Source organism: Quercus robur, chromosome 7 (assembly GCF_932294415.1).
Source record: "Quercus robur chromosome 7, dhQueRobu3.1, whole genome shotgun sequence".
NCBI classification, from domain to species: Eukaryota; Viridiplantae; Streptophyta; class Magnoliopsida; order Fagales; family Fagaceae; genus Quercus; species Quercus robur.
In genome coordinates, this window is record NC_065540.1 from 43,415,403 (window position 1) to 43,472,546 (window position 57,144).

At 35.7% G+C, this 57,144-nt stretch overlaps 2 protein-coding genes and 1 pseudogene across 2 annotated transcripts; 1 reads left to right on the forward strand and 2 right to left on the reverse strand.

Annotated features, from left to right (window-relative positions):
* Positions 1-2,249: 2,249 nt before the first annotated feature.
* On the reverse strand, positions 2,250-7,540 carry LOC126693547 (nuclear intron maturase 3, mitochondrial-like). Its single transcript, XM_050389529.1, has 2 exons — positions 4,990-7,540; positions 2,250-2,702 (listed from the first exon to the last, which is right to left on the reverse strand). The coding sequence occupies exon 1, from the start codon at positions 7,421-7,423 to the stop codon at positions 5,105-5,107; it is 2,319 nt and encodes a 772-aa protein (XP_050245486.1). The 5' UTR covers positions 7,424-7,540; the 3' UTR covers positions 2,250-2,702; positions 4,990-5,104.
* Positions 7,541-18,532: 10,992 nt separating this feature from the next.
* LOC126691453 (disease resistance protein RUN1-like) lies at positions 18,533-33,919 on the forward strand. The gene is made up of 13 exons (XM_050386500.1): positions 18,533-19,184; positions 23,169-23,404; positions 23,520-24,051; positions 24,272-25,370; positions 25,499-25,777; positions 25,877-27,607; positions 27,655-27,858; positions 27,935-28,587; positions 28,680-28,875; positions 29,213-29,324; positions 29,449-29,513; positions 30,961-31,456; positions 33,603-33,919. Exons 3-9 carry the CDS (start codon positions 23,534-23,536, stop codon positions 28,729-28,731), a joined length of 4,536 nt encoding a protein of 1,511 aa, XP_050242457.1. The 5' UTR covers positions 18,533-19,184; positions 23,169-23,404; positions 23,520-23,533; the 3' UTR covers positions 28,732-28,875; positions 29,213-29,324; positions 29,449-29,513; positions 30,961-31,456; positions 33,603-33,919.
* Positions 33,920-39,654: 5,735 nt separating this feature from the next.
* Positions 39,655-43,390, reverse strand: LOC126691454 (nuclear intron maturase 3, mitochondrial-like; annotated as a pseudogene).
* Between the last annotated feature and the right edge of the window lie 13,754 nt (positions 43,391-57,144).

A 57,144-nucleotide genomic window follows, 5' to 3' on the forward strand; every position in this document is an offset into this window, starting at 1 on the left:
TTGAGATAACGAGAAGAAAAGTGGAAGTTTGGACTTTGGAACCTCCACTTTTGATTTTGTTTTGGGGGTTTAAGGTTTTTCTGCCTGAGTTCAAACCTAAGAGAGTAGTTCTAGTTGCAATTGCAAACAGCAAACCTTTTCTTTTTTCACTTTTTGTGTGTGTGTGTGTGGTGAATTTCGTTTTTTGAACCTGGACTTTAGTTTGGTTTTAATTAAATGAATTTAAATTATTTTTTGAAAATGGAATGAAATTGAAGTAAAAAGGGTAATAATGAATGAGAAGTATCTGAAGAAGAAACCAGGGTGGAGTTGCATTGAGGCTAAAGGGATGATCCATGGATGTGTGGTGAATTTCGTTTTTTGAACCTGGACTTTAGTTTGGTTTTAATTAAATGAATTTAAATTATTTTTTGAAAATGGAATGAAATTGAAGTAAAAAGGGTAATAATGAATGAGAAGTATCTGAAGAAGAAACCAGGGTGGAGTTGCATTGAGGCTAAAGGGATGATCCATGGATTTGTTTTTGCAGTAGATGACACCATCAAATAGAGGAGATTTATGAGATATTGGCATGTTTAAGTCAGATGATACAGGAGTTTGTATGGTAGTATTTGGCTAAATTTATCAATTGAGTGTTGCATTCTAATACCCAAGCAGAGACATTATCCTGGTTTAGATTTGGTATCCACACGTTCAAATAGGAGGGGGCTGAATGAGAGGTGAGCTTAATTTTAATATGCAGTTGGCAGAAAGGACCACCTGAAACACTTGTTTTGCTTGATTTTTTCAAAGATTATACGAAACCCATAAATGGCCAAGCAGCTGGGATTGTGTGGTGAAGCAATGCGATTCATACGCAACTTGACAAATTTGGGTGCATGAGAAGAATTGGCTCTGGTGGTTCCTAGATGGTGGTATGCATTTTAGATATGGGGTAGTTGAATATGCTCAAACGGACAATTGTTTTTCATACCCCTCTTTTGTTTACACGTGTTTCCTTTTCTCCGGTGGTAAGTCTGGCTATGTAATTAGCATTTAATACTGCTTTTGTTTGTCATTTAAAAAAAAAAAAAAAAGATTCATCCTACAGTTAAATTTGAAGTCAACAATGGCATGGATTTTATGAATTTTCTAATTAGAAAAAATATCAGTAATTTGGTTTTATAGTGCACTTAGTCATGCTCCCACCCCCCCCCCCCCCCCCCCCCACCCCACAAAAAAAAAAACAGCCGAAACTGACATTTTAAGTCACTTTCTATTAATAATTATTTTATTTTTCCTATGACTTGTTAGTGTGTACGGTTTTTTTCTTAATGTTTTTTTAAGTTGCCTAAACAAGGTGTCCACTGTTTCCCTAAGATTCGATTTCAACTGCATGTTCCAATTTGTCTGCTTTGCTAATCATCTTTGTAACATATACTGTCATATTCAATGCTCAAGCTTTCCTGCTTAAAAAATTACAAATGGGAATTTTACTTAATGTTATTTGTTTGAAGGAATATTTAATGTTATTATATATCAGCAACTATTATCCTTGTTTTGGGAGTTTTTTTTTGGTAAGCTTGTTTTGGGAGTTGACTGCTTGAAGAATGAAGCTAACATAATTTTCTCTATTATATCCGGTATCTTAGTCTAATAAATTGTCCATTTTTCTCCTAATAATTTTGATTTATACTATGAAGATTCCGCCTAGCCTGTTACTATAGATTTGTCAACATTATAGTGAATGAATAGGTGAAAAGCTTTGTCATGCAAACTCGTTGACTTTTTATCATTTCCTATGTCACACTATACAATGTACACACACACATATTTAAATAGGGCAAATTACAACTTACTTACCTATGATTTGGCTGAAATTTAAGTTGCCTAATTGTGGTTTGAAATTCGACATTTTACCGCTAAAGAACTCATATATGAAGAAAACTATGAATTTTCTTGTCCTTCGAAATTGCCAAATAATTCAATCTGTACTTTTTAATTACTTGATAATCTAATTCACACCATCATGACAACCATTCTTTTTTCTGTATAGGGTGTGACAAAAACCTATAGGTCCAAAGTTCAATTCACCACGCTATTAGTCCATCAAGTTTTTGAGACGTCTAACAGACAAGAAATAGAATAGTATGGCTAAAAGCTGAAACACCATTTCCTTATTTTAAAAAACAAAAGGTGGAGAGAGAGAGATTAGGCATCTCGAAGGAAAAAAAAAAAAAAAAAAAAAAAAAAAACCACAAAATCCAAAATGAAAAATCTAATCTTACTTAGCTCATTAAATCATCCTCTAATCCATCTCATTGCTTAGAAGAATTTTCCGTACACAGTACAATTTATCATCTAACTTTTCTCTGAAACTACCTACCACCTTCAAAAACCATTCTCCTCACACCCTTTGAACTTGATATTGCAACAGCCAATCAATGAAACAATGTCATTCTTTCTTGCTAACCAACACTCAAGCCTCAAAAGCCCACAAAACATAACACTTCATTATTAACAAAATCTTCTTCAGCCTGTTTATGGTCAGACTGCCAAAAGTTCAGCCTGCTTTGTCACAAAATGATCAACACTTTCCCTCCAAAAATATCCATTTTTTACATAAAGCCTTGAAATCCAGTACCTCTGATTCAAAGATGGCCTCTTATTCCCTGTAAGCAGTCTAAACAGAACACTTTCACACGGTCTCAAGGCAGCCATTCCTACAACAAACAACCACAAAGACCAGTTAAAAGGAAACAGGTGTTAAATAATGACAGAAAAAAATATTTAATAAATAATAAGGGGAAAAAAGTATATTGCATTTTTCAAAAGTTCCAAACATAGATTAAACTCTAAAAGCAAAAGAGGTATATACAATAAACAACAATCATGAAAGAAAAATGAAAATTAATTGTCAAGTCAATGCAAGAATATACACATACACTACCCTTCCTAATTTTTGTACAAAACTGTTGTGAATAAGATTTAAACTCACACACCTTTGGTTAGCCAATCATACAGTTAGGAGTGCAAACAAACCAAACTATGCCCAACTTCCTACCGCTCAGACTCACAACTCTTGCAAATAATTTCTAGAACTCAAGATTGCCTCGAGCTTGATTCTAGTTTCAATATTCTGGTTGGAGCTCAGCTTATGCTATGCTCGACTGTCTTCCAAGCTGATTGCAAGCTCCAAAAAAACTACTTATGTCTGGTTTAACTGTGAGTTTTTAAACTTCAAAAGTTGATGGGCTCTACATCAAGGGTAAGCTTAATGCAGAGCTAGAAAGCAACATCTGAGATGGCCTTTTTTTATTGTCTCAAAAAAGGCTTTCATTATGTGCTCTCCCATGAGGGACCTACAGCTGCTAATAGGGAAGTATGGCTTGTTATGACAGGAATGGCTACTTTTTTCATCTCTTGTTTGCAATTAGGGAACCAAAGAGGGCAAAATCCGTCTTACACTGGAAAAGCCCATAGCATTTTTTATGCGGTTCTTCAATCCCACATATAAAATAATAATAATAAAAACAGATAAATTGAGAAGGATGTGCTATCTGTGCTTGATTCCCAAAATGAAAGACTCAGATCAGTTTGATAAGAAGAATATTCCCTCAGATTAGATCTATGATGGAGACCTTCTATCAAAGCCAGATCATGAGCTGACAAGCTCAGCATAATGATGCTTAATCTCAGAACATATTTCAAGCTCAGGTCATCTTGCTTAACAAGCAGGCCAGGCAAACTTTGATCAAGCTGCTTGTGAGCAGCTTGGCTCATTTTTTATCCCTACAGTACTTGAGAACATCTCTCAATGTGTACCTACCATCAATCATGAGAAGAGTTGGGAGAACAGGTTTTCTAGTATTAATTAAAATAAATCCAGAAAGATCAATAGTAAGAGACACTATACAACAAACAAAGCGTTATTCCTAAAATTTGGGGGTTGGCTATGGATCCTCGACAGATTAGTTAGGGTCCGTTATATGTGCTCTTAGGGGACGGCCCAACGAGCATCCGTAGTGAAATAATAAAAGAGTGATGTTTCAATGAACAAACAACTTAAAAGAGCTAAAGATTGAAACTGCAAAGTTGTAACTTCGGCAGCATTGAGTGATGTTTCAATGAACAAACAAAAAAACCAAAGAAACTTCAGCACTAAACTCCATTTAGTGCTGTTCACTCAAAATGTGAGAAAAAAAATTATAAAAAAAGACAGATGTATCTCCAGAAATGCGTGAGAAAAAAAATTATTAAAAAAAAAGACATAAAGATATATCTCCAGAAATGCATTTCTTACGGGTCAACAAAAAATGGGTAACTCATGGGAAAGAAGCTTCAATGAGACAAAGGTTTTACCAGTCCTATTTCCCATTAAAACAAAAGAAGCTTACGGAAATGAACAAATGGTCCCCTTAGTTAAAGGAGTAACTAGCTTTTTCACCAGAAAAGACAGAGGAAATCTTTTAATTATTGTGTAACTTACAAACAAAAAATAAAAAGAGTGAAATTATTTATGTATTTTATCCATTGTGAATACCCAAGTGTCTGTGTATAAAGCAAACAAATTTAGGATTAAACTGCAGGTGTCGAGAGTATGACAGTCACAATGTTGTAGAATAAATTTGGCATGTCAACATGAGATACTTACATAGAAGAAGGTAAGAAGGCACCAAGAAAACAATTTAAGGAAAGAAAAAAATTATCATATTGAAAGGATACTTAAGCAACGCATGAGGACAGAATTTTCTTGGACAAAATGGTTTTGAGCTATTAGATAAATCAATTGCTCGGGGTTGGTAAAACAAGACACCTTTTGCAAAAACCTGGAGAATGTACGAAATAACCATCCAAAATCCTAGAGAAGTTTTAGATAATGACTGCTGAAATAAGCTTCCCTATAATGTTCTTATAATAAACTTACACTAGGATTCATCACCACAAATGACAATGACATAAGTAGCAAAGCAAATCAATAAAAATGCAAACAATTTATGCATCACCTACCTGGCTTCATTTCAGAAAAGAAATACACAAGAATTTCTTGAACAAGGTTCAGAACATCAGCAGCCTCTAGAACCAATGCCAATTACATAGAAAACTGTAGCAGAACATGAAATATTCAGTCCACATCCACAAACAAAGTGCAGTCAATGTCTTGCAGAGTGATTTTCCCAATATCTAAATCATTTATGTGATTTGAACAGAGAGGGAGGCATTTCCGATTGAGACTTTCATGAATTGCACCCATCCCTGGGACCCACTTGTCCTCAACAGATGGGTTCACATTCAAACAGTTTTGCAGTAACCGTACCCGATAAAAAATAGTATCCATTCTTTCACAGAAATGAGCGATACAGGAACATGAGGGCTCATCAGAAGCCAACCTGATCAAAGCCAAAGATAAAGCACCATCAACAGGCCTTGGATCCGAAAGATTTTGATCTCCCATCATTTTAACCTCTCTTTCTGTGGGGAAGAACACTTCCTCGTTCCCGTTCAAATCAGAGACCTTCAAATCTTTAGTGTAATGCTTAATGGCTTCACATTTGGTTGATTCATGCTTCTCTGCTAGTGTCAAAATGCAAGAGAACCTCAAGTGATAAGTTACTACAGTTTTAACCCTCTTGAAGTTGTGACAGCAGCAGAAGAAATCAAGCCACCTTCTCCCTACACCTGCATACCACTTGATAATATCAGTATCTTCAAGAGCAATGAGTAACTTAATCGGCCTAGGGCGACCCATGTTATTTGTAAAACCAGCCATCTTAACTGCCTTCCTAACAAGTTTTATTGGTGCAACAACTTTCATACACAGCCTCGTCAAATCCTCAACCGTTCTCTTGGCATATTTCCGTTCCTCTTCCTCCTCCACTCTCTTTTCTTCTTTCTCTAATGCCTTTCTAGCTCGGACCATACTCAAATACTTGTCAACTTGCTCTTGGAACTTATCATAAGCATCAACCAGCTCTTGGGGTAATTGATCTCTAATGTGCCTTAAAGAGAGAAAATCACCTGCTGTAAGCATCCGATGCCATTCCCAACGCTCTTCCAAGGAACCCAAGAAATCTTGGACCACTTCATCAGTCCAAGTTCTGAAGATTTCTCGAACCTCATTTTCAATTTGAAAGTCAAATTTAAACCCATCACTTTGCTTCAACTTCTTAAAAACATGCTGCAATATCTTCATCCCCAGTATCTTTCTATTCCTCTCTCTAGCATTTTTAAATTCTAAGGCTCTAACTTCCTTCTGCCTAAGGTACTTCTTCCGTGCCCTAATTGCTTTCTCTGTCATGGGAGGATGCAAAACTGAAGGTGGAACTGCCTGTAGTTCCATACCTCGAAAACTAATATTCTCAGATACTGCACCATGAATTGCCGTCTTCATTTTATCCACCCTCAAATCCAACCTACCTTCTAAATATTTCAAAACCCAATTCTTAAAGTCCATGGTCAACATCTTTGACCCCGACGTTATCACTAATATTTCATCCAAATACCTGACCACATACATCTTCACTGGCTTATAAAACAGGCCAGACATCCAAACAAGCTGCTCCGATTTAAAGTTTGGATTCTCCTGATTTTTCTGAAGACGCATATCTTGAATTTCTTTATCAAACCCATTAAAGTAAATATTAATCAAAATTGAACACAACCCGCTTTCTTGAGGAAACCCCCTTCCTAAGTAACAACCACCCAATTCAATTCCCACCACCTCACACTCAAACAACCTCTTTATTAAACCAATAAAAAAATCATCTTTTATTTTCTCTTCAATAAACAAACACAACTTATTCACATGCCTATCATCAAACCTTTCTCTATCAAATGTGACACTAAACCACCAACTAGGATTCTCTACCGAGTTCTTAAGGTACCTAATGGCTGTGTGGCGTCCCATACCGACACGCCCACCATAAGAAAAAGTTACAAACCGTTCATCATACACAATTTCCAATACCATCCTAATAGCTTCAATCAAAACCTTTAATTTCAAGTTGGGCAAGACCAAGGACTCACCTTTCATTCTTGAAGGCGTCATTGTGACACAACAAGCTTCAATATCAAACCGATTCTCACGGAGCTGGCTTCCCATTTCTTCGACATCAAACCGCCTCGAGACCGAGTTGAGAAGAGCCTGTGAGTCAAGGGAGCTGAGGCCATTGTTGGGCTGTGGAGTGGTGATGTTTTGGCAGGCAGTGAGGAGGACATTGGGCAAAGCGATGACGTTTGAGACAAGGTTGGAGAACTTGCCTTGAGAGTATTGGGTGAGAACTAAGGCTTTGAGTTGGGGTTTTGTGAGGGTTTTTGTGGGGTTTTGAGTTTGGGTTTTGGGGTGTGGAGACGGGTTTTGTAAGAGAGTCGAGAATAGTCCGAGAGGGGAGCGATTTGGAGACCTGAATTCAAGTGGGTTTATTCTTCTGAGGTGTATAATCATTGAGACAACGAGAAGAAAATTGGAAGTTTGGACTTTGGAACCTCCACTTTTGGTTTTGTTTTGGGGGTTAAAGGTTTCTGCCCGAGTTCAAATTTGAGAGAGTTGTTGCAATTGCAAACCTGCAAACTTTTTCTTTCTTCACTTTTTTTTTTTTTTTTTGTGTGGTGAATTTCGTTTTTTGAACCTGTACTTTATGTTGGTTTTAATTAAATGAATTTAAATTTTTTTTAGTCGAAAATAGCTAATTTGTATTTTAATTAGTACGATCCTTCTAATTTCTATCTTCTTTTTTTTTCTTTTCTTTTTGGTTTATAAATCATATTTTTAGGAAGGCTTGTGTTTTTGCCCATAAAATGGAGCCAAATGAGAGATATCACCTTCTCTTCCTCACTAAATTTTCGTTTTAAATCACAAGATGGAGAAGGGATTAATTCCCTCCCCCTGTGATTTGTTTCTAAGTCCTTTCTTTCTATGAATATTACATGCTTATTTAGGAAATTAATGTTTAACATTGATGTCCATAAGAGATTTTATGACCTAAATATTTTTAAAGTGTAATCCTCTTAGTTAGCATCAAGTCATTAACTAGCTTTTAGCAATTAATAATAAATAAATAAAGGTCATCAACTAGTTGAAATTGCTGGGAATGCAACATAGAAACATAAAAATCATCTTCCAAACAACTTTTTATGCTAAAGCAGCATAGATTGAACTAATACATATTGGGAATTTTGCTAATTTAGTACTTTTGCAATTCAATTGGTAATGCCATGACATGAACTGATATTTATTGGAATAATTATTGAAAAAAAAATTATCAAGATTGAAAAACAATTTTTTGGTTGAAACTGTGGTCTTTAATATTTAGCTCACTTTCAATGCAAGCCCATCACATAAATAAATATTAGAGGCAAGGGAGTACATTCAACCGACCAATCAGCCAAATATTTCAGGTTATTTTTTGTGGGTTGAATCAAGTGATGGATTGGGTTGTGTTAATTTTTCTTTTTCTTTTTTTTTTCTTTTTTTTTTCTTTTTTTTAAGTTTAGGTTGGGTTAGGTGCGAGTTGGCAAGATTTTTTATTGGAGTAACCTGATCTCACTGATGACTAATTATGTAAATAATACTAGTTTATTGAATATTATACTTAAATAATTAAATGAAACCGCAATTTCTCTATTTGGTTTGGCAAAATGGCCCTAACATGATTACCCAATCCAAACCTTACATTGCGTTGTTTTTAGAGCTACCAAGGTTTGGAGAATTATCAATCCTAAGAAGTCGGTTGGGTTGAAAAAAATATCCCAAACCCAACCCATCCCATACACAACTCCATGGTTCATTTGTTTTTTTTAATCATATTTTAAAGAAATTCATTTGTTTATAGTATTTACTATTTATTCAGTTATGTGCTAGCAAAATGAAATGTATCTGTCCAAGGAGAGTGATTAGCTATGAAAGTGTGCAAAAACTGCCTTCATACTTGCAAAATGAAATGAAATGTATATTTGTGTTTTTCTAAACACAGAGAGAGAAATTTGTATGTATGTGTATTTCATCCCATGGGCTTGGACCTAGTGTTGAGCATGGACCTTTTTACCTCTTCACAATTTGGCCCTGTGGCCTGTCATGGTCCAATCCCAATTATTGTAAATTGAATTTTCTTTTCATCTAATTGCACCAATTAGAATTTTTTCTTTTCTTTTTTCAATTTCAAATGGGGAATACGTAAAATAGAACATGTGTAGTCTACCTTCCACCCACCAAAAATCCTTTATCTCCTATTGATTGAAATCAAAATCTCCTTTATTGAAGGACAAAAATGTATCATTTTAATAAAAAAAACTAATGATTTGCTTTGGGAGAGAGCCCACTCTAGAAATTGATTTAACAATAAAAACTTCAAAATGTCACTTTTCTTTATTTATTGGGTAAATTGCAAATTATATCCCTAATGTTTGAGGTGTTTAGATTTTACACCCTGAAGTTTCAGAATTTGAACTTTACCCCCTAAAGTTTGTGGGTGTTTGGATTTTACACCTAGATGTTTCAAAATTTGGAAATTTTAAGAGTGTTTAAATTTTACTCCCTAAAGTTTCAGAATTTGGGGATGTAAAATCCAAATACTTTCAAACTTTAGAAGGTAAAATCCAAGTTTTAAAGTGTCAAGGCGAAAATCTAAACACCCCAAACTTTAGAAAGTAAAATCCAATTTCTGAAATTTTAAGGTATAAAATTTGAACACCCTCAAACTTTAGGAGTGTAATTTACAATTTACCCTTATTTCTTTCTTTCTCGTGATGATGCTCACAATTGTGTGGCCCAAACTTACTTGACAAAATATATAGTTAGCAGCTATATGTCCTAATCAATATTCACAAATAGCATTAGTGCATTATAAAGTGCTTGCCCTTGTTCGCACTGTCATGTTAAATGATAGGTGGGACACTAGTGTCTGAAAATGGTTTAGAGCATCCACAGTAGTGGAGCTATTTTTTTAGCTATTTAGCACCACAAAAAACTACTTTATCTATTTTACCTACTCATTTTACAAAATATCAAGTATCAGTGGATCTATTTTAGCTTTCAACACAATAAAATAATATAAACATCACAATAAAATAATATATCTACTATAATAAAATAATACATTCCACTACCCGGAAGAAAAAAAAAAAAAAAAAAAAACCACAAACTGATCAATGGCACAATTCACAACCACTGCCAACCAAGAACAACCACCCAACAACAACTAGCAAGCCAAGAACAACCACCCATAGCCACTGCCAAAAATCCAAATTAGCCAAAAACCACCACAAAAATCACCACCAACACAGCCACACCACCACTAACCCACGAAACCCAACCACCATGAAACCTAGTCAAACCGCCACCACAAAACCCAGAGAAACCCATGAATCTAGCCACACCACCAAAGCCAAATTCCTCTGCCTCATTTCTACCTTGATTGGTCTCGTAGCGCTCTTAAGTTCAATGAAGGCGGTGTCGGTGGAGCTTGGATCGGCAATGAGATGGAGGACTAGGCTTGTCGGCGTTGGGTGAGTGGGTCTCCGGAGACAAACCCAGCACAAACCGGAGACAAACCTAAAACAGATCGACGATGAAGATGAAGATCCAATAGAACAGATTGACAATAGGGCTTGGGGAAATGGGGTCTTGGCGAGATGGGTTTGGCCGGAGATGGGGTCTCTGGCTGGCGAAGCAGAAAGGAGATGAGAGAGAGAGGGAAAAAAAATGAAAAGGAAAAAGGAAGAAAGAAGAGAAGCCGGAGAGAGAGAAAAAGAAAGAAAAGAGAAAATATTTTTTTAATGAGAAAAGAGAGAGAAGTTTAATAATTTTTTTTTAGCTTCTTTCTACAATGCACAGCCATCTAAAAAATTTTAGTTATAGCACCATTATTGCAGCATGCATTTTAAGTGTTAGTGGTGCTAAAAATAGCAATATAGCTATTTAGCACCACTATTATGGATGTTCTTACCTCTTGTTCATTGCTACTTGTCACACTAAAAATTGCCATATAAAATGCAAGGTTGTTTTATTTGCTTCAATCCTTCTTGTGTCAATAATGGACTCGTACAAATTTACTTCAGACCATGAAACCAAATTTTGGGTTGGCTTGATTTTGACTTGTCTTCAAAAAGCATTCTAAATTGAAGTAAAAGATTTTTTTTTTCTTTTAAAATTTTCTAGGATCAATAATACACATCTCAACTTCTATTGGATGTAACTTTTATCAATAATACACATCTCAATAATTTTCTAATGATGCATTTTCTAACAAGCTTATATATTACTTGATTATTTTGTCTTTTTGTCCCCTACATATTTTAAAAAATTATTAAGATGATTAGTTATTGATAACAATCACCTCTAGAAAATGTTTAAGATTCAAGATTTTTAACTCTAATCATACATAAAACATAAGTTAATAGATTGGATAGTAAACATCATTCGATATTAATTTAAAGTTCGGGAGTTACATTAACAATGAAGAGAACATGTAATTTAATGACAGAATTTTAAAATCATTAAACCAATACAATGTTGTTAAGTAGTATAATATTAACAAAAATTTATCGTAAGTATAATAACATGATCCTCATTTATTTTTTAAAGGACCTAGTTAATGAGTGCCTCAAGTCATTAGTTAATGTTGAGTTTTTTTTTTTTTTTTTTGGAGATAATATAGACACAAGACACAAGAAATGCGGAAGGAGAGAGTGAGAAGACAAAACTTACAATGTTGAATTTTTTATTGAAACATCTTTTTGGAAGTCACATATAATATAGTTAAAAGAAGTATTTATTTATTTATTTGTTTTTGTTGTTTCAATTTCGTAAGACTTATTAAATTCTTTGTAGTAATTAACAAAAGGTTTTCATTATTATTATATGAGATAAAAGTTAACGGATATTCTAAAAGCTTTTGTTTTTTTATTTATTTATATTTTTTTTAGGGTGATCCAAATGCATATGTTAGTGAATCATTTTAGAAAAAACAATTTATACAAAAATAAAAAAGACAATCATTGTTTTGATAGCTTTTACAATTTTTCATAAAAGCGGTATAAAAACATTTTAAAAATGATTTATTAACGATCGTCCTAAGTCACCCATTAAAATGACATTTATTATTATTATTATTATTATAAACCAATCAAAAGTCTAAAATCCACTGCCTTGTCGATAAAAGTTAATGGATATTCTAAAGGCATTTTTTTTTTTTTTGGTTTTAGGGTGATCCAAAGGCATACATTAGAGAATCATTTTAGAAAAAACAATTTATACAAAAAATAAAAAATAAATGTTTGATAGCTTTTTTAATTTTCCATAAAAGTGATAAAAAAATTTTCTTAAAATAATTTATTAACGAGTGTCTTAAATCATTCATTAAAATGACATTTATTATTATTATTATTATTATTATTATTATAATAAACCAATCAAAAGTCTAAAATCCACTGCCTTGTCAATTTGTCATGGGTCACATACAGTAACGTACAGCCAAGATGTTTCTGTCCTAGAAAAATGTTAGGAAAAGAGGGTGAGGAAGTTTCCGGGAAAGTTGAAAACATGGAAAAAGTCACAATTCACAAGCAGGACAGCAAACATTGGAAAACACCCTCTAATGTAGTGTTAGTCCATTCATTTTTTTCTCTTGTCCAAACAAGAGACTATTTTATTTCCCAATAAGTAGATTAGTTTACATAATAATAATAAATAATTGGGTTGTGTTGAAGGTAAGATGCTCGTTAACAATAATTTTTTTCAGCTTTTTGCTGCATTTATTCTATTTTTTCAACTTTTTGATAATTGTAGTTTATGGAATAGCTGTCAACAATGTATTTTTTATACAAATCAATATTCCCCCAATAGATGATAGTGACTCTTGTTTTGTAGTGATCTGCAAAATTTCTTTATCATTCATCCCCACAATCAACACAAGAAAATCCATATGCATTTTCCTTCCTGCACAGCCGCACACTCCACGCTAAATCGCCCATTTTCCATGACTTTTTTTTTTTTTTTTTTTTCAAATCCAACAAACCCAATTTGTGAAGTATAATATTTAGTATCGAAAAGCTTATTTAACTTTTTACTTAAAACTTTTTGTTAAAAGTGTGTTAAAATATATTTGTACTTTACAAAATATGAAAAAATGCGAAAAAGACAAGAAAAAGTGAGGTTTTAAAAATTTGTACATAAAAACTAAAAACTAATGCTAAAAATTGATGCCAAAAATATAATGTTTAGTATTATTGAGTTTTTTATGAATAGTTTTGTTGATTAGGCCAATCGATCATTAAATCAATAAGATTTTATTATTATTATTAATAATAAGAAATAGGACATGAATCTCAAAAAAAAAAAAAATAATAATAATAATAATAGGACATGGGTTTGAATAACATGTATACTTTGCTATAAATTTCAGGCTTGATTAATTTTCTCTATCTCTATGCAATTGCATTTTGTCACCTTATTATCATATTATGAAGTGGATTGCAAATGTTCTCCTCAAACTTCAATGCTGAACAATTGATTTCTTCAAACTATTGGATCAATTGTGATCTCCTTCTGTTATTAGAGTTTCTTTGATTTCTGTTATACTTAAACATAAAATTCATACGTGCATCTCATGATCATATAAAAATAAAAGAAAAATAAGAGGAGGAACGTAAATAAAAGAAAATAATTCTTAGCTAGAATATTCACAGACACATTAAAAAAAGGGGAAAAAAGTGAATAGTCAAATAATTGATAATTCTGCTTGTTTTCCTTTAAATTTTTTCCTTTATTTTTTGCCCCAATCATCATATCACAAGAAGTGAAAACTAAATAACATTAGTGTGGGGCCCAATAATTTTTGGGCCAGCTCCATTTATTCGTTGGGGCCCAAAGGCCCAAGCCGAGGAAGGTTATGGCCCAGGCTCGGTAATACAAGTACAAAATAGCCTTGGGATACAGCCGAGGACGATTCAGTCCTCAGCCTGTCCGAGGTCTCCTCGGAAGGAAGGGCAAAAACGGTATAAGACCAGCTTGGAAGAAAATCTAAAATATCTAGGTCAAAAGAGAAGGATACACTGGAAAGTATAAACGACCAGGGAAAGCTGCCCTTACTACTATTCAATACTCTGCACCTGACAGAGCCATACTCTTCAGCTTTTACAACCACCCCCAACCACTCTAGGTATGGGCTGATGGGATAAGTATCAGTTTGGGAAAAGTTGATCCTACACGTGGACGAAGGATAAGGAACGCATGCGAGTATAAAAGGAAAAGTTAGTGTACCAAAAAGGGGGCTGGGAAAAATGGCCAAAAACCAGAGCCTCCCAGCCCGCCTCCAAGAGAAAGACTCCTAGGGCGAAGAAGACTTAACCATGTATGGATATCACGAAAAACCCACTGCTTGGTGACCAAGGCTTAGCTTTTCAAACCCACGCTCTACAAATGATATTGTTTGGGCCCTTTTTACGTGCGAACCCAGCACTGTTACGGGTCGTTATGAATCGTGTCCTTACAATTGGCGTCGTTTGTGGGAAAGGCTTGTGTGTTGGCATAGGCGGTAGGTTGAAAGAGTTCTCTTGTCATTTCTAACAGCTGGTTATAGAGTTCTAGTGTAAAGTTCTGCTAGGGGCTATGATTCTTGACTAGGGGCTATGCTTGGTAGCGTCAATCGCATGGATGGTTCTAGGGGCCTGGCCGAGGGGCTAATTCCCCTAAAGCTAACATCCCACGCCAAAAACTGAGTTTTGGACAGAACTAAGGTATTGTATGGTCCTCGGACTCAAACCTATGGGGAAACCAACTACTTAGATGAGAAAACTGAGTTTTGGACAGAACCAAGGTATTGTATGGTCCTCGGACTCAAACCTATAGGGAAACTAACTACTTAGATGAGAAAACTGAGTTTTGGACAGAACCAAGGTATTGTATGGTCCTTGGACTCAAACTTATGGGGAAACCAACTACTTAGATGAGAAAACTGAGTTTTGGACAGAACCAAGGTGTTGTATGGTCCTCGGACTCAAACCTGTGGGGAAACCAACTACTTAGATGAGAAAACTGAGTTTTGGACAGAACCAAGGTATTGTATGGTCCTCGGACTCAAACCTATGGGGAAACCAACTACTTAAATGAGAAAACTGAGTTTTGGAAGAAAAACTGAGTTTCGTAAGGTCGGCTACTTAATAAAAATTCTGAGTTACTCAATCCTCGGCTCAAATACCATAAAAGGTTAAAGCTATTAAAGTTGTTAAGAAGATGGTAAAACGTCCTACTACTCAGCAACCTGGAGGGGCTGTTAATTTTGTGGGTTGTATGTCTTCGGATGATTACTTCCTACACCGCACCGAGCATTCAGTTGTCATCTCGGCTATTTTGGGGTAAGTGTTGTTTTCGCAGGTCGGCATTGCTGTGTCAAACAATTCTATTAAAGTCGTGATAATATCTTTTCCTTAGCAAGAATTTTGACCCTAAGTGTCATTAGTTCAAGTCTGTATTATTGTGCCGAACAGCGCTCGTAAGTTCATAATAGCGCCTTTTTCTTTGATAAGGGATTTCGGCCCTAAATATTGTGCTCTAAGGTCAGCGATATTGTGCCAGGCCGCCTCAATAGGCTCACCATAACGTTCCTTTCTTTTTCTTCTTAATAGGGGTTTCAACCCTAAGTATCACTAATTCGATTTAGTAGTATTAAGTCGGATAGTGTCTATAAACAAAGAGTAAGATCTTTTTATTAACTAGGATTTCGGTATTAGACATCGGTCAAAGTGTAAAAATAAAAAGAATTCACAAGATAGTATGTCTATTCACGGCATAACCATTTCAGAAATAAAAAGATAGAAGGGGTGAAATAAAGCAATAACAACTTTTATTAATATAAAGAGGTATTACAACGTACAAAGAAGGGCTTAAACAAGCCTATACAGAAAGTGGATTACAAAAATAATAAAAGGAAAACAACAACAATATAACAAATAAACGGTCAAATGTCTTCTTAAACTCGTCTTCGAAGTCCTTCCAAATTCTGCCCCAGTAGCGCCCATATTGAGAGGAGGACCTTCTTCAGAAGAAGATGGAGGAGATGGAGAGAAAGAAGGAGGAGAAGAAGAGGAAGCAGGAAAAGCGCCAGGATGGATCTGGCGGTGGAAAGAAGAAGAAAGAGAGGCAAAAGTAGGCACCAGTGGAGGAAGAGAGGAAGAAGCAGGGACGCTGGTGCCATGTTAGCTATGCTCATGAGAGAGCGGCTGGTACTAATAATGGGTGGCCCCAGCTCAGTCACGCCGAAAGTTTGACGTGACGAGCCCCTGCTTCGGATTTTGGCTGAAAGGAGGGTAAGAAGGATTTTGAGTCTCCGCCATCCTTGCCCTGACCGAGCCATTTTGAGCTTTGTAAGAATGTGGTGTTTCTGGGAAGGGTATGGTTCTCTCATTACTTACTCCTATCTCGAGTGTGTTACAAGTTAAGATACAACTAGTGGATGAAGTAAACTCTGGAGGAAGCTAAAGGTTTCAGATTTCAGAAGGATTAAAGGGGACTCTGTACAAGAGAAATAAACTCTTGCCTTCCTTCTTATATGAAAGGTAGAGCGGAGGGTATTTGATCCGTCCAGATTTCCAAGAAAATCTGTAAACGAGAATGTACCCGTTCCACTTCCCCACATCGTCAACAAACCGTCGAATTTAAATAGTCTCGTAAAGGTAAGTCATTAAAGGCACGTTTTGGATAACCAAACGGCAGGAACGCATTGTGAATGAATTCAGAGGAATGTCTCGTAGACCGGTACATTTCCTGGGCAGATGAAGAAACGCCAACATTAATGAAAAGCTGAGTTAGACGAGCCGTAATAAAGGCTTGGTATTACCAAAACCCTCCTCTCCAACCAAGAGGTCGGACAGCAGGGTTTTGAGGGGCTATTGTGGGGCCCAATAATTTTTGGGCCAGCTCCATTTATTCGTTGGGGTCCAAAGGCCCAAGCCGAGGAAGGTTATGGCCCAAACTCGGTAATAGAAGTACAAAATAGCCTTGGGATACAGCCGAGGACGATTCAGTCCTCGGCCTGTCCGAGGTCTCCTCGGAAGGAATGGCAAAAACGGTATAAGACCAGCTTGGAAAAAAATCTAAAATATCTAGGTCAAAAGAGAAGGATACGTTGGAAAATATAAACGACCAGGGAAAGCTGCCCTTACTACCATTCAATACTCTGCACCTGACAGAGCCATATTCTTCAGCTTTTACAACCACCCCCAACCACTCTGGGTATGGGCTGATGGGACAAGTATCAGTTTGGGAAAAGTCGATCCTACACGTGGACGAAGGATAAGGAACGCATGCGAGTATAAAAGGAAAAGTTAGTGTACCAAAAAGGGGGCTGGGAAAAATGGCCAAAAACCAGAGCCTCCCAGCCCGCCTCCAGGAGAAAGACTCCTAGGGCGAAGACAACTTAACCATGTATGGATATCACGAAAAACCCACTGCTTGGTGACCAAGGCCTAGCCTTTCAAACCCACGCTCTACAAATGATATTGTTTGGGCCCTTTTTACGTGCGAACCCAACACTGTTACGGGTCGTTACGAATCGTGTCCTTACAATTAGCATTTGCTTGCTCTTATGTTTAATTATGATGATTAAAGGAGATAAAAATTATTTATCCCAACATAAGTGTTCCCCTTGATCAATAATGGCTCTATAATTTTTTTTTTTTTTTTTTTTCCTGGGGGGTCAATTAGAATTAAGAAGATGAATCTTGAGTAAGAGATGGATTATGTAGTTTTTTTATTACAAATTTGTTCATAGTGTTAGAAAGAGAACAAAAGATAAACTATAAGTTTATTTGATATATTGTTTCTTAACACAATAAAAAAATTAATTATTTTTTCTAATTAAGATTAAATTTTAAAAATTATCTGTTGTTTCTAAATACAATAAACATATTAATCATTGTTGTTATAATTGAACTTTAATTATTATTACTTAAAATGCTTTTATCTACTAGTTTATGTCTTTACAATTATTTTATCTACCAATTCAACTTAACTTTAAAACCTATTGGTCTTTGTAAGTGTATTGAGAAAATTTTTGATGTGTTAACATTTGCATTTATCTTTGTTCAATCATTCCCCTATCCGCTGTCTGTCCCATGCCCCTTGTCTATTTTATTTTTTAGAATCACCCATGTCTAATTGTTTAATTGCTTTTTAGTGTAATATTTTCTGTTTTAAAAAAGCTAAAATATTGTTAAGAGAACCATATTCTAACTTATTTCAATTGAATTTTTTTTAAAATGGGGTCAAGGGGTTTAAAATTTTATTTTAAAGGATCAAAGCAAAATTATTTTAATATAATTCTACATAATTCTTTATTTTTTTTTTATAAGTTCCAGTAATTAACGACAAATTTTCTAAAAAAAAAGTAATTAACGACAAAAAGATGGGCCTAAACTTAGAATCGGTTTAGCACAAAGTCTTATAAATACAAATTAGCCAGAGATAAAGTTGACAACTTTTCCCCACACCATTTACCATTATGACACGTATGTATTCAATGCCCCCGCCATTTTTGTAACAATGGAGTTGTTATCATCATCTTTTGCTAGTCACCATGAATTTACACTTTGTCCTCATTTTTGAACATGCGGGATGTGTACAGTAGAGTTGACTCATACGATGACTCTACCATTAACTAAACTTCTTCGAAGCTCACGAAGAATGAAGTTTCTTTGGAAATTTCCAACATCACTGCTTATACAGTGTACGCCTGGTGAAAAAGCAATCTGAAAGGAACTTTGTTATTTTTAAGAAGAAAATATGAAAAGCTGTTTATACTTTATGGTAGCTAATAAAAACAAAATAATACAAAAGAGAAATTTCGCACTAAAACTTTCGGCGCCACCTTTGAAAAAGCGTAAAGAAAAGGAGCAACTTTCGCTCCGCCCTAGGAAGTGGAATTACTCAGAAATGAGAAAACATATAGTAATAAAAAAGAGCAGTGGAAGTTTCTTGTAATTTTTCCTAAAAGGAGCACTGAAACTAAAGGAGCACTGAAACTTCAGTCTGTTTCATTACTTCCAAAATTTTAGCTCTCCTCAGTCTTTTCTCTCTTCATTTGCAAATTTTAGATTGGATTTCTACTCACTCCGATTCGACGCATTTTCAGCACAACGCAAGTGATCAGGTTGGGATGAAGTCATTTCTGCTTCCCTAATTTCAGATCCACCTGTTCTAGCCCCAATCTCAGGTGCATCTCCTCCATTCTCTCAGTCTAATCTATTGTTAAAATTTTGTGGAGTTTGATGTGTTGTTACAGTCTTTTTTGGCTCTGATTTTCGGACTATTATGTGTGGGTTTATGATGTTTGTGCTATTTACTGGGTTTATGATATGAAATCAGAACTTCATATATCAACACCAAACCTTTAAAACCGAGATCTTTTCGCTTTATTTTCTGGGTTTATTTTATGAGATCAAAGCTTTTATTTTTTTCTCCTTTGCATTCTTCTTTTATCTTCAGGTTGGGTTTGTGTGTAGAAGAAACGTGGGTAGCCATTCTGACATAGGCCCCACTTGCTTTTTACAAACCAAATACTGAGTTCAAGTTTGGGTTCCAAACAGGAATTTGAAAATTGAGAACTAAATTATGAAAATTGAGATATGGGTGTCTTGAGAATCAAACACCGTAAACTTTCAAATCTTTGAGACTTTGACCACACTTGCTTACGCCCCAGTTGGGCTCTAAATTAAATTTTCTTTTATTGCGATGATCTTAGCCACATAATAACTAGATTTGACTGTGTAGAACTCATTGTTGGAATGTGACCAAAACATAGCATCATTTGTCTGATAACAAGTTAGGGGGAACACGTGGAATTGCCTCAACATCCCCACTATCAAAGTTTTAAGACTTAGATAAGAGTTGTAATAACCATCTTAATTTTACGTTTTCAACAATGCTTGCAAATTGTGTCTACTTCACAATTAAAAATAAAATTCTCATAAAAAAAAAAAAAAACTGTTAAAAATAAAGTGAGGCTAAAAAAGCACAATCTCCATTAAATTTAAGAAGACAGTTTAAACTTTAAAGTTTTAATGGTTTGCAATGCAAAGTTCAAAGAATTTATAATTTATACTTTTAGAGTGGATTTAAGTAATTAATACATAAAACTAACAATATTTATGTTTTTGATTTGTTGAGCTGACATTATTTATTATTTTAGTCATGTAAAGACGCCATCGTATAACTAATACTAGGCATATGCACAATATATATGAGCACCTGAACTATGCAATTGCACTTTTTTAATATAAGAGAGAAAAGTTAAAAGGTTTAAAATTATTCAATTGCTCTAATGTTAAAATTAAAAATGATTGTTGTTTAAGTTTAAAAATCTCAGTTCTTAGAAGACAAATTTTTGATTTTTTTACTTTACTTTAATAATTAATTTTTTAATAAATATATAAACAAACTATTAACTTGGAAGCAACGTAAAAAGCAAAAAAGCAATATAAACCAAAGTTTTGAATTATGTTTATTGGTTATAAGAATGGAATATTCTAGCATCCTGGTGCAGTGGAACACTATTCCAGAATTACTTGTCAAATATATATATATATATACATAAATTATTTAAATTATTTATTTTAGGGGTATAAAAATAAATTTCTTATACAGTGATATAATTATGAGATTGATGATTAAAAAAATTTAGGGGTGTTTGGTTTGTATTTTTAAATAACTATTTTCAGTTTTTAAACAATATTACATGTGTTTTTATACATTTTTTTTATTTATACATATTTTCATAAATATTTTTAAATAATAATTTTCAGTTTTTAAACATTTGTACCATACAGCGCTTAAACTTTGAAATTACTTAGTACAGCTGAGATGAGATTGTTTATTTAAAAATAATCAAATAAAGGTTTCTCAAAAAAAAAAAAAAAAATCAAATAAAGGAGATTGTACTTGTTTTAGATGCGTATTGGGTAAAGTAAACTAAGAACATTCCTTGAAGGCTTACAGCTTACTCCATTTCTTTAATTTATTTTTTGTACTTTCACGTTTCACGTGACCTTTCACAGTTTTTGATATCTTACAAAAAAAAGAAGAAGATAAATTCAAACTTGATATTGCTTAGTACAGCTGAGATGAGATTCTTTATTTAAAATAATCAAATAAAGAAGATTGTAGTTGTTGTGGATGGGTGTTGGGTAAAGTAAACTATGAACTTTCCTAGAAGGCTTACTCCATTGGTTCACAGTTTTTGATATCTTACAAAAAAAAAAAGAAGAAGATAAATTCAAACTTGATATTGCTTAGTACAGCTGAGATGAGATTCTTTATTTAAAATAACCAAATAAAGAAGATTGTACTTGTTGTAGATGGGTGTTGGGTAAAGTAAACTATGAACTTTCCTAGAAGGCTTACTCCATTGGTTTAGTAGGATGAAAAAGTGGGGGATAAAAAATGGTAGTATGACAAAAAAGTAAGAGAATAAATTTTTATTTTTTTAATTTTTCATCTTTTTGTTTGGTTGAGAGTGAAAAAGAGAAAAGATGAAAAAAGTGAGTTTATTTAAATTTACTCATATGCTCATCTTAAAAAATAATACCTAATTAAAACAAAAAAGTTACAAATAACAAAAAAAAAAATCATCTAAATTTATTAAAAAATAAAAATCATATCTAGAAAAAAAAATCACTTTTAGTTCAACAAAAGAGAAAAAAACAATAAAAAACACTGTTACGCCACATCCCAGAAAAAAAAAAAAAATGTCTAGGAGGAAATCAAAAGAAGAAAAAAAAAAGAAAAAAATCACAATTTTAAATCTCAGTTCTTAAAAGGCAATTGCACGTTTTTTCTTACTTTTCTTTAATAATTATTTTTAAAAAAAAATCACTTTTAGTTCAACAAAAGAGAAAAAAACAATAAAAAACACTGTTACACGCCACATCCCCCAAAAAAAAAAAAAATGTCTAGGAGGAAATCAAAAGAAGAAAAAAAAAAAAGAAAAAAAATCACAATTTTAAATCTTAGTTCTTAAAAGGCAATTGCATGATTTTTCTTACTTTTCTTTAATAATTATTATTTTTAAAATAAATCCTTAAGTGTGCATTTGGGTCCAGCTGATGCGTTTGTGTTTAGCTGATGCGTTTGTGTTTGCGTTATTCTATTCTTTTTTTTTACGCGTTTTGGGACAAATTTTATTGTTACAACTACTGTTTATGCACTGTTCATAAACAGTAGCCACAAAGTTTGACTTGTCAAACAATTTTCAGCCAATCAGTGTACACCGTGCACTATTCACGGATCTACAAATTTTACTTTTCAGCAATTTTTTCATTAAAAATAGGTTCCACGATATGATTCACACATTTAAAAATTATTTTGCTACAATATTTTTCAGTTTTCAGCTGTATCCAAACGGACCCTAAAAGAAAATTGCGCATTTTGGGAGGAAATCAAAAGAAGAAAAAAAAAAAAGAAAAAAAAAATCACAATTTTAAATCTCAGTTCTTAAAAGGCAATTGCAAGTTTTTTCTTACTTTTCTTTAATAATTATTTTTTAAAAAATAAATACATAAATAAACCCTTAAAAGAAAATTGCGCAATTTGGAACTAGGTGTGTTACATAGAACTAGAGTTTTTCAATTGCAATTTTCTTGATTTTTTTTTTCTTCTGATTTTGTATTGAAATCGATTTCTATAAACTTCAGTTTAAAAAAAAAAAAAAAATTAGTGGGATGATTTTTATTTATAAATGCCATTATTTTTTTGAAAATAAACGGTAAAATTTTTTAAATATCATACGTTAATATTGGTGGGGCTAAAAAGACATATTGTTAAAAAAATCATTTTGCTATTTTTAAATGCCATGTTAGAGCATTATTATTAGCAAGTGGTTCATAGAGCTCAACTTCTGGAAAGTTGAATTTTACTCAAAACTTTATTTTCAAAAAGATTTTTTTTGATAAAATAATCCTAAAAAATGATTTATTTAGCGCCAAAAAAAAAACCCCCAAAAAGTAGTATAAAAGGAATATTGTAGCTTGTAAAAAAGAAAAAGGAAATAAATATAAACATAAACTTTCGCTTAGTGCTTGAATTCGTTAGTCATTGGAAAGTCGACCTGTCTTCCTTAGTGCTTGAATTTTTTACTTAAAAGAAAAAACTACAAACCTGGTGAAAAAGCAATATGAAAAAGAGAATTTCTTTGTAGTTGCAGAACTTTCGCTGCTCACGCACTCGGAAATTTCATCGCTACTTTTGAAGTGAAAGTACTCAGAAAAACAGAGCAACTTCCGCTCCTCACTAGGAACTAGGAAGTGGAAGTACTCGGAAAAATAAAGAATAATTTCAGTCCTCTTTCATCTCTTCCAAATTCTCAGTCTCCTCTTTCTCTGTCTCATCAGTTCCTAATTTCAGATTCAATTCCATCTCTTTCAAAGCTACGCAATTCAGGTTGGGGATCAAGTGGTTTCTTTTTATTCTTTCTTCGGTTCTAAACTAATTCTAATTGATCTTTTTTTTTTTTTTTTTTTTTTTTTTTTTTTTTTTTTTAAATTTTGCATGTCAGATCTATATTTTCTAATGGCTTTAATGGGAATGGAAACGGACTTCTCATCTTTCCCAAGTTCCTCTTCTTCTTCTGCCGCCCGAGGGAAGTATGATGTGTTCCTCAGTTTCAGAGGTGAGGACACCCGCAACACATTGGCGGACCTTCTATATGATGCTTTCAATCAGAAGGGCATTAACTCCTTTAAGGATGATGAAAAACTTGAGAAAGGAAAAACTATTTCGCCAGAGCTTTCAAGAGCAATAGAAGAATCGCAATTTGCTGTTGTCATTGTCTCAAAAAATTATGCATCTTCGACTTGGTGCTTAGATGAACTTGTAAAGATCTTTCACTGTGAGAAACACATGGGAATGAAAATTCTGCCAGTTTTTTATGACGTGGAGCCCTCTGATGTACGGAAGCAATTGGGAACTTTTGCCCAGGCTTTTATTGAACATGAAAAACGTTTCAAGGAGAATATAGAGAAGGTGAAGATGTGGAGAGCTGCTTTGACTCACGTGGCCAATCTCGCTGGATGGCCTTTAATGAATGGGTAATTTAATTTCAATTGATATATTTATTTGTTTTAAATATTTTGATGACCCATTTCATATATATGACTTCATCTTGAACCTTTAGCAGATCTACATTACATACATGTTTGCATTTCTATGAATTTTATCTTGAGCCTATCAATTTACATCATTACATGGTTTTGTTTCAGTAAGCGGAATTGAACACCAAATATCTTCTATGATCTCTCTTTATTGCAGGCCTTTCTCACAAGTTATTAAAAGCATTGTGAGGCTAATATGGCATAACTTGAATAATGATGCATTCTCCGAAGTTACCAAGGGCCTAGTAGGAATAGACTCTCATGTGGTGGAATTGGAGTCGCGTTTAGCTATAGGGTCAAATGATGTTCGCTTTATAGGGATTTGGGGGATGGGGGGGATGGGTAAGACAACTCTTGCTTGGGTTGTTTATCATATGGTTTCTAAAGATTTTGAAGCTTGTAGTTTTATTGAGGATGTTCGGGAAAATTTTGAAAAAAAAGGTTTTCTTCCAATACAACAAAAAATTATTGATCAAATTTTGATGGAAAAGGATTTGAAAATAAAAGATAAGTATGGTGGAGTTAAAATGATCAAAAATGTGTTACATAATAAAAGAATTCTTCTTGTTCTAGATGATGCAGATAAACTAGACTTGTTAGACATGTTAGCCGGGGAGCATGATTGGTTTGGCCCGGGCAGTAGAATTATCATAACAACAAGAGATATGCAGGTGTTGAGGACACATAGAGTAGATGAAATATATGAAGTTAAAGGATTGAATGATGAAAATGCTCTTCAACTTTTTTTCTTGAAAGCTTTTAAAAAAGAGCATGTCCCTGATGATTATAAAGGGCTGTCTAATGATTTTTTGAAATATGCCCATGGCCTTCCTTTAGCTCTTGAGGTTTTAGGTTCATTATTGTTTGGAAAAAGCATTGATGAATGGAAAAGTGCGTTAGAGAGGCTCAAAGAATATCCTAATTCAGAAGTTTTGCGTGTACTTCAAATAAGTTTTGATAGACTCCATGACACAGAGAAGGAAATATTCCTACATATTGCATGCTTCTTTAATCATAATATGAAAGATCATGTTGTAGAAGTACTGGATATTCTTGGCCTTCATGCTGGTGTTGGATTGACACAACTCGTTGATAAATCTCTCCTGAAAATTATGGATCATGATGTAGTGTGGATGCATGATTTACTTGAAGAAATGGGTAAGAACATAGTTTTTCAAGAATGCCCTAATGATCCTGGAAAGCGTAGTAGACTGTGGGTTTATGAGGACATTGACAAAGTATTAAGAAAAAATAAGGTAAGAGATTATTTAGAGAAATTGAATTCATTCCCTACCTTCATGTTCAACAAATTTGAAATTTGAATTGTTATGCTAATAATATTTTTTTGCAAATTATCAATTCCTTCTTGAATTTTGATTATTAGGGAACAGAAGCAGTTCAAGCTATGGATATTAGGGGTGGTTATTTTCTTAAAGAACAACGGGCAACTTGGAACCCTGATGCCTTTTTGAAGATGTACAATCTTAAATTTCTTGAAGTTGATTCCATTGACCATGTCCCCACACATCTTCCTGATGATTTAAGAATCCTTGATTGGAGTAATTATCCTTCAAAATCTTTGCCATCAAGTTTCCAATTGGATGAGCTTGTTCAGCTTCGTTTGCAACGAAGTGAAATTAACCAAATTTGGATAGGAAGAAAGGTACTTATGTTATTAAGTATCTTCAACTTTTCTTTTTAAATTTCAATAAATGGACACTGAAGCTAATTGTTCCATTCCTTTTTTTTTTTCTTTTAACAGAATTTTGACAAGTTGAAGTTCATTGACATGGCCTACTCCTCCAACTTGATTACAACCCCAGACTTTGCTGGAGTCCCAAATCTTGAGAAATTAGTGTTTGAACATTGTACAAATTTACGCAACCTTCACCCATCCATTGGAATTCTTAAAAAGCTAGTTCTTCTTAATGTTGCATATTGTGAAAAGCTGAGTTCTCTACCAAGCAAGTTTGAAATGGATTCTCTCAAGACTCTTAATCTTTCTTGTTGCATAATACTCGAGAAAATTCCAGAATTCATGGGAAGCATGGTATGCTTACGGAAACTTTTTTTGGATTGCACTGCTATTACGGAACTACCTTCATCAATTGGAGGCTTGATTGGCCTCACTTCATTGATTCTAATGGATTGCAAAAATCTTGTGTGCCTTCCTAGTTCCATTTGTTGTTTGGCATCTCTTGAATCTCTAGATCTTTCTGGATGCTCAAAATTTGAGAACTTGCCTGAGAACCTTTGGAAAGTCAAAGGTTTGAAGAAGCTTAATTTGAGCAGAACAGCTATTAAAGAGTTTCCTTCATCAATTGGAGGCTTGATTGGCCTCACTTCATTGATTCTAATGGATTGCAAAAATCTTGTGTGCCTTCCTAGTTCCATTTGTTGTTTGGCATCTCTTGAATCTCTAGATCTTTCTGGATGCTCAAAATTTAAGAACTTGCCTGAGAACCTTTGGAAAGTCAAAGGTTTGAAGAAGCTTAATTTGAGCAGAACAGCTATTAAAGAGTTTCCTTCATCAATTGGAGGCTTGATTGGCCTCACTTCATTGATTCTAATGGATTGCAAAAATCTTGTGTGCCTTCCTAGTTCCATTTGTTGTTTGGCATCTCTTGAATCTCTAGATCTTTCTGGATGCTCAAAATTTGAGAACTTGCCTGAGAACCTTGGGAAAGTCAAAGGTTTGAAGAAGCTTAATTTAAGCAGAACAGCTATTAAAGAGTTTCCTTCATCAATTGAACATTTGACAAACCTTACTTCGTTGACTCTACTTAAATGCTGTAAACTTGTGCGTCTTCCTAACACCAAATATGGTTTCAAGTTCCGTGGTGATCTTTTTGTACACACAAAATTTAAGCAATACCCATGGATAATCAAAGATCTAAAGATACTTGATTTGAGTAGAACTGCTATAGAAGAGCTACCTTCATCAATTGAACATTTGACAAACCTTACTCTATTGACTTTAAGATATTGCATGAATCTTGTGCGCCTTTCTAGCACCATTTGTAGTTTGAAGTTGCTTAATTCTCTTGATCTTTTTGGATGCTTAAAATTTGACAACTTGCCAGAGAACATAGGAAATATGGATGGTTTGAAGGTGCTTAATTTGTGTTGGACAGCCATAAAAGAGGTTCCTTCTTCGATTGTTTTGCTTAAAAATCTCAAACAGCTACATATCCGTGGATGGAAGTTATCAGATTTTTATTCCCGGCCAGCAAGTCCTAAGTTGATGGAACAATTATGGATTTCATTATTTTACTTGCCAACAAGTCCTACCACGGAAAGAATATTATTGCCTTCATTTATATATTCTTCACTGCAAATAAATCTGGCTCTGGTGGGCTTATCATTGCCTTCCTTATCAAGTCTACAATCTTTAACAGATTTGTATCTTAGTCACTGCGATCTTTCGTCAATTCCCGATGACATTGGCTGCTTGTCCTCTTTAGAATACTTAAATCTAAATGGAAATAATTTTGTTTCCCTTCCTGAGAGCATGTCTCAACTCTCTAACTCTATTTGGAGGGTTGCAAGAGGCTTCAATCATTGGAAAATGTTCCGTCAACTATTGATTCCGTAATTGCAAACGATTGTATCTCACTGGAGAGATTGCTAGAACTGCAATTTTATCTTTCTAGGTCAGATCGCATCTATTTGCATCTAGTGTTTTGTAACTGCTTCAAATTGTTTGGCAATAGCGTGCTTCTGAGCTTTAATAACATGCTTCAGGTCTGTCTGTCTGTCTCTCTCTCTCTCTCTCTCTCTCTCTCTCCAAGTTCTAAACGTTATGCTTTGTATATTTCAGGGACAAAGTGGTACACTACCAAAGAAGTTAAAAATTATTATTCCTGGAAGTGAAATTCCGAAATATTTTAACCATGAATGTACGGGTCATGAATTGAGAATACAATTGCCTTCTGATTTGTGTAATGTGCCGATTGGAATTGCATTTTGTGTTGTTTTTGTACCCAACAATTGGCCTGTACCTCCTCGTAATTGGGAGCTTTCATTTATAATCAATGGAATTCCAATGTATAAGGGAGTAATTTCTGGTTCTAGGAAAGAATATGGTACAATTGAATCACATCACCTTTGGCTGATGTATTATTCCTTTCTGGACGGATTTCATCCATATATGATTAGAGCATCTTCCCCGACCTTGAAGGTAGAGAAAATTGGGGTCCGATTAGTATACCGGCAAGACATCGAAAATCCCAGTAAAACTATGGGACAGTGCATCAACAACAGCAGCATCGTAATCCATCATGATATTGGTGATTCAATTACTGAAGGTAGTGGAAATAAGCGAAGTCATGATGAGGATGATGATGGGGCAGGACCTAGTGGAAAATGCTACTCTATTGTGGAACCACTGCCAAAGAGGATTCAAAGGCTTGGAGGATTTATGGAGGATTCTGAGGATCCTAGTCAAAAGGGAATTTTCCAACTTCTTTGCGAGTAAGTCTATCTTTCTTCTTACTTTCAAGTTTTAACTTTTTAACATTTACAAGTCATTATTTACAACTACTTGTTGGTGCACTTTTATTTAGTGGATTCAGAGGATCAAACGGTCACGAAGCTTGCAGCCATTCACGAATGTAGTAGTTACCAAGACATCAAAGATATCAATCAAACACTGGCACAGAACAGCAACAACAGCAGCATGCTCTATGAGGGACCAGATCCAAAGACTTGGAGTATTTATGTCTGATTCAGAAGAATCTAGTAAAAGGGAATTCTTTGCCTGTAAGTCATCATCTTTCTCTTTGCTGTTACAATTTACAAGTTTTACCATTTTCTTTTATTTTTGGGTAGGGGAATCCAATGAAAGTGTGGCTTTTGATTGATAACAAATTTAATTTGTTATAGGTATAAAATTAGAGAGTTTTTCTTTTTGGATTTCCCATACTAGCATTTATAATTTAAATAAATTATTTAAAAAAAAAAAAAAAAATAGTATTCTGCAAGTTGTACCTTAGCATTACCTTTTGGCACTCATATAGCCACATTTATTTTTTTAATCAGGTTGAAATAATACAAATTTTTCTTATTGTCTTGTTGGGGCACTTTTATATAATGGAAGGAAGGGATCAAACATCCAAGAAGCTTGAAGCCTATTGCGGCGGTAAGAGGGATAGTTAGCTGAGCCACGTTGAAGAATTAGCCAAGTAGGATCTCTCCTTTCACTCAAAATGGTCAGCGATTTAAATTAACTGTCAAATGGCTCTTATTATTGATTAAATCTTTTTTTTGTCCTGCAAATGTTCTGTTGAACTTCTATTCCTATAAAAATATATATTGAAATCTAATTATTTCCAGATTCCTAGTGAAAAAGCACTCAAAGAACAAGTGTGCTGACAAAGTTTACTCTGGATGGATACAAGGTAAGTTGATCGAAACATGCTTTTATCTTTCAAAAACACTTGAAAGTTGAAACCCTTGCATTTTTTTTTGCTGGCAGCATTATATATGACTTGAGTACCATACTTCTGAATTAGGATTCCATCTGTATGTTACCAATCATGCCATAGGAAAATGATACAACCTGATCCCACTTCAAACTTCAGTAATGTCCTGACAATGCAACTAAGAGTTAGAATTTCTACCTATCCCTGAGTGCTACTTGAGGAATGTTAACAAAACTAGAAACTCTTGTATTTCAAAAGGTTTTATTTAACACAAGCTACCTAAATTGAGCCTGCCTTAGCAAAGAGATTCCATATATGCCTCATTATGGTTTCTTAGTTCCATTCTTGCACCTCTTTCAAACCTAATCCACCTTCTCTTTGGCTTGCATACAACATCCCAAGATACTTTAGCGCCCTAAAGCTCCTTTCCTTTCCATAGATAACTACTCAATATCTGTGCAATAGCCTTGATAAAATTCTTTGGCAATATGAAGATGCTGGACCAGTTAAACCTAAAGGCTATAAAGAACTGGAGCCATCCTACAAAGGAAAGGTTCCTTGCTGTCCAGGATTCAATTCTGCTTGTTATCTTATCAAGGAGGAGCAAACATACTTTTGCACCAGGTCTTCGAGAAAGTAGAGGAACCTTGAGCTATCTTACAAGTAGTGAGCCTTTTTGAATCGCAAGAGCTCAAATATTCACTTCTTCATCCCATCAGGAACAGCAGCACAGAAAACCTCAATCTTTTGAGAGTTAGCAGCCACACCAGACATATTTCCTAAACTCCTCCAGATACTATGAAAAACATACTGCAAAATAGGAGCTTATGTTTATAGTTGCTTCTGGATTTACATTTCCCATCCAATCAATGCAACATAAACAAATATCTTTAGGGTGGAAAGGTACCATTCTCATGCCAATTGACACATCCTTGAACAGTGAACCATCTCAAAGGAGCTACTGGGGTATGGCAGCTGTTTTGTGGCTAAAGCAGAGATCATTGCACCAAGTCCTTGCTCTTAATGCAAATTGAATCTGTTTCTCATGCCCATCTTTGGGAGCAAAGGACATTGTTTGTATATCCAAGGGGAGTAGGTAAGTAGAGAAGGTGGCAGCCACACAACCAACTTCCAAAACCTGAACTACCCCTGCAACACACAGGTCACTTTGGTCTCACTTGTAGTCATATTCCCTAACTTGAATGTACAACAAAATTCAGTATATTAAAAGTATGACCAAAAACAAGGATTGATCCTGACACAAAATTTAGATGTCATGCACACACACATCACAAATACATGTATGTATGTATGTATGTATGTATGTATGTACATAGGTAGTAGTAAGAAGTTAATAAGTGAGCATGACAACAAGCTTTCTAGCTAGTCCTTTACTATAATGTTGACAAATCTTTAGCAACAGGTTGGTGGAATCTTTTGGTGGTGGAGGGAAATGTCTCTCTAGGTCTTCTCTTCTAGAAACATCCAAGAACAGCAAATTCTTTACATAAGAAATATCACGGCAAGGAAGTAACTCGTTGAATGTCAATGGGCACACACTCATCCCAATTCCAAGGATCAAAAGTGGCGTTTCAATAAGAACAACCTTGTTTGTAAATGTAGAAATACCTGCAAGTTTAAATTACAACAATAACAACCAGAAGAACACAAAGTTGCAGAGCTCAGAAATATACCAAGGCATCTACTGCAGCATGCTCTCTAAGGATCATGATCCTGATGATTTAGCCTCAGAAGGTAGCAGAAGTAAACGAAGGCATTATGAGGATGATGGGGCTGGAAACCTAGTGGAGAAGGCTACTCTAATGAGGAACCACAGCCAAAGTGAATTTATAAAGTTGGAGAATTTATTGCTGATTCTGAGGATTCTAGTCAAAGGGAAATTTTCGACTTCATTGCCAGTAAGTGATCATCTTTCTTCTTACTACTTTATAAGTCATCATCAAATTTTTTATTTTATTTTATTTTTTTTTTGGGGGGGGGGGTGGGGTGGGGGGGGACATACTATATATATATATTTTAAATTGTTAACTTCAAAGTATTTGGGCTAGTTGTACCTTAGAATTACCTGTTAACACTCACAGCAAAATCAACCCAAACTCAAAAATTAAAATCATACCATATTGCTTTTCTTATTTTATTTTTTAATAATCTGGTTGGAGTCATACAAATTTTTTTGATGTCTTGTTGGTGAACTTTTATTTAGTGCAAGGATAGTATGTGAAAGTTCAAAAACGTGTACAAAAACACTTTTGAACGTTTAGACCCCCAAAAACCAATTTAATCAACACAGCAATATGTTAAACAACTAGTGTGCGGAAACTTAACATATGCTATAACATGGAATTGATTAAACAACTATCTAAGCCACAACAAAATAAACCACAGCAGATAATGTAAAGGCAGAGATAGAGAGGAAGGAAGATGCAAACACAGCGATAACACCAGATATGTTATCGAAGAGGAAACCGAAGACCTCGGCGAAAAACCTCTCCGCCGCCCTCCAAGCGGTAATCAATCCACTAGAAAATATAGTTGGGATACAAGGACAGCAATAGACCCTCCAAGCCTAATCTACCCAATGCACCTAAGCCCTCCAAGCTTCTTGCTCCAACGAGGTTGCGCCGAACCTTTTTCTTTTCTAGCTTTCCGGATTCCGCTACTACACCGTAGCATCAACCAATGAATATTGGCTCCTTCCTAACTGCTTCCCAGAACTCCAAACGACTGTCTCACAGAGATGATAATGGTGAGAACCAGGTTTGGTATAATGGCCTCTCAAGGATTTGACAATGGAGAGGAAGAAAGTGAGGGATTTTGATGAGACTCTAAGGTAGAGATTGTGGGTAAAACAATCTGGTTTTTCTTTAGGGTTTCTCTCTCAAAATTCTCTCTGGAAGCTCTCTTTCAATCGTGGGTTAAAAGGGTATTTATACTGAAGAGGAGTGGAATGCGAAACGTCAGGTTTTTCCAAAACAGGGGTGGCTCGCGGCTTGACTAAGTCGCGAGTTCCAGTCGCGAGTTAACCGTATGGCCAGTTGTCCTGTTTTGTCCTGTAGTGCTCCAGCTAGCATGACTGTTCATCTTCCAGCATGCTTGGCACGTGTGCATCTTCTGGCGGGTTGAAGCCGCGAGTCCAGTCGCGAGTCCCAGCTGCGACACTCTGTTTTCTTGCACACTCTTGAGCAATCTTCACACTATCTCACTCACTACCCTTACAACAATCCCACCTAATTACAGGGTTACTAAATGGTGAATTACAAGCAAATTTGGCACGGAATAAAGCCAATTAGATGGTTGAATAAATTCAACCTTACAGTATGAAATGTCTAAGACACTTGAATCCATTCACGGAGGGAAGAGGGATAGTTACCAAGACATTGAAGATCTCAATTAAACTATGGCACAGTTAAGCATCAACAACAGAACACTCTATGAGGATCTGGGTGATCTCCGCCATGATCTTTATGATTAACAGTAGAAGGTAGCAGAAATAAGCGAAAGCCATGATGAGGATGGCGGGACTGGACCAAGTGGAGAAGGCTACACTAGAGACGAACCCCCATCCAAAGACTTGGAGGATGTATGGCTGATACTAAAGAATTTGGTACAAGGAATGTTTCTACTTCTTTTCCTGTAAGTCATCATCTTTCTTGCTATTACAGTTTACAAGTCTCGATGTTTTCTTTTATTTTTTGAGGAGGGGAATCCAATGAAATGAAAGTGTGGGTTTTGATTGTCAGGTTTACATGGGCATGATAAAAAATTTAAATTTGTCATATGTATAAATTGGAGTTTTTCTTTTTAGATTTTTACCCCTGTTTTTGTACATATACTAGCATTGAGAGAGGGAAAAAAAGAAAGTTCAAAGTATTGTGCTGGTTAACATTACCTTTTGGCACTCCCATCCCAATCACCCCAAACTCAAAAATTAAATTCATTCCATGAATCCATATCACTTTTGTTTTTTTAAACTTTTTTTCATCAGGTTTGAATAATACAAAATTTTCTTCTTGACTTGTTCTGGCACTTTTTATATATTGGTAGGAGGGAATCCAAGAAACTTGAAGCCTATTGCAGTGGTAAGAGGGAAAGTTACAAGAGCAAAGTTGAAGAATTAGCCAAGGAGGGTCCCTCCTCTCAAACCCACCTTGGCACTCACTAAACTGGTCAAGAATTAACCGAGGGTTCCTTTTTGCTGTATGTATGTCAATGTGTGTATATATATGTGTGACTTTGTTTAATTGGTTTTATAGAGTTTAAGCAGTGGAATCAGTGTAGAGAAATTAAAGTTCTCTTGTCCCATGCTTTTGTGCTATTTTGTAATCTCCTATTTTCTTTGTGAAATTTTTTGTTACATTGTCCGTGGATGTAGGCCCAAAGCCGAACCACATAAATCTTTGTGTTCCATGTATGATTGTCTTTTCTATTTCTATTTGGCATAACATACTATTATTTTGTTCACACAACAAATAAGCATAAAATAACCTACTATTAGTTTGTTACACAACAAATAAGCATAAAAGCTTCCACTAACTCAATAGTTTGTGATTAGAGCAATGTCTGCTTATGAAATGAAGCTGCATTGTTGCAACGGTTGAGTGCCCTGTTGGGGAAAGTGGTTGCAAATGTAGCTGTTTGTACTTTGGTAGCAGAGAGGAGGGGTTGTTTGAGTTTTGTTTTTGCTGGGCTGTTTTTTGTGTCTAGCTTTGTTTGAAGTTTTTTCTTCTAGTGTTTTGATAAATAAAAATGAATTATTCATTAAAAAAATTCTCTTGAGGTTTGTTGTATTAAAATATTTCTCTTGGGATGTTGGTTCAGCTAGTGACAAACAAAATACCCAAGAACCCTAGTGATAAGTTGCTACATTTTTTATCATTTAGAAGTTGTGACAGCAGCAGAAGAAATCAAGCCACTTGATAGTATCATTATCTTCAACAGCAATGAGTAACTTGGTCATCCTAAGCAGCCATCTAAACCACCTTCCTAACAAGCTTTATTGCTGCTTTTCACACAACCTCGTTAATTACTCAACTGTGCTATTAGCATATTCGTATTCCTCTTCCTCCTCTACTCTCATTTCTTCTCTCTAATGCCTTTCTAGCTAGAAATGGACTCAAATCTTTCTCTAATGTCTCTTTAATGCGTCTTAAAGAGAGAAAATTGCTTGCTATACGAATCTATTGCCATTCCCTATAATTCATTTTAAAATTTTTAAGGGCTTATTAGTTTTGACTCAGTTAGATTAGTCGATCTAGGTTGTATTTTTGATTCTCCTACACTATTTTCCTTCTTTTTGTGTTTAAATAGAGCAAAAAGTACATGCAGAAGCAAAATTATCAATTCCATTTTGTTCAAGTTATTTATCGGGATGAATCATTCCTCCATCCACCTCGACCTAAATTTTAGTATGTTTCACTAACTTCTGGTTGATATGTGGTACTTTCTGCCTATACATGAAAAAAACATAAACTTTTTTTTTTTCCTGTCATTTTTTTATTTAAAAAGTTTTACTCATAAAATATGAAATTAGAATTTGATTGTTTGATTTGACGTCATTACTTTGAGAAATTTGAACCCAATGATTAGGAAATGGTCAAAATAATGTCATACTAAGCTGGTTGAGCAATTTAAGTTATTGACTTGATTCATCATAAACTGTTTTTCTTGATTTGATAAAATTTGGTCCTCTTAGGCTAAAATCTTATTCAGCCTAAATTAATTGGGTTTTTATTATGTAATGAGGTAATATAAACCTCTTTGTTGAGTAATAATGATGTTAAGAATGTATATTATTTAGTAATAAATAACGCTTGAATCCTTGAGTGTGCATTATTTAGGACCTTAGTCAATGTATGAAGTTTTCACAAAATGACATGTTTTCTTTCAGTTGCCCCATTTTGTTAGGGTGTGTGTGGAAAAGAACAATAATGGATTATGCCTTGCGAAGTACAAAGTTTATCAAATTCAATTGATGTACATTCGCCTAGAGGTCAAGCCTTGATACAATTGCAAGTGCCTTCCACCAAAAGTGATAGGTCCCGAGTTCAACCATTTTAGTTCGAGTATATTTATCTCCAAAGTCACTTAGGATTTTAAGTTTCCATAATGGCTTTAAAATTCTAAAATATGGCAAATACTTTTGATTTATTTTGTAACTGATACAACCATATAAACTAGTGAAATGATCAAGAAAGAACAGATGTTAAAGAAAAGTATTTATTGATGTGAGAGGTGCTAGCCCCTAGACATCAGTATGGACTAGTTTAAAGGTGCAGAAACTTCGAATTTAGAATTACGAAGGGAATTCTTGCATTTTGCCACTAAGGCAATGTTCACAAAGATGTGGGACATTTTGAGAGTTGAAAAATGAAAATTTGGATAACTGGTAATGTAGATTACAGCACATTTCTCAAATGATCAAGCCGCTTTTGCCACAAATCCCACTAGTTGGTAAAGAATTAGCTCTGAGTATTTTGCAATTCAAACAAGGACAATTCTAAGTTGGCATTCTATGGCACTTACAACAGAACATGTTAGTAGTGTCTACCATTGAAGCAACTTCAGTAATACTACTTTGCCATTTTTAATAGTATTTTGCCATCTGAATCCAACTTACTTCGTTTTACACAATATCTCATTACTGATAAAAAGATATGGATTATTAGTCCACAATAAGCTACCATTAAAATGCCCTATGTTACCCAATGTTGACAACTTCTAGTAGAATTTCAAGTGTTTGTGCTCGTCCTGATCTAAAATTATTTGCCAACTCTTTATTAGATTTAGCTGGACTAAAAGCAACAAAAGAATTCAATTCATATCTAAAGCAAACTAAGAATTTTGTTTTACTTCTAAAGTGCCAAATAATTCAATCTCAACTGTTTGATTATTTGATAATCCAATTCACACCATCATGAAAAACTTTTTTTTTTTTTTTTTTGGTTCAGACAAGGTGGCCACCTTGATAGTATTTTGAACATATTGAGCTAGGTTTGGGGCGTGACATAAACCTAAAGGTCTATGGTTCAAATCACCACACTATCGGTCTATAGGGTTTTGGGGTGTCTTTTGGATAAGAAGTAGAATAGTCTGGTCAAAGGTTAAGCCACCACTTCTTGAGAGAGAGAGAGAGAGAGAGAGAGAGAGAGTGCGCCTCAAAGTAATACCAACAAAATCCAAAATGAAAAATCTAATCTTAATTATCCATCTCATTTCTCATAACCATTTTCTGTACACAATGTATCATCTATATCTTCTAGAAACTACCTTCCATCTTCAGATACCACCCTTCTCCACACACACAAATCCAATAAACTTGATATTACAACCGCCAAACAATGAAACAATGACATTCCTTCGGCTCATCAAAACTCAAACCTCAAAAGCCCACAAAAAATTACACTTCATTAGTAACAAAATCTTCTTCAACTTGTTTATGGTCAGTCAATCTACCAAAAGCTCAGCCTGCTTCGTCACAAAAATAATCAACACTTTCCCTTCTGAAATATTCTTTTTTACTTAAAGCCTTGAAATCCAGTACCTCTGATTCCAAGATGACTCACATAGCCCCACAATAGCCATTCCAACAAAGAACAACTACAAAGACCAGCTAAAAGGAAACAAGTGTTCAATACTGACAGTGAAAATTTTGATAAACAATAGGGGAAAAAAAAGTATATTGCGTTTTTTAGAAGTGCCAAACATAGACTAAACTCTGAAAGCAAAAGAGGTAATCATAACACAAGTCAATCATCAAAGAAAAATGAAGATTAATTTTCAAGTCAATCACCCATCATAATTTTTTTCACACAAAATGGCTGTGCTTCAGATTTGAACTCGCACACCTTTGGTTAACCAATCATTCAATTAGGAGTTAAAACACACCGAGTTAAACCCAACTTCCTACTACTCAGACTGCTCTTGCAAAAAATTTATAGAACTCAATATTGTCTCGAGCTTTATTCCAGTCTCAATATTCTGGTTGGAGCTCAGCTCATGCAATACTCAACTCTCTTCCAAGCTGATTGCAAGCTCCAAAAAACTCCTAAATGCTAGCTGTTTTGAGCATTTAAACTTCAAAAGCTGATGAGCTCTACATCAAGGGTAAGGTAATTGTACATAAGTGATGGCTTTTTATTACAGGAACAGCTACTCTTTTCATCATTTGTTTGCAGAAGGAGAACCAGAAAGAGAAAAATCCATCTTATACATGAAAAGCTTACACAGAGATGACAAAATAATGAAAATGATATAATAAAAAATAAAAAATAAAAGTTTAGAAGAATGTGCTGTCTATGCTTGATACCTAAAATGAAAGCATCAGATCAGTTTGAGAAGAAGAATATTCCCTCGTATCTATGATGGAGAACCTCTATCAAGCCAGCGCACTAGCTGAGCATGATGGTGCTTAAGCCCAAAAGTAAGAACATAGTTCAAGCATAGGTCATCTTGCTTAACAAACAAGCCAAGCACACTTTGATCGATCTGCTTGCAAGCACCTTGGCTCTTTTTTTAAACCTACAGTACTTAAGAAGTGCTCTTCACATGTACCTACCACAAGCAAGAAAAGAGTTGGAAGAACAGGTTTTCTGGCATCATTTTAAATAAAATCAGAAAGATCAAAGGTAAGAGACAATAAACACTTTAGAAAACTGAACCCAAACCAAAAACTAAAAAAAATCCCAACATCAAATATGGACAAAAAATCCTTAAAACTGCAAAGTTGTAACTTCAGAGGCATTTAGTGAAGTTTCAATGAACAAACAAAAAATAAGCCAAAGAAACTTCGGCACTAAACTGCATTTAGGGCTATTCACTCAAAATGTAACAAATTTTAATTAACAAAGATTTTTTAAAAATGTCATAGATATAAATCTCCAGAAACACTTTCTAATGGGTCAACCAAAAATTGGAAACTCATGGGAAAGAAGCTTCAATGCACAAAAACTAAACTGAACCCCAACCAAAAACTAAAAAAAATCCCAACATCAAATCAAATATGGACAAAAAATCCTTAAAATTGCAAAGTTGTAACTTCAGAGGCATTTAGTGAAGTTTCAATGAACAAACAAAAAATAAGCCAAAGAAACTTCGGCACTAAACTGCATTTAGGGCTATTCACTCAAAATGTAACAAATTTTAATTAACAAAGATTTTTTTAAAAATGTCATAAATATAAATCTCTAGAAACACTTTCTAATGGGTCAACCAAAAATTGGAAACTCATGGAAAAGAAGCTTCAATGCACAAAGGTTTTACCAGTCCCATTTCAAAAAAATGTCATAGATATAAATCTCTAGAAACACTTTCTAATGGGTCAACCAAAAATTGGAAACTCATGGAAAAGAAGCTTCAATGCACAAAGGTTTTACCAGTCCCATTTCCCATTAAAACAAAAAAAGCTCAGGGAAAAGAACAAATGGTCCCCTTGGTTATAGTAGCCACTAAGTTTTTCACCAGACATGCCAAAGGAAATCTTTTAGTCCGTTTGTGACTTACAAATAAAAAAATAAAAAGCGTGAAATGATTAATATATTTTATCCATTGCAAAGACCTAAGGGTTTGTATGAATCAAACTACAAAGTAAGGATCAATCAGCTGGAGTGGTGAGCATGACAGTCACAATGCTGTAGAATAAATTGAGCATGTCAACATGAGATACTCACAGAAAAAGGTAAGAAGGCACTGAAAAAATAGTAAGGAAAGACATGATTATCCTATTGAAAGGATACGTAAGGCACAAGAACAGAATTTTCAGGGACAAAATGGTTTTGTGATCCTGTTCCATCATGATAGACCAAGCAATGAGATAAATCAAGTGCTCAGGGTTGGAAAAATAAAGGATGCCTTTCCACAAAAACCTGGAGAAGTTACAAACTAACCATCCAAAATCCTGGAGAAGTATTGGATAATGACTACTTGAATATGTTTCTCTATAATGGTTTATAATAAACTTCACACGAGGATTCATCACCACAAATAACAATGACATTAGTAGCTAAAAAAAAATCAATAAAAACACAAACAATTTACACATCACCTGCCTGGCCTCATTTCAGAAAAGAAATACAGAAGAATTTCTTGAACAAGGTTTAGATCAATAACAACCACCAGAACCAATGCCAATTATGTTAAAAACTGCAGCAGAACATGCAACATTCAGTCCACATCCACAAACGCAGTGCAATCAATGTCTTGCAGGGTGATATTTCCCATATATAAATCGTTTATGTGATGAGAACAGAGAGGGAGGCATTTCCGATTGAGACTTTCATGAATTGCACCCATCCCTAGGACCCACTTGTCCTCAACAGATGGGTTCACATTCAAACGGTTCTGCAATAACCGTTCCCGATAATAAACAGTATCCATTCTGTCACAGAAATGACCGATACAGGAACATGAAGGCTCATCAGAAGCCAACCTGATCAAAGCCAAAGATAAAGCCCCATCAACAGGCCTTGGATCCGAAAGATTTTGATCTCCCATCATTTTAACCTCTCTTTCTGTGGGGAAGTACACTTCTTCATTTCCATTAAAATCAAAGACCTTCAAATCTTTAGTGTAATGCTTAATGGCTTCACGTTTGGTTGACTCATGCTTCTCTGCTAGTGTCAAAATGCAAGAGAATCTAAAGTGATAAGTTACTACAGTTTTAAGCATCTTGAAGTTGTGACAGTAGCAGAAGAAATCAAGCCACCTTCTCCCTACTACTGCATACCACTTGATAATATCAATATCTTCAAGAGCAATGAGTAACTTGATCAGCCTAGGGCGACCCATGTTATTTGTAAAACCCGCCATCTTAACTGCCTTCCTAACAAGTTCTATTGGTGCATTAACTTTCATACACAACCTTGTCAAATCCTCAAATGTGCTCTTAGCATATTTCTGTTCCTCTTCCTCCTTTCTTCTTTCTCTAATGCCTTTCTAGCTTGGACCGGACTCAAATACTTGTCAACTTGCTCTTGGAACTTATCATAAGCATCAACCAGCTCTTGGGGCAATTGACCTGTAATGTGCCTTAAAGAGAGAAAATCGCCTGCTGTAAGCATCATGCCATTCCCAACGCTCTTTCAAGGAACCCAAGAAATCATGGACCACTTCATCAGTCCAACTTCTGAAGATTTCTTGAACCTCATTTTCAATTTGAAAGTCAAATTTAAACCCATCACTTTGCTTCAACTTCTTAAAAACATGTTGTAATATCTTCATCCCTAGTATCTTCCATTCCTCTCTCTAGCATTTTTAAATTCTAAAGCTCTAACTTCCTTCTGCCTAAGGTACTTCTTCTGTGCCTTAATTGCTTTCTTCGTCATGGGAGGATGCAAAACTGAAGGTGGAACCACCTGTAGTTCCATTCCTAGAAAACTAATTTTCTTAGATACTACACTATGTATTGCTGTCTTCATTTTATCGACCCTCAAAACTATTAGGACATATGTGTTTCACATGTTAGGAACATATGTCACTATTTTATGTAATTGGCTAATCCTTTGACAAAACACACTTTACTTGTAATTAGGTAGATCTAGAATGTGTTTAATACTTCAAGAAACTTTGTTTCAAGTTCAAGTGTTAAAGCCATGCAAGTCTGTCCAAGATTCAAGTATGAAAAGTGCTATTCATTAAAGCTCAACAGCTAGCATCTATCAAGCCTTGAAGAGCTTTTCCAGCCCGTGGCTCGACAACAGCTTGACGGATAGGGTATCTGTCGGGGTTTATGAAACTCAGTTTTTCAGAACTGTTTTTCATCCAATTCGTGATTGTATGGTTGGGCTTTCTTTTCTCACAACCCTAGACATATAAAAGGATTATTGTAAGGGCCGTCAAAGGTGACACAAGTTGCACAAGTGTTGAACAAAGTTTTGTTCAAGCAAATTGAGACCAGAGACAGAATTTGCAGTAGTTCGTCTTTCTTGTGAAGAAGCTGTTATGTTTATGCACTGTAGGGTTTTGTAATTAAGGAACTTCTCGATCTTCATCGTCTGGATGAATTGAAGAGCTTTGCAGCCAACAACCTTCTCTAGTTGGTGATTGAAGTTGCATACTGGAATCTGCGCAATTGGTTAGTCACATACTGGTAGCCGTGCATTAAAAGGAGAGATTGTCACTATAGAATAAGTCCAATTGGGTATTGGGGTAAGGGTTCAACTGTAGGTTGGTATAAGATACTGGGATTCCTTTACTTGTAACCGCTTATTATGATAATAGTGGATTCTCAGGAGTGGTGACCTTAAATTCATCCATTGAGGTTTTGCCTTGGTGGTTTTTTCCATTCGTAAACAAATCATCATGTCAATTTAATTTCAGTTGCATACTTTAGTTATTGGTGATTTGTTTATGCCACCACGCAATTTGCATGTTAATTTAATTAATTAATAAACTTGGCTAATTAATTAATTAATTTATCACAAGGGGTCCATACATTTTTGGCTTATCAAAAACTAACGTACCTTCTAAATATTTCAAAACCCAATTCAAGTCCATGGTCAACATCTTCGACCCCGACGTTATCACTAATATTCATCCAGATAGCTAACCACATATATCTTTACTGGCTTATAGAACAGGCCAGACATCTAAACAAGCTGCTTCGATTTAAACTTTGGATTCTTCTAATTTTTCTAAGGGCGCATATCTTGAATTTCTTTATCAAACCCATTAAAGTAAATATTAACCAAAATCGAACACAACCCACTTTCTTGAGGAAACCCCCTTCCTAACAACCACCCAATTCAATTCCCACCACCTCACACTTAAACAACCTCTTTGTTAAACCAATCAAAGAACCATCTTTTATTTTCTCTTCAATAAACAAACGCAACATCAAACTTTTCTCTATCAAATGTGACACTAAACCACCAACTAGGATTCTCTACCACCATATGAAAAAGTTACAAACCACTCATCATGCACAATTTCCAATACCAACCTAATAGCTTCAATCAAAACCTTTAATTTCAAGTTGGGCAAGACCAAGGACTCACCTTTCTTTCTTGAGGGTAGCATTGTGACACAACAAGCCTCAATATCGAACCAATTGTCACAAAGCTAACTGCCCATTTCTTCGATATTGAATCGCTTTGAGACTGAGTGGAGAAGGGACTGCGAGTCAGTCAAGGGAGTTGAGCCTGAAACCATCGTTGGGTTGTGGAGTGGTGGCAGTGAGGAGGACATTGGGCAAAGCGATGACGTTTGAGACAAGGTTGGAGAACTTGCCTTGAGAATATTGGGTGAGAACTAAGGCTTGGAGGGTTGAATTCAAGTGGCTTTATTCATCTGAGGTGAATAACCATTGAGACAATGAGAATTTAGAAGAGAGAAGTGGAAGTTTTGGATTTTGAAATTGTGCCTGAGTTCGAAATTGAGATAGTAGCTGGCCAAGTTTTTGCAAATAGCAAACTTTTTTACTTGTTTTATAAATTGCGTTTTTATATTGGTTTTATAAATGAACTCTCTAGTCTGTACTATTCAAAAAGCAATGTAAATGTAAAAAAAGCAACGTGTAGAGGGTCATTCTACCATACTCACAAAAGAAAGGGGTACAGTACCCACCTATATCTGAGCCGTTAATTTACTATGGTTTTGGTATTGACTGTTGATGTAATTTTAAAGGTTTTTGGTTATCGGTTAAACAAGTTTTATATATAAACAAAAAATTAAAACATCCATCACGCTTTTCAGCCTTTTCTCCTGTTTGCTTCTCTACCTCTCTGCTTCATTTGCTCATTGCTTTGTTTGTTTGCCTCTCTAAACAAAATCCTCAAATCAGACTGTTGATACCACACCTGCGGCACACCCACAAAACCCTCAGAGCCCAGCGCACCCATAACCTCAAATCGGAGGCGCTTCTTCTCATCCAATCCAACTCGTCGGCGCCGCTCTCTATCTTATTCTCTTCCAATCTATATTCAAATCAGTGGCGCACTCATATCCAATCCAACTCGGCGGCGCTCATCTCTTCCCCTACACTCGGCGGCACTTCTTCTCTTCCATTCTAAATCGGCGATGCCACCACAATCTTCAAGTTCTCTCTTTACATATGATTAACGCTGATATGGGTTTATATTATTTCTCTAAACTTTGTGGGTTTATGATATTATTGTTTTGTTTGAGTTTCGGTTCTTATATATTTGACAAATTAATCTTTACACCGAAGGGCTTGATAGTCCACCATTGATTGCCAGGATCACTGCTGCCATGTGGAACGAAATTGTAATAAGGTTGCCGATGCTTTGGCAAAGAAATCTCGGGTTGGGCTAGAACTAGAATGTTAGGTTTGGGTTGAAGACTTACCTGGGGACATTATCCCCCTTGCTCTGTTTGATTAGTTTTCTTATGTTTTAATAAAATCATCAGTCTATATCACAGACTGGTTTCTCAAAAAAAAGAAAAAGAAAATCTTTACACTTTTGAGTTTGGAATGTGAGACGTGAAACTTGAGTGAGACGTGGGAACCCTTATCCATAAGTTGTGATAAGATTAGATTTGGTTGGGGGTGTGGGGAGGACACGATACTATGAAGCTATGGACTTAGGAGAATTTTTTTTTTTCTTTTTCAACCACCTTGGCAGTAAGAACACCAATTTTAGAGTTGGTTTGTGCTATATTAAAATATTGAAGTGTCCTAAATACATTCCGAAATTAAGAAGAAGAAGGAGCATGAGCAATAGATGTAAGGTTGAATTTATTCAACCATCTAATTGGCTTTATTCCGTGCCAAATTTGCTTGTAATTCAGCATTTAGTAACCCTGTATTTAGGTGGGTTTGATGTAAGGGTAGTGAGTGAGATAGAGTGAAGATTGCTCAAGAGTGTGCAAGAAAATAGAGACTCGCGGCTGGGACTCGCGGGTGACTCGCGGCTGCAAGCCGCCAGACGCAGCACACGTGCCAAGCATGCTGGAAGGTGAACAGTCATGCAAGCTGGAGCACTACAGGACAAAACAGGACAACTGGCCATACGGTTAACTCGCGACTGGATCTCGCGACTTAGTCAAGCCGCGAGGTCAAGCCGCGAGCCACCCCTGTTTTGTAAAACCTGACGTTTCACATTCCTCTCCCACTCCAGTATAAATACTCCTTTTACCCACGATTGTGAGAGAGCTTCCAGAGAGAATTTTGAGAGAGAAACCCTAAAGAAAAACAAGATTGTTTCACCCACAATCTATACCTTAGAGTCTCTTCAAATTCCTCAACTCTCTTCCTCTCCATTGTCAAATCCTTGAGAGGCATTATACCAAACCTGGTTCTCACCATCATCATCACTGTGAGACAGTTGTTTGGATTTCTGGGAAGCAGTTAGGAAGGAACCAATCTTCATTGGTTGATGCTACGGTCTAGTAGCGGAATCCGGGAAGCTAGAAAAGAAAAAGGTTCGGCGCAACCTCGTTGGAGCAAGAAGCTTGGAGGGCTTAGGTGCACTGGGTAGATTAGGCTTGGAGGGTCTATTGCTGTCCATGTATCCCAACTGTATTTTCTAGTGGATTGTTTACCGCTTGGAGGGCGGCGGAGAGGTTTTACGCCGAGGGCTTCGGTTTCCTCTTCAATAACACATCGTGTGTTGTCTTTGTGTTTGCATCTTCCTTCTTCTCTATCTTTGCCTTTTTATTATCTGCTGTGGATTAATTTTGTTTTGGCTTAGATAGCTTTTAACCAATTTCATATTATAGCATATGTTAAGTTTCCGTACACTAGTTGTTTGACATATTGCTTGAATTGGTTAAGTTGTTATTTGGGGGTCTAAACGTTCAAAGGTGTTTTTACACGTTTTTGAACTTTCAATTGGTATCAAAGTGGGTACACTTGTTGTGGTTTTATTACCTAAGTGTGATCCTAGACCCCTGTGTTGTGGTTGTTGTTTTGGAATATACCATGCTGAATTGTAGCTTAAGTGTTTGTGAAAATGACTCTATGCATATGTCTGAAAGGTGTCTTACTGATGATCTTGTAGAGTTGTTAAAAATTAAGAAACATGCTAGAGTATTTGTTCACATGCTGGAATATCTTGAAAATCGGAATCATGTCTTACACAGTAGCATATCTGAATCTAAATCATTGATTAAGAAATATAAAAGAAAGAATAGAATGTTGTGTGAGATGATTGAGAATCTGAAAATGAAAAATCAATCTGAAAGAAGTATGAAAACTGATGATGAGTTTGTGTTTGAAGGTCAAGAATGTCTGTTACATGTGAACCTATTTGTGCATACCTCATTGAAGGTGTTTAATGCGTGTTTGTGGTATCTTGACAGTGGGTGTTCTCGCCATATGACAGGGGATAAGTCACTGTTTAAGACACTCAAAGAAAAGGTTGGTGACTATGTGACCTTTGGTGATGGAAGTCATGCTCAAGTCCTAGGCAAAGGAACCATTGAGATACCTGGTTTGCCGCTGTTGAAAGATGTGCTGTACATAAAAGGGCTGAAGGCGAATTTGCTGAGCATCACTCAAATTTGTGATGATGATTTCCTGGTACAATTCTCTAAGAAGGGATGTTTGATCATCAATGAAGAGGGGATTCAGGTTTTGGAAGGAAATCGGACTACAGATAACTGTTATGGAATAGTTCCCACGACACCCATATCGTGTAGAAGTGCTCGTGTGGATATGTTGGAGCTGTGGCATCACAGATTTGGGCATGCCAACTTCAAACAAGTAGCAAAAGTCTCCAAACTTGAAGCAGTCGAGGGACTTCCTAAGTTTGGAAAAGTGAAGAAGACCGTTTGTGGTGCGTGTCAAATGGAGAAGCAAACTAAGGCAAGTCATCACAAGGTGAATGTGATCGCCACTTCTCGGTGCTTGGAGTTACTTTATGTTGATCTAATGGGGCCTACCAAAACTGAAAGCCTAGGGGGCAAGAGATATATTATGGTCATTGTGGACGACTACTCAAGATACACTTGGGTTGAATTCCTTAGAGAAAAATCAGAAGCATGTGAGAGGTTGGAGATTCTGTGCAAGAAACTACAAAACGAAAAAGGGATTCCGATTGCCAAAATTAGAAGTGATCATGGGAGGGAATTTGAGAATGCAAGATTCGAGTCCTTCTGTGAGAAGAATGGAATTAAGAGAGAATTTTCAGCTCCCAAAACTCCGCAACAAAATGGAGTGGTAGAGAGAAAAAATCATGTGATTCAGGAGATGGCAAGAGTCATGCTGCTTAACAAGCAAATACCTCAAAAATTTTGGGGAGAAGCTGTTAACACCTCGTGTCACATTGGCAATAGGATTTTCTTTCGAGTTGGTACAAAGAAGACTGCCTATGAAATATGGAATGGGAAGAAGCCAAAAGTGAAGTATTTCCGGGTGTTTGGAAGTAAATGCTATATCCTAAATGATCGGGAAAATCTTGGGAAGTTTGATGCGAGAAGTGATGAGGGTATTTTTCTTGGGTACTCTACTACAAGTCGAGCGTATAGAGTGTTTAACAAGAGAACAAAGACTGTGATGGAGTCCATAAATGTCAAGATTGATGATGCCTTATCTAAGGTGGAAATGATTGATGATGTAGAAGGGCCGAGCACCAAAGAGCCTGATGTTGAGGTAGAAGCTTTGGATATAGAAGGTGAAGAAACTATACCAGAAGCAGAATCGACTCCTATCAATCCAAGAATGGAAACGAGATCGATGTCTAGAACATCCAGTCCTCTTACTCCTCCGGAAGTCCATCCTCCTATCTCTCGAAGTGATGAAGTTTCCACTTCAAAAAGGCCATCTTCGAGAGTCATCAAGAATCATCCGGAAAGTAACATCATAGGATCTCTTGATGATGGTCTTCGCCTCAGGAAAGGAAACATTCTGCTAGCCAATCATGTAACTTATCACTGCTATCTCGCACAGTTTGAACCAAAAAGGGTTGAAGAGGCTATTCAAGATGAGAATTGGGTTGAGTCAATGCATGAAGAGCTGAATCAGTTTGTGAGGAATGATGTGTGGGAACTTGCTCCAAGGCCTGAGAACGTTCATGTTATAGGCACAAAATGGATTTTTAAAAACAAAACTGATGAAGATGGAGAGATAATTTGAAACAAATCTCGGTTAGTAGCTCAAGGATACACTCAAGTAGAGGGAGTAGATTTTAATGAATCTTTCGCTCCGGTGGCAAGACTCGAATCCATTCGAATCCTCATGTCCATTGCGTGCACTTTAAATTTCAAACTTTATTAAATGGATGTGAAGTGCGCATTTCTGAATGGATATCTAAATGAAGAAGTATTTGTTGAGCAACCAAAAGGATTTGAGGATCCTCATTTTCCAGATCATGTATTAAGATTGAAGAAAGCCCTTTATGGCTTGAAACAAGCGCCTAGAGCCTGGTACGATCGTCTTACACATTACCTTCTAGATAGAGGTTTCAAAAGAGGGTATGCTGACAGAACTCTGTTTGTCAAAAATGATGGAGACTATCTCCTTGTGGCACAAGTCTATGTTGATGACATAGTGTTTGGGGCAACCATCGAAGATCGTGCTACTGAATTTTCTAAAGAGATGAAGAAGGAGTTTGAGATGAGTATGGTGGGGGAACTCACATTTTTCTTGGGTCTGCAAGTCAAACAACAGAAGGAGGGTATATTTGTATCTCAAGAGAAGTATGCCAAAAACATTGTCAAGAAGTTTGTACTAGACTCCAAAAAACATGCCTCCACTCCCATGAGCTCATCCACTAAACTGAATGTTGATTCGTCTGGAGTCGAAGTAAGTCCTACATTGTATAGGAGCATAATAGGGAGTTTGCTCTATCTTACAGCCAGCAGACCGGACATTGCTTTCAGTGTTGGAGTTTGTGCCAGGTACCAAGCTAATCCGAAGGAATCTCACCTGACTGCTGCTAAGCGAATCATTCGATATGTGAATGGTACTTCAAACTATGGTCTGTGGTATTCAAAAGACTCAAATGCTTGTCTTGCTGGATATTCAGATGCTGATTGGGCTGGCAGTGTAGACGATCGGAAAAGTACTTTAGGTGGCTGTTTCTACCTTGGCAACAATCTTGTCTCATGGATGAGCAAGAAGCAGAATTTAGTGTCTCTATCTACTGCAGAAGCAGAATACATCGCTGCTGGAAGTTGCTGCACTCAGCTTCTTTGGATGAAGAAATTACTTCATGACTATGGAATTCCTCAAGAAACGATGTGTGTCTTTTGTGACAACACCAGTGCCATCAATCTTTCCAAGAATCCTGTCCAGCATTCAAAATCTAAACACATAGAGATACGTTACCATTTCATTCGGGATTTGGTAGAGGAAAGAGTTGTGTGTCTTGAGTTCATACACACTGACAATCAAAAGGCGGACATCTTCACCAAGCCTCTCGATGGTCCACGGTTTGAATCACTCCGTAAGACCATTGGTGTTGGTACAATTCCTTGACTCTCTTGTGTGTTGTGTGCTTTATATATTTATAATATGATAAGTTTGTTTGTGTTGGAGCACACACTTCTTTGTTAGCTCTTTGTGCAACATGTTTATTGTATGTTTGTCCTTTTGTGAATAATGTTGCTTCTTTCTATGTTTGTTCAATCATTTTCTTCTTTTGTGTCAAAAATCCAAAAATCACATAAAAAATTAGAAAATCAAAAAGCTTGATTGACATTGTTGAGTTTTTGTCTCAAAACTTGTTTTGCCTTGTACCTTTGTGCTAATGGCTTTGTGCATTTTCGAGCATTACTTGTTTCTTTGCACTCATATCTCTGTGGGAGAAATCTTGAAATCTTTGTGATTGTTGTAAATAGATCTTCAAACTTGTCATGAATGATTAGTGAATGATTTTGTTGATCTTGAGACATGCATAGACTTGTGTCTATATATCTTCCCACTCTTTATTTTTTTTGCTAAAAAGAGCTCACCAAATGTAAATCTCCAAATGAAAAGAGATATTGAGCTGCAAAAGCCTGTCGCACATTCTAGTATTTGACTAGGAAAAAGGGTAAGCGACCTTATATTAAAGTGAATGTTTATTCAAAAAGCCAAAGGCTTGTTCTTTAAAGTGAAATGTCATATATCACTCTCACAATGAGAGATGATTGCCTCAAAAGATCAAAAAGATCAAATGTTATGATTGAAAGTGGAGTCAAATGTAAAACTCCAAGTTATGTTATCAAGTTATGTGGGAGGTCATATATACATATTTCTATAATCGAGATGGGTTACATGATCTAGTGCTAATTGAGTATGTCTTGGTTGAATTGATCATTGAAGCTTCACACTAGACGAACGACTATCTCATTGTTGATATCCACACACAACACACAAGTTTATGTTCAATAAATGCCATATTCATTTGTGTGATTGTACTTGATGAAATGTGTTTTCATATGCTCAATCTTTGTTAATTCAAGCACAAAAAGATTTTTGAGTGTTTTAGGTGTTTTTGGAAAGTATTTTGTTTGAAAAATCTGAAAATTTCAAAAATCCAGTTTTGCCCTGTTTTGGCGGCTCAGTCGCGGGTATGTCAAGTCGCGTGCCTCAGTCACGTCTTCGCGGGTAATTTTTGGTGACTTGTTCGCGAGTGGAAGGTCCAGTCGCGTGGTTTACTCAGAGATTTTCGCGGCTCAGCTCACGACTCACTCGCGGGTAGACCTTCCAGTCGCGAAAAACACTTAGAAAAATTTTTCAAATTTTTGTCCTTGAGTGTTTTGGCGGCTTGATCTGCGTGTTTTGGACATACAGAGGCAGTTTTTAAACTTTTTGTTTTTCCCTCGATCTTTTTGTGACTGTTCATTGTCTTTCTTATCTGCTCTTACCCATTCACACCGTGCCTCCATTTTCGATCTCCATTGTTTGCCTCTTTTCAGCTCAAAATCATTGAGTAACAGGTATGGTTTTCTGCTTTGAACTCTATTCTACTTGGTGTTATGGTTTTCCCTCTGAATTAATCGCATTTGATTGTGATTTTGAAATGGGTTTTTTAGCTCAGCTACTACTCTTTGTCCATGCTTAGCTTATGGAAACTTTTGTTTCTGTTTTGAGCTATTTTAGATTGCTGATTTTGTTCTTCATCATGTGCTTAGCTAGGGTTAGCTATTTTTGTCTGATCTACTGTTGTTGTGGTGTTTCGAAATGATCCTGTGTGGTATCCTGCTGATGTGTTGTTGAATGTGGGTTCTTTTTCAGCTGATTGTGTGGTTTATTTTGTCTACCTCTACTGTGTAGTTCAATTTGGGCCATTTGTGTCCCTCTTTACTATTTTCGGGCCATTTTCATCCAGCTATTAGGGTTTCTTCATTGTCCTTAAATTTCCACTAACCCACTGCTAATAAAGTCTGTTGGATTGTGTTCTGCCATTTCTCTTGTTCATAATACAGACTAGTCATGTCACCATTCAAGAAAGCTGCTGTGAAAGGAGGTAGTTCCAAAGGGAAGGAACCAGTAATTGATGTTGATGATTACCCGCCTCAAACAAAAGGGACTCGCTCTTCATCAAAGAGTTTCGATCCCAACAAGTTCAGATCATATGCAGCCTATCAGTCTTATGAGAATTTCTTTCTACATGCCAAACCATTACTAGAAAGAGCTTTGGATCAGTCCTCACTTCATGACACTGACATTCCGAAATGGTTTGCTCACAAGGATTGGAATTACCTTCTCTCTGATCCGGATGACGCGGATGAAGAGTTGGTAAAAGAATTTTATGCTAACGCAATTGTGGAAGGAGATGAACTTAAGTGCTGGGTTCGGAAAAAGAGCTTTTCTGTCTCTCCTACATATCTGGCAGAAATTCTTCACATCAACAGACCAATTTTTCGACATTCACCGGTTTATGATGATCTCTGTCCTGATGAGGAGCTTCTCAAAGAAAGTCTTGGTCAAGACTTGGAGTTCTCACCCAATGGAAAATCCATCAGTGTTTCCTCTCTTTCTCCAAAATTGAGAGTGCTTACAATTGTGATGTTTCACAATTTGTACCCTTTATCAAGCACTGGGTATATGAACCTCGGACGTGCTTTGTTTCTTCATGATCTAATCTTTGATGTGGAAATAGACATTTGTGCTCATATCTTTCATGTTCTGCGCAAAACGGTTCTTCGAACTGAGTCTCGGATATGCGTTCCTTTCTGCAGTCTCATTTCACGGATCTTGAAGCTCAAGGGTATTTATCCAACGGCAGATGAATCTCCTATACCAAAACCAAGTCCAATCAACATGCGTACATTCAATGCAAGCATTGGACATAGTCGGAAGAGAGCCAAACCGGAAACTTCTGCATCTCACAGTGGCTCTCATTTCAGCACTCTCTCCCTAGATGAGAAACTTGATCGCATTGTATCCTCTGTCCACGAGTTTAATACAAAGATGTCTGGACTCACAGCTTCTCTACACCATCAAAGCACTCGATGGGATATGAAGTTTACTTCTCTTCAAACTCAATTGGATCAAATTCAGAGAAAGCTGGAAGAGGATGACTAGCCTATTCCATGACAAAAAGGGGGAGTGATAGGCATGATCAGAGGGGGAGAATATTACCTAAGGGGGAGTGTGTTTACATTCTTCTTCAGTTTAAGTTTTCACTTTAAGTTGATATATTATGTTTTGTAAACTGTTATTCAGGATGTTTTATGTTTTGTACCCATGTGCTTTTGTAAGCTTTTAGGGTTTATGTTTTATGCATAGTTTGTAGGTTTTATGGTATGTACCTTGCTTAATGCAGCCTTTATGCTATGTTGAAATCAGTACTTTAATCTAAATGTTCTGCATTTTGGTTTATGTACTGTCACTCTTGTGCCCTTGTAGGATTGTTCCTAGATGCATATACCTTGTGTACTATGCATTGGTTGAGTGTTGAACATACAAGTCTCTTGCCTTGTGCTTGTTAACTTGTATGTCCTTGTGTTCATTCCAAGTGTGAATGAGCACTGTGATCACTACCTTGTGGTGTTCACTTGCTTGATCAAGCCATGGTTTGTTTCTTAAACTCTATTTATGCTTGATCACATATTGCCTGTTTCATATGCATTCTATGATTTTCTGCTTACAATGATCATGGTGTATTGTTGTGTTTCAGGAGTATTATGTTCATATGATTCAAGTGCTTTACAGCTTCTAGAGTTAGGTGTGAGTGAGTTTTGTTCAACTGTTCCCAACTTACATATTAAGTCTAGAGTCTGTTTTAGGGTTTTGTCACGGAATAGCCAAAGGGGGAGATTGTAAGGTTGAATTTATTCAACCATCTAATTGGCTTTATTCCGTGCCAAATTTGCTTGTAATTCAGCATTTAGTAACCCTGTATTTAGGTGGGTTTGATGTAAGGGTAGTGAGTGAGATAGAGTGAAGATTGCTCAAGAGTGTGCAAGAAAACAGAGACTCGCGGCTGGGACTCGCGGGTGACTCGCGGCTGCAAGCCGCCAGACGCAGCACACGTGCCAAGCATGCTGGAAGGTGAACAGTCATGCAAGCTGGAGCACTACAGGACAAAACAGGACAACTGGCCATACGGTTAACTCGCGACTGGATCTCGCGACTTAGTCAAGCCGTGAGGTCAAGCCGCGAGCCACCCCTGTTTTGTAAAACCTGACGTTTCACATTCCTCTCCCACTCCAGTATAAATACTCCTTTTACCCACGATTGTGAGAGAGCTTCCAGAGAGAATTTTGAGAGAGAAACCCTAAAGAAAAACAAGATTGTTTCACCCACAATCTATACCTTAGAGTCTCTTCAAATTCCTCAACTCTCTTCCTCTCCATTGTCAAATCCTTGAGAGGCATTATACCAAACCTGGTTCTCACCATCATCATCACTGTGAGACAGTTGTTTGGATTTCTGGGAAGCAGTTAGGAAGGAACCAATCTTCATTGGTTGATGCTACGGTCTAGTAGCGGAATCCGGGAAGCTAGAAAAGAAAAAGGTTCGGCGCAACCTCGTTGGAGCAAGAAGCTTGGAGGGCTTAGGTGCACTGGGTAGATTAGGCTTGGAGGGTCTATTGCTGTCCATGTATCCCAACTGTATTTTCTAGTGGATTGTTTACCGCTTGGAGGGCGGCGGAGAGGTTTTACGCCGAGGGCTTCGGTTTCCTCTTCGATAACACATCGCGTGTTGTCTTTGTGTTTGCATCTTCCTTCCTCTCTATCTTTGCCTTTTTATTATCTGCTGTGGATTAATTTTGTTTTGGCTTAGATAACTTTTAACCAATTTCATATTATAGCATATTTTAAGTTTCCGCACACTAGTTGTTTGACATATTGCTTGAATTGGTTAAGTTGTTATTTGGGGGTCTAAACGTTCAAAGGTGTTTTTACACGTTTTTGAACTTTCAATAGATTTGAGGCTTTGAGGGCATTTGTTGAAATGAGTTTGTTCGTATTGAGCTGTGTATGCATATAACAAGTGTTTGTCTATCTCTTGTGTCAGAAAAAAAAATCTGGTCTTCGCTTTTTAATTTTTGGTTTGTTCCAATATTGGTCAGTGAATAAGTTAATGTACAGAGAGATTGAGGGTAAATAAAATTTCTCATATTGGAACTTTTTTTCATCAATTTCTGGTTTATTTTTTCCCTTGGTTTCTTCTTCCTCTTCCTTTTTTGTTTATATTTTTTATAAAATAATCTTGAGTTTGAATGTGGAAAATTCTTCAAGAAGTATTTAACTTAGGAGTACAGTTATGTGAAAGTTCAATATAACTTAAATCTGTTTTTACCTGCTTTCCTATTTTGATAACAACATAAGGATCACTGCATTTGACATCCGTCACTACAAGGTTTACCCCTCCATGGACATGAATCCTAAGCAGACCCAAAATACTCTCCATCTCAAGGAAAAAAAAAATTCAAATTTTTGACAAAAAAACTAGTAGAACACAAAGGAAATTAAAGGACTTGTTCCCTTATGTTATGGCTTTGAATATCGAATACCCTTTTACTTAGGTAGAGTGGAGAACTAGTTGACAAAATAGTTAGACACTATCAAAGCCTAACCCAATTATGCATATTTATAACCAAAGAAAGAAGACCAAGAACCAAGTCCTAGGTTTGGCAAGTTGCAATATTTTATACTATTCATAAATAGTGTAACAACCAATGGGTTTTGGAAGTAATTTTAATTTGATGGGTAAAAACCAGAAATACGTGCATAAAGGACTCTGTCACGGTTTAGTGGGATTGAGTTGTTTTTTTCAAACTCATTACTTGTTTGTCCAAGCTTGATTTGAATTGATTGAGAAGATTATGGGGTTGTGATAATATTTCATATATCACATGGCTGATTTTTAGGGAGGGAACCTAACTCACAGTACATAAGGTATTGTATCTAAGTTTTGCCCTTTTGGCTATTATATCTAGAAACAAGGCCATCATGTCTAGAGTCGGGTAAAATTGTATTTAGGTTATTTAGATTTAGATTTTAATTTTTCTTTGATTTGGTTATTCTAGAGTGGGGTAAAATTCTGCAATTTCTTTGAGTACAAATTTTATTCACTCAATGAAGGACATCAAGATTCATGAATTCAACAATGAGTCCTAAAACAGAACATTATGTGTCATGCCCTGTGTAAGCCTTGACACATCATGACTATCTTTTACTTTTTATATCTTATTTGACCCAACTGTGTGTATCAAAGTGGTCCACATTAATTTAGACCTACATAACAAGACCATATCTTCTAGGTAAGACAACAACCTACATATCCAATTCAACCTAACACACAACATTATTGCACAATCCATATTTCTTTTTTCTTTTTCTTTAGTAGGAGATTTCAAAAAAACAAAAAAAAAGAATCAACCAACAAGATGTCTGTTGGTGTACAAGCTAATTTGGTTCACAGGTCATATTCCCAAGCATGCATTTATAAACTAGCTGGTCATAAAGGACAAAATTATAACAAGAGCAAGACTAGTAAAATGGGGTTGCAAAGGAGACCATTTTAGTTTGTTTCTCCTTTACTAAAAGGATATGTAATGAGGTGCTAAGGAGATGCCTGTTTGTGAGGCATATTGGCAGGCTGTGATGACAAGTAAAATTGGGCTACGACCAAGCTAAAACTAAGGGGTTTAAAGAGTCTAATGTATAGGCTAGATAGCTAAAGTTTTTGATGTTTCTATCTTGGTTAAGTTGATGATTTGTGAGTGTAGGAGTTTGCAGCATTGCTGCTTGTATTGTATCTTGTTCAACCTTTTTGATTATTGATAATCTGGCCTACTTTTTTCATTTCTCTCATTATTAGGGACCCTATTCATCTATTTGGGCTTCTGTTGATTCAAGATATATAAATTGTATGGTAAATAATTCATTGATTGGAATATAAGAATTTATGAATTATCAAAGTCAACCCTGAAATGTATTTAAGAATTATCAACCATTTAGAGTGAAAAAAAATGTTTGTAGGATCTTTCAACCTTGAAACGTATTTACTTTTTAATGTATTTTATTGCTTACCTTGTTTTTATTTCATGCTATATTGCGATAGGAGTATGGGGAGAGTGAAGAACATTGAAGACCAAGATGCTCTCCAAGTTAGGCCCCCGAAAAGACCACTTGGAGCATTTATAATTTATTAGTAAGATTTACGCGATTCATTATATATTCAATTGTTTTATTTTTCCTATTGTTATATTCAAGAAAGTGATTTTTGTTCAATTTGGATTTTTAGTAAGAAGCAAGTAGAAATGTTGAAAGCTGAAGGCATTGTCAATAAGATAAGCACAACTGTAAGTTGAATAATACTTATATTTTTTTAGGTTATTATTATTGTTTAGTTCACATATTCATGGACATCATATCTAAAATTACAAGTTAGGGATGAGATTACAAAAAAGTGGAATAATCTTGATGAAGACTCTAAATTAGAGTACAAGAAGGAAGCATGTGAGAATTCTGAAAATTATGCAAATTTAACACATAATATTCCTTGCAAACCACGTAAAGTAAGTATTTACCTATGAAACTTTTAGAATGCATCACTATGTAATAAATGTCGTTATAAAACCATTTTTATTCATTTTATAATGTAGGTTTCATTAGATACTTGGTGTACCCTTGGTCGCGTTCGTTTAATGGTTAACAAATTGAATCCAAGACAAAAATCTGTCATTCAAGAGTTAGGGTTTGGTAGTTGTTGAATTTAAAGTTTATAAATTTGGATAGAGATTTATGCAAATGGTTAATAGATCATTTTGAACAAAATTCATGTGCATTGGATATTTGTGGTAAGAGGTTACCAATTTCCACTGAAGATGTAGAATATATTTTAGGAATAAAATCAATTGGGGCTGATATATCTATTGTTGGGAGCGCAGAAGAGATAAATCATATGTGCCAACGATATGGATTAAATGTGGAAGCGGATATACCAATTAAGCACATGCATACAAAAATTATCAAACAGAATCTAACCTTTATGGTAATATATTTATTGGAAGTATATTTTATAGTTTTCGCATAATTTGCTTAAGCTTCTTATTCATCAACAATATCTACTTTGTTCAGGAGAGTTGGTCGGAACATATTTGATACAAGTTGGCATCAAATCTAGTGCTTTCAAAGGAAAATGAACAACGTTCAAAAATAATAGAAAATGCTAGAAATACTCCACTATAAGATATTTTTCGGTCACTGGAATGACAGTGATCTATATAATTTGATAACTAAATTTTTT

Excerpts from the sequence above, each read along its gene's own strand:
- LOC126691453 (XM_050386500.1), top strand. The coding sequence starts at position 23,534 with ATGGCTTTAATGGGAATGGAAACGGACTTCTCATCTTTCCCAAGTTCC. Across the intron at positions 25,371-25,498 it reads AAGTATTAAGAAAAAATAAG|GGAACAGAAGCAGTTCAAGC; the intron begins GTAAGAGATTAT and ends TTTGATTATTAG. Across the intron at positions 27,608-27,654 it reads ATCTAAATGGAAATAATTTT|GGTTGCAAGAGGCTTCAATC; the intron begins GTTTCCCTTCCT and ends CTCTATTTGGAG.
- LOC126693547 (XM_050389529.1), bottom strand. The coding sequence starts at position 7,423 with ATGATTATACACCTCAGAAGAATAAACCCACTTGAATTCAGGTCTCCA.